General features: G+C 37.3%; 2 protein-coding genes across 2 annotated transcripts; both read right to left on the reverse strand.

The window, feature by feature from the left end:
• Positions 1–14,674: 14,674 nt before the first annotated feature.
• WDR36 (WD repeat domain 36) lies at positions 14,675–53,415 on the reverse strand. Its single transcript, XM_036065765.2, has 23 exons — positions 53,092–53,415; positions 50,689–50,716; positions 48,993–49,093; positions 47,441–47,558; positions 45,583–45,715; positions 44,735–44,789; positions 42,788–42,920; positions 42,331–42,506; positions 41,885–42,005; positions 41,112–41,177; positions 39,624–39,710; positions 38,388–38,533; positions 35,000–35,114; positions 34,361–34,526; positions 34,021–34,129; positions 31,918–31,997; positions 25,911–26,018; positions 23,958–24,055; positions 23,423–23,568; positions 20,923–21,042; positions 20,659–20,740; positions 19,073–19,260; positions 14,675–17,916 (listed from the first exon to the last, which is right to left on the reverse strand). Exons 1-23 carry the CDS (start codon positions 53,251–53,253, stop codon positions 17,767–17,769), a joined length of 2,688 nt encoding a protein of 895 aa, XP_035921658.2. The 5' UTR covers positions 53,254–53,415; the 3' UTR covers positions 14,675–17,766.
• Positions 53,416–63,482: 10,067 nt separating this feature from the next.
• TSLP (thymic stromal lymphopoietin) lies at positions 63,483–69,819 on the reverse strand. The gene is made up of 5 exons (XM_078066318.1): positions 69,731–69,819; positions 68,566–68,737; positions 67,218–67,262; positions 66,418–66,552; positions 63,483–64,444 (listed from the first exon to the last, which is right to left on the reverse strand). Exons 1-5 carry the CDS (start codon positions 69,817–69,819, stop codon positions 64,328–64,330), a joined length of 558 nt encoding a protein of 185 aa, XP_077922444.1. The 3' UTR covers positions 63,483–64,327.
• Between the last annotated feature and the right edge of the window lie 2,270 nt (positions 69,820–72,089).

Raw genomic sequence — 72,089 nt, forward strand, 5'->3', positions numbered from 1 at the left:
TACTTTCTTTCAATCTCTTATATTCTCTTTGAACTAGCTTTACTTTCGTTAGTTCCATCATTAATGAGGTGAATAATGTATCTTTCACATGTGCTCATCACATACTTGTATGAGAGCTATACTTTCAACTTCTAAAATTATATTTTATCATACCCCACTTTCCCACCCTAATGCAAATTTAAGTTAGGAAAAAGATAAAATTTAGGAAGATAAAAATTTAGGAAGGATAGTATGCTTAAAGATAATATATTTAAAATATCTACTTTCTTCACTAGAAAATTTGACTGGAAAATCAGATAAGTCACCCATCCTTCCTTGGATAGGAGTTAGTGAGTAGGAGGAGAAAGGCCAGGAATAAAGATTAAATGTTAGGTCACTGTGGCCACAGGTCAGCAGATCTGATTATCCTACCTCTCGGTGTATGTGGAGTGACCTTCCAGTCTGAAGAAAAGCACAAGCTAGGTTTTTGCCATAATAAATGTAATGACTGCTACCTATATGTTTAGTATCTTAAGTGTATACCAAGCAATAACATGGAATACTTTTATACTGGGCCCTCACAAGAGGCCTCAATCAATTTATATAATGTCAAAAGAAGTACGTTTTATTCAACCTTAACCTCTATCAAAACTCAGAGGTGGTACTCAAACGTGTGTTAAATGAACAAATGACTGAACACAAGATTAAGTACAGGATGCAATTTCAGCATATTAGGGTAAGGAGGCTGAAGTTTTTGTACAAGCAAAGTAGAGAGTTTAATCAGAGAGCCTAGCAAGTCTCTGTACCAGGGCAGCTAATGGAGTAGTTTCTTGAGAGAATGATGTCTCTATCAGCTTAGGACTAAAAATAACATCTGGAGTATACTGATTTGGTCCTCCCTTTTGCCTCTGAATTTCATCCAAATTATCCCAATCAATCAGAATGAATATAATTTAAGATCCTTCAATAAAGGAGATGCCACATGTTCTCTTGGAAAAAGAATTCCATGTCCCTCAAACCTTACAGTTGAAAATTTGGGGGAGTCTGTTTGAAATCCTCTTTGCTCCAAAACAAACCCAGTCCTATTTTCTGTTCAGAAAAGAAATGAATCTCTGTTAAGGAAGACTCCTCTTTGCAAAATATATGCTCTCCTTACACAATTTTACAAGACATCTACTCCAGTTAAAGGATCTGAATCTTTTTTTTAAAGATTTTATTTGTTTATTCGAGAGAGAGAGATAGAGAGAGAGAGAGCATGAGCAGGTGGAGGGGCAGAGGGAGAAGCAGATTCCCCAATGCACAGGGAGCCCGACGCAGGGCTGGATCCCAGGACCCTGGGATCATGACCTGAGCCAAAGGCAGATGCTTAACCGACTGAGCCACTCAGGAACCCCAAGAATGTGAATCCTTTTAAAAATGAAATTTAAACAATCCAAAACTAGCAACAACCAAAATATCTATAAACTGAGAAATAAACTATAGTAGATTCATATAAAGGAATACTAATTAGCAATAAAGAATTGTGTGATATACACAAAAACATGGATGAATCTCAAGACACTATGTTCAGTGAAAGAAACGAGACACAAAGTAAACACTGTATGATTCTATATATATATGAAATCCAAGAATAGGCAACACTACTCTGTGGTTAAAGAATCAAAACAGTAGTTGTTTCTAAGGTCTGTGTGTGGAAGAAAGGGGAACAGACTACAAAGGGACAAGAGGTAGCATTCTGGATGACAGAAATGTTCTATATCTTGTTTTAATAGTTTCATGAATATATACAATTGCCAAAGTTGAACTGAGCATTTAATATCTGTGTATTTACATATATGTAAATTAAATTCCAAGAAGAAAACTTAGAAAAGGGCTATCAGACATTGCCAAAAGCCTTGGTAGAACTTTCCATAAATCAAGGACCCTGAAGTTTTAATTGCCTTCTTGAAAGCTGAGAAGATTGTAGCTAAACAATCAGCTTCTGACTGGCTACAGTTTTTCTCCTCTGGAAGTAGTGAGGTGCACCAGAAAAGTAGGTGAGTTAGGAAGTCAGTTTCCAAATAATTCCATACTTCTAAGTGTGCTGGGCTCTGAAGGAAATCAAAACCAGTGATTAATGAGACGTACCCTCTATTAATTAGCTAGGTTGTTTTTCTGATAGACTTCCAAAACAGGTCTAGAGGGCAGTTGGAGGGAACTTTTCACAGCTATTCCTATCAAGGTACCAGATCAGTGAGAAGATTCTCCAGTTGATAAGAAAAAATTAATAGGTCACCTTTTTTTAAATTTGTATAAGTACAGATCAATCCCCAAGATGGAGAAAAGGAGCTTTCCAGTAACTAATTAATCCCAGCCAGGACACCCCAGAATTTATGGGATGTACAAAAATACTCTTATTCAATATTAATGACACTGTACCAGTTTCCTTAAGTAGAATAAGCTTTGGAGACAAAAAGACTGTCTAACCACCAACTAGAGTGATCTTGGCCAAACTTCCTCAAATGACTTCACTTCTCAGAGGTAAAGGGAAAATTAAGTAAGACAATTTATTTGGGATAGTCAAGGGATGTCAACAGGTGTAAATCCTGAGATGAAATTCTCTCTCAAATTTTCTCTCAGAAATCTGCATGCCCAACACATAAGCAGAAAAACGACTTTGATTTCCTTTTGAAGAAAACACTTTCTCAGACACGTAACTGAGTCTTCAGGAAGCTATTCCACCATTCTATCAAGCTACTTGCTTCTATGGTATCATAATTACTACGGAAAATATCAAAATCTTTGTAAGCATTAGGGAAGAGAGCCAATCATTTGGATGATTCTTAATTACTTAGATTTTTTTTTTCCTTTCCCTTTAACTTTAGAACTGTATGACTCTTGATTGAAAGGCAGTGTTGATATATGGCCCTTTTGAAGCATGGAAGGGGACAAGTGTAGGGTTGGAGTGGAGAGGGGTGGGGTTGCTTACCTAGTGTGTCCTTGGTACTACAGCAAGGGCAGAGAAATATATTAGGTGACTGTCAGAGAAGAAAATGGAACATGTTAGCAGACCTGAGACACCGTTAAAATGATAGATTCCTAGACTGAATTATCTACCAGCTCCTGTCTGGGCTTTTATACATGTAAGAGCTTGAGGTCTCTGAATATGATCCTCCACTGATATCAAAGCCATGCACATTATGTATGCATCACTCTGGATGAGTTAAATAGCTAAAGAAATGCTCATGGGCTACTGCATCTACACCCAGACAGAAACTTCCCTGGGCTTAATCTATTTTGACTAATTAGTATGCTGGGCATTTTATCCAGACAACATATGTCAATTTTGATTAGTTTCACAACTCAAGAGCAATGATTCTCAGAATGGATAAAGATGGAAGTATCTGTGTCACTAATCAAGGACTTGTGAGTATCACTAAAAAGCATCCAGGGCAGGGGAAGCTTTCAATAATCAAATGGACAAGAAGACACACTCTGTGGATGTCAGTCAGCCTCCCTCTTCAGTCACACTGGTGCTTCTTTAAAAGTGCCTCATGTACAAAAGGGTCATGGTAGGCTATCTGTCTACTGTTACTGCTGAGTGCTTTGCTTGTGCACAGCAGAGACTACTGCTGAGCCTCCATATACCAGCTAGACACCTGGTGACAGACTGATTACACTGGACCTCTTCTATCATAGGGGGGACAGCAGTTTGTCCTCCGAAGGGTAGACTCATATTCTGGATATATATTTGTGTTCCTTGTCTGTAATACTTCTGCCAGCGTCACCATGTATGAACTTATGGAGCACCTTACTCACCACCATGGTATTCCCACAATACTACTGTGGATCAACAAACTCATGTCATGGCAAACAAAGTACATTAATGGGCTTATGCTTATGGAATTCACTGGTCTTACGTGACCCTGAAACTACAAACAAAAAACAAAACAAAAACTACAGAAAAAAAAGGACCTTGAAACTAGACTTGATAGATTGGTAGAATAGCTTACTGAAGTCTCAATTGTGATGCTAATTGAGAAACAATATCCTGAAAGAATGGATTATCTTACGGAAGGCAGTATATGCTTTGATTCAACAACCAATACATGGTACTGTTTCTCCCATAACCAGAATGTCTGAATCTGAAAATTAAGTGGTAGAAGTGAGTGTGACTAATCTATCACATTTAATAACTCTTTCTCAGAGTTCCTGCTTCCCTTCCCCTCTAGTTTGAGCAGTTCTTGTTTGGAAGTCTTGGTTCCTAAAGGAGGAATAATACCTTCACCAGAGAACAAATAAAAGGTTCCATGGACTTGGAAGTTGAGACTCTACTTATTTTTTAGGCTCCTTGTGCCACTGAACAAATAGACAAAAGGAGAGAAAGAAGATGCTCTATTATCTGGGTCATTTCTCCTGATTACCAAGGGGAAACTGTGTTGCTATTTCCCTGGGGGTGGGAAGACTGGGATTCTCTCCAGTGTCCTGTCAGACTTCACTGGTAAGAGGTTGCAAAAGGGAGACTGCAAAGCTAGTGTGGGAAGACATTCCTTTTCTTGTTTGCTTCCTGTTCTAGCCAGCAGCCCCCTAGCTGCACTTAATCCAGACCAGTAATTCATTCTATAAGCAATGTTTGCTTCTTGTTTGCATATTTTCCAGACTAGGACCTCATAGCATTCGATCAGAGGCACCAGCAACAATTGGCCAATGCTGCCAACTGCTGATGTGAGATGTGGTCCTACCTCAGTGTGGCACCTCCTCCAAGTTCCTGAGGCACAAGTACCAGCCAGGCAGCACCACTGTCCTCAGAGTTCTGAATTCCAGATCCATGGGGCAATGGCAGGATGGGATGCTGGACAGGATGCTTGCCTCTCTTCTCTGCTTCTTGGGATAGTGTGTTTTTTTCCTTTTACTTTCATAATTTCTTCTGGGCTTATATTCATTTAAATAAACATTGATGTCAAAGTTTAGTATGGAGGCCCATTTGGAGAAAGGAAGAAAATGAGGTGAAGGAAAAGGCACTGCTTCTGGAGTGAGCCTAACACCCTGGCAGGCCTAATGAAAGCTCCAGGATCCTTGCAGCTTTGCAATGAGGGGTCTGATTTGGTGATTCACTTTCCTCTCTCTTTCATTCAATTCAATTACCTGGAATAGATTCACTGAGGAGGTACTGAAGCCATCTTACCCATCAATACTGGGGATTCATAAATGAGTAACAGCCCAGCTCTGTCTGTCCCCACATGACCTGGCAGGGACATGCTTCTCACATGCAAGACTGCAGGAGACAGGATGTGTGCAAGGAACCAACTATGCAGTGTTTTTTAATGTTTGTCACACATTGGCAAACAGAAAGTGCTGATATATTCAGGACACTCATGTATAGTGACAGGTCCACTTAAAGCTGGGGGTGACCTGCCTAGGAGCATTCCAGATCTCAACACATACCTGGAGACCATTTGCTGAATCACCAGTGGGTCCTGGCACACACCAACTGAAAAGCTATGCATTATTTTACATGAAAACAAACACATATATTATGAAGTGTAAAAAATGCAGTTTCCAAAAAGGTAGGCCAAATTACTTCAAACCTATGACCCCCAGGACACAGATTTATTCTTAACCATGAGGGTATTTCAGCAGAACACCATCTAAGAATGGGAGTCAAACAAAACCCCTCAGACATATAGCACAGGGAGGTGCCCAAGAGACATGCAATCCCACATGGATGATAAAAAAGGGCTTTGATGTGGATGTGGCATTTTCCAAGGGCCCCGGTGAACACTGCATTTTTTTAAACCCTCACTTCAAAGCTGAAAAGACTCCGGAGCTTCCATCAGGCTGCTGTCAGGTGAGGCTTATTCTAGAAGCAATGTCTTCTCCTTTTATACTGGAGATTGGCAGAGAGGGCATCGAGAACATGGGAATAGGAAAGCCACGGGCAGAGTTGGAAAATTTCAAGTAAGCAGTTTAAGTGCCTAAAAATTAGCACATGTTCAGGAAAGGAATAGGTTGAGTATGGTTGTACTGTGGAATGCAAAGGAATAGGCCCAGTATTGTGTTGCATTCTGGACTTGGATGGCAGAATGGGGCAGTACTCAATCCACTGGCAACCAAGGGACTGGCATGTGGACGAGACAGAGCCAGGGATTACAGATATACTTAGACCCAAGCGGTGAGGGTGTGCAGCCAGAGCAGTGAGGAGGAGGACCTCTCAAACTGCTGTCTTTTTCTCCAGTCTCTTCCTCTTCCTGCTTTCCTGATACCCCTTCACTTCCTCACTTTAGATACACCTTGCAAATGGTCAAAGAGGTTATAGTTAAGGAGATTAGGTATGAAATGGTTTAAAGCCACGACCACTCATTCCTGTATAGTACAAACCCTTGACTCGGGAGCAGATTAAGGCCTCAAATTTGAGAAAAGCCTGGAGTACAGACATTTTACAGGACTCTTACTGGCAATTGTTTTCCATAGCCAATAACTTTCTGGTCACTGATCAGGTGCCAAACGATATGGGTTTGGTTGCTATAATAAGTTTAATGAGAAAAAACACAAAGTACTCTACATTCTATGTTATTTACATTTGATTTCTTCAGGATTCACTTAAAAATGCAGCATTAATTGTTCCCAGAAAGTGATGTGACATGTTTTCTCTCCTTAAAATACGGTATTTCCTTTTCTGTCACTTCTTTAATGGAAAGTAAAATTTATAAATTTGCCTTTACTTTTAAAAGTAAATGTTTTTTCTGAATGTAGATATTTTCATGTAGATGATATCTAGAGGTAGCTTTTAAGTTAATACAAACCCCTTGAAAATATTCTAAGCCTTCCCTAACACCTTTTTTCTAATATTGGGTCACTCAACATTTCTGGATGAGAGAGAGAGATATAACTAGCTGTGCTTGCCATCAGTTGATTGAAACATCCTTTGAATCCTTAACTTTCACAGGGTGTTGCTACTGACAGATGAGGTGTTGAAAAGGACTCATCAGCACTTTGCCCTCATCCTGAACTAGATCTTCCTCATGCTGAATGAACATGGACTCCAGGAATCAGCAGAGGGCACTCTGACCCAGCCATGGTTGTGGCAATGCTATCATGGATATTATGGCATGTGTCCAAACTCATCAAGATAGATATACTACATGTGTGCAATTACACCTTAATAAAGCTTTAAAAAACTCCAATTATCCAAGTAGCTACTATGCTCATACTGACTTAATCAGCTGAGTGAGGACCTGAGGGGAACAGGGCAGGTGAGAGCAATGAAACCATGTAGTACCAGCCCTTAAAATGGAGAAAGCGTGCAATTTAGGAGGCTATTAAAAAGCAAGTTTATAGGGGCAGCTGGGTGGTTCAGTTGGCTAAGCATCTGACTTTTGATCTCAGCTCAGGTCTTGATCTCAGGGTCATGACTTCAAGCCTGCCATTGGGCTCCATGCTGGGCATGGAGCCTACTTAAAAAAAAAAAGCAAATTTATGTAAGATAGCAGGGTAACATTCATAGTAGATTTTGTCACAAATGTCATCTATAACTTTAACCTTCTAGGTTATTTTCTAAGAGCCATACTGCTACCAATTCAAGAAGTATTGTATTCATCCATCATAGCTACTCAGCCAGGCTCATAAGGCAGAAAAAGTTGGACTATTTGGACAATTTTAATTCCTTAACATCCATGCACTTTCATGCTAAAATATTTGACCACTGTTAAATTACACACAAAAATAAATTTATTTTGTTTAAATCATATTTAACCCATAACTCAATAAAAATAATCTCTAGTAAACAATGAATAGTGTAAGAGGGTATTTTGGTATTATGAACCAAAAGACAGTGTCCACTGCCAAGGTAACAGCAATGTCTGCCATTTCTTTCCTTCTAACAGCATTCCAGTTTTATGTTTAGATAGTGTCCACTGCTCTCTTTCCCTAGCCCTAGGGGATAAACCATGTCTGGTCTAAGTTAATCATTCCTCTTTATCAGTGACTAGCCAAATGGTAGCAATGTGAGCGAGGTACTTGGCTGGTAGTTGGGGGTTTTTCCAGTTAAAGAAACAAAGCTTCATATGGGGAAATAATTTTGCCTCTCTCCATTTTTTCCTGCTTCGGAAGGTCTGATGAGGTCTGATGTCTACAGTTGTTGGTAGCATCTTGAGACCACAAACTAAGACATGAGGAACTTTCTTTCATTTCATATTTTTATAAAATTTCATAAAAATGAAATAGAGAAAGCAGGGAAAAACCCTGTCCTTTACAATATTACTGAATAATTCTTGATGTATAAAAAAGGCCCCCCATCTGTTAAAATCATGGTTAATTGGGATTTTCTGTTACTTAATCCTGAAATCGTTTTTAACTGATAGAGAATTGTTTCTCCTTTTAGGGGAGAGGGTAAGTATGTTTTATGTGTATGAAGGTTAATAGTGTATTATTGTTGCTACTGTTATTGTTGCTGGGAATTTAATGTATGGAATAAGGGTATGTGTTGGACAGCCAAGCAGAAGACTATGGGAAGACCTACTTTTGACACCAAATACACTGTAAACACTCTTCCTATGTTTGGAGAATTTCCCACTTAAAATCCCTGCATCCCCAACATAGAACCCAGAACCTCGCTCTCTTGGCTACCTTCGTGACTTGGGTACAGGCATGAGCCTTAGATAGTTCCCAACTGGATGTACCCTCATGATAATATGAATTATAAGTCGTTGCTATGGAGGAGGTGCTGTGTGTAATTGGTTCCAGTGAGGTGGTGGCCAAGACCCCCAGCCTTCAGAGGCACCAGGAACACCCAGCATCCAGGGCCAGTGTTGGCCACACAAGTGATTTGGGATGATCTGGACATCATTCTCAAGCACAAAGGCCACAAAAAATTTGGAAAGATTCTTAATGTTCTTCAATATATCTTCTGCTGAAAATAGCTGAAACTGATTCTAAACACCCAGAGTGATACATTTCATTATATTAACAATTTAAACATTCTTGATTTATCATTTCATTGTCTTAGCCCAAAGTTGGCCATCTGTCTAGTACTAACTGAAATCAATAGACCACTGATCCCAACTAACCTGCAGTTGAATATGATCCCAAAACCTGAGAGCTGCCCTGGCCCCACTGGCCCTTTCAGAGGATCTGACAGTAATACTGATTCATATTCCATATCTTGGAACATCAGGTTTTAAGGCATTCTCAGAGATGGGCATTGGGTATTGCATATCTTATACTATATATATATATATAGGCACCTCTTGGTGAAGTTATGTGTTTTATTTACGAATCAATTAAGGCAGTAATTCTCAATATTTTTGGTCTTGGCACTCCTTCACTCTTAAAAATTACTAAGGACTTCACCAAGCTTTGGTTATACAGATTATATCTATTGATATTTCCTGTATTTGAAATACCGAGATCAAAAAGAGTCAAATAATTTCTTAGTCTTACTATGAAATGATTTTTCATAATACTTTGCTAATCCTCTGAAAGGATTTTGGGAACCCCCAGAGAACACTGGCTCACTCTATGAAAATCATGGAATTAGGTATTTATTGAACACCTGTTGTTTGCCCAACATTGAAACGGACTCTGTAGCAAATTTGGAAGTTCATCCGAGGGCACAAGCAAAGGAAGAGCCATCAGAATGTGACTGCCATATCGGCAGAAGAGGAGGAAACTAGCCACTTTGAAGATGAGGAAAAAATAGTGAGAGATACTTTCCTATATGATCTAAATTTATCCTAAGTGCCTCCAGGCAGTGCTATTTGTCTAGAGGTTTTGCTATATAAGAACTATTTAAAAAAAAAAAGACTTTTGTTTCAAAAAAAAGAATAACTTTTCTTACAAATTAGTATTTTTTTAAAGATGAAATTGGTTTCAAGTGATACAAGGTGTGGTATATTTGTTGAGTGATTGTCATTTCCCAGCAGGAAGGGGAATGGTAATTTCCTTCTTTGAGCTCTGGTAAAGGGTAAAGAGATAAGCTAATGTCTCTCTTTGACATTTAGTTCATCTGGAATCAAGTGGATTATTTGTTTATTGCTGAAGGAGAGTGAAACTCTCCACCCCAATATTCCTCATGCTTTCTGGGAAACCCCATGCCATTTAGGTAAGGATCTCTTCTGCCAAGAGCTGCCCTTCCCACCACTTCCTGGAGGAGCTCCAGGCTCAGCCAAGCACCAGATGAGTCAGTGCCACTTCCTTGGGTCTCCTAACTCCAGCTAACGTCAGCCACATGAGAGAAGACAGGACCTGGAGACCATCTGCTCCCCTCAAAAAGCCAATGCCAGGGACTCAAGTAAGTGTGATCAGGTCAAGTGGTACCTGGAGGTTTGTGAGAAGGTGAAACTTTGTTTAGGCAGCAAACATAATTGTAGTTTCCAGAGGTCACTTTCCGGAAGGAAGTGAAATTCTGGCCAGCTACATAGGATATATGTACATAATAATATGTATGCATGTATGGATGGAAGGATGGTAAGATATATGTAAATTTTATTTGAAAAATTAAATGAAGAGTAAAAAAAACAGTAAAAAAAAAAACTACTAAAGAGCACTGAAATGTATACATAACAAAACCCAGAATCAACAGTTGTTAACATTTTATCCTGTTTTGCTTAATTTTAAATAAAACACACAATACAATGCAGAAAAGTACAAGGGCCAATGGCTTCCACACATCCCCAAAGGTAATAGCTAGCATGCATTTAGCCACTCTGATTTTCCTCTGCCTTTTTCATTTCCCCGTGGTCTCTGAATTTTGTCTCTCTCTGTGCACCTGCCACTCACCTTTCTTTCAAGATCCATGGCAGTTGTCCTCTCCTCCATGCAACCTTCCCTGGCTCCAGAAAGGCAGATGTTGGGCAGCCTTTCCTCCTGTATGGTTCATCTCCTGGAGTTGGGGGTCAGGCACCTTGTCTGATTTGCATTGGTATCTCCAACATCTTGTTGATCTCCACACAGAATTACTGAATGAACCAGTGAGGAGACGGAATGAGATGGTTTGAGAGAGAGACACATACGTCTATTTCCTCACCCCTTACAGTCCCGGCTTGTCCCAGTGCCCTTTACCTTACTTACCCCATCTCCTTGTCACTGTAGCAATAGGCATGAACAACTCATTCTGTCCCCTGCCCCCACATTCCCATCGGGTCAGACTGTGTCCAGTTTGCCAAGAGAGAACACTGGCATTCAGCCCCTTGGGGAACTGCCCTCTGATCCATGAGCTGTGGCTAACAAGCAGCACAAGCCTGATTTCTCGTCTTCGTTTCCCTGAATCTGGCCAACTAGTACCAACCAGTTTCCTCCACAATAAATTGGTGATGTCTTCCAAGAAAAAAGTTGTTTTTTTTCTTCCTATTTTATCTCTTCATATGCATTGTTATAAATCCTTTAAAACGAGAACGACGGCAAAAAGGATGCAGGCGTTCTCTCATACCGTACTTCCCCCACCGCCACGCGTGTAAGTTTACGCAGACATTCAGAAGCTACTTGAGAGCTTCTGTCCGCATGCGCCCTCACGCACGGGCGCACGCATGCGCGCGCACGCACACGCACGCACGTTCCTTATTTGAAACAGAAACTCATAGCAACACGTTTTACTGTGTGATGGTTTAGAAACAATTTCTCTTTCATCTTTGCTCTAAAAGAGAGCGAAGGCAAAAGGGGCATGCGAAATCATGTAAACAAATGATGAGCTAAAATAAAGGACCAGAGTCCTTGTATGTTTTCTTTTTAAGCATTTCAAGAGCATAATACAGCACCTGAGCTGGAGTATGGGCTAAGTATCTGATGAGACAGAACGAATGAATTAATGAAGTAAGGAGCGCAACACCGTTCTTGATGGGGAAGCCGTCACCTTTTGGTATAATATACCTTTTAAGGCGAATCCAGGCTGGGCAACCACTCATTTGCCACTCATTCGCCCACTGGGCTTGCACAATATTTACGCTGGAGAGCAGGGTGTGACCAGGAGTGAGGAATCATGCGCCAAAGTTCTAAGGCAAGATGTGAGACTTGGAAAGTTCAGATGGGGACGAAGAGCCAAAATAAATGAGTTGTAAAGACTGGAACTGAGTCAGATAGTGGGAAAAACTTAAATGGTAGCAAAAAAAACTAGCCAACCAAAAGCAACCCTGATTTGAAATACCCTTTCCTGGCCGTAATGGCAAATAAATGATATTCCTAAAAATTATTTGTCTAGTATTTATACTACTTATTTTTTTCCCCAGTGAACATTAAGTCATTGTTATCTACATATCTTGTGGTCCAAATAAATCACTTTTTAAAAAATGGAGGTGAAAACTAAATATTGAATATTTTATGTACCACTTCATGGCATTTAGTAGAATTCAGCTGGATAATTGGAATTGGGAAATTGAGGATACAGTACAGACACTGAAAAAAATCCCCATAATTTTTTACATAATATTAAATATCATCCATAAACCCTCACACCCTGGACTTGGAGTGGGGGGAGGGGTACAAAATCAGCAAATAAGTCTCTGTCCCACCTTAGCTTAGGCTTTTCTGAACAGTGGTATTTTATGTTCAAATATTATTTGTTTCCTCTTAGTGCTTCAACCCACTCCCTCCTCCTTTCCAAGGTGGCATGTGGGTAAAGGGAAAGCCATCTGTGTTGCCAGATCCTCCCCTCCCCTTCTCTCCTCCCACCATCTTCACCCTACTTAGCCTGTGCCCTCAATCTCAGCCAGTCTTCCAACTGGGCCCTGAACTAGGATGGTGCTGCTACACTCTGCTATGGGGTCACAGCTTACTCTGTCACAGTGGCTCTACAGTGAGCCATGTGGCACCATACTCTCAACTCTGTGCCTCATTTCCCCTCAGGAAGCAGATGGAAACTTCCAGACCCTCCAGATGTCACCCAGTCATGGAAACCTGTGTGAGCTTTCACAAGTCTCTCCCTCTGCCTATGTCACTATACAGTCACCCCTTGACTATGGTTCAAAGTTTAAGTAGGCTATTTCAGGGTTCATATAATCACTTTAATTAGTTTAAGGGGAAAACATGTAAATTCACAGCTGTATTACCTCTAAGTTTTGATCACTTATATTCCTAGCACAAATAAAATTCTAGCACATAGTAGATCCTCAACAAGTATCTGATGAGTCAGGGGAATGAGTAGAGATCTTGACTATACAGTTGGCCAATAATGACAGCAAAATAGAGATCTAGAGAGACTGACCAATTCTTGAGAAATCTGTGGATATAGGAGTAGGTAAAGCCAATATTATCCCTGGACTTTGTAGACACTCATGTAGGAGTTGGATTTCTGTCATTTGCAACCAAACGATTAATAAAAAAGCATAACCCTAACATAACTTACACTAATAAATCTTAAAATATAGATTGAAGTCATGATTTGTAAGGAAAATATAATTTACCAATATTGGCTTGAGAAGAGACAGAAAATCTAATTAATTAATTCAGTAACCATAGAAAAAAACTAAATAGGAAAAAATCTCAATAAAGACTTTGTGCAAGACTTTTTTCTCCCTTCGATTAAGAAAGTTTTTGAAAAAATATCAAGGATAGAGGCACCTGGCTGGCTCAGTCAGTAGAGCATGCGACTCAATCTCGGGGTCATGAGTTTGAGCCTGATGGGTATAAAGACTAAAAAAAAAAAAAATATCAAGGATAGATAACTCTATGAAACAGAAAAAAATGCAGTTTCATCTTACTTATAAACAGTTCTATCCCAAGAATAAAAATGACTTAATATTACAAATCTTTGAATAAAATTCACTAAATTATACCAATTAAAGCAGATACCGATCCTCCAATATATGCTGAAAAATCACCTAATAAAATTTCATACTTTCTAGTTTAATTTTTCTAAGTATCTTTTTTTTTAAGATTTTATTTTTCAGAGAAAGAGAGAGCACAGCAGGGGAAGCAGTAGGCAGAGAAAGAAGCAGGCTCCCTGCTTAGCAAGGAGCCCAACGTGGGACCCGACCCCAGGACCCTGGGATCATGACCTGAGGTGAAGGCAAACGCTTAACTGACTGAGCCACCCAGGTGCCCCTCTAGTTTAATTTTTTTAAGTAGAAAATTAGTAAGATAGAATTTAACAAAGGATATCTACCAGAAATTCAGAGCATATGTTATCCTTAAAGGTGGAACATTAAAAGCATTTTCACTGAAGTCTGTAGCAAAGCAAATACTTGTTACACATTGCTAGTATTCAACATTCTGTGCCAGACCATAGCTAAAGCAATCCTAAACAATTAAATAAAACATGAACATTGTATAGGAAATAAAGTCTCACCAACTGCCAAAGATGGGCTTCTTTTGGATTTTTTAAGTAAGAATATGTTAACAAACTTTTAAGTGTTCTACAGCATAACACATTAGCATATAAAAACCAAATTGCTTTTACCATGACAGCAATGACCAATTATAAAATACATTAGAAAAAAGGTATATTTCACTATATCAACAAAAATTAAATGCCCAGAAATAAATGTCAAAAAATGTATGATGATATAAAGAAATCTTATGAAACCAAGCCCACAAAAGCTCTGGTTTAATGAAGACATATATTGTTCTTGAAGAGAAATACCATTGTAAATCTCTCCAAATCCTATGAATTTAGCACAACCAAAAACATAACTTCAAGATATGTTCACCAATAGTCAAGAAATTTTGGGGGAAAACATTAGGAAGGCGTTACTTCCACCAAATCTGACAACACACCAGAAAACTAGAATCAAAGCAATATATTGTTTATTTGGGATATCAAATACCTCAATTAAAGAATTTAGCACGTAATAAAACAGCATTTCAAATCAGTGAGAAAAGAGTGGACTTCAATAAATGGTTTTTGAACTTTTCAATAAAAGTAGCTCTATACCTTACTCTTCACAAAAATCAATTCTCAATGAAGATCTGGCTGGATGCATACATGATAAATGTCTTAGAATAAGGAATATACTTCATATTTTGAAATGAGTCACAAAAATTTACCAACTTGAATACAGAAATATAAAATATTAAAAAAAAGACACCGTATGTCAAATTAAATACAAGTGACTGAGTAAACATTGGTAACAGACATAGAAGACTAGTATCTATATGAAAAACTCCTAACAAAAATGAAATAGACAAATCATTCAACAGAAAAATGAACCATTGGGAAAAGGCAATTCACACAAATATAAAAATGGTCTAAAATAAACATATGAAAAGATGCCCATTGTTACTAGTGCCAGTTTTTAATTAAAACAAAATAACATTTTTTCATTCATTAAAAAATCTAGTATCAAATGTCCTTAATGTTATGGGGAATGGGTACTCATTCATCACTGAGAAACTGTAAGTTGATAATAGCCATTTTGGAAGCCAACTGAACTATCTTTTTAAAACTGCCTAACTCTGGTCCAACAATTCAAAACCTAAGTATATACAACAGAGAAATCCTTATATGCACATAAAAAGAGTCATACAGGATGATGTTCTTTCAGCATTGTTTGTAATTGGGGGAAAAAAGGAAACTCCCTTAAGAGTCCATTTTAGGGTAAATGTTTAGATTATGGAATGATTTTTTTGTTTTGTTTTTTACAAAAGTAAAGAGATTAGGTGTAATTATACTGAAATAAGCCAAGTAGAAAAGCTGAGGAATGATATGCATATATTTATGTAAAAATTAGAACTATACATTTTATTTCCTCTGCTTATATATAATATGTATATATATTCATGGACAAAGGTCTAGGTAGAAAGTTAACAATTGGTACTTATAGGGAGGGTATTAGGATTGAAGGTGATTGCCAAAAATAGGTTTATCTCTGATGTTTTTACAAGTAAAATGTAGTCATATACTAAATTTGTAATTTCAAATGTAAAGAAAAAGCAGTATGCAGAAAATGATACATTTTAAGAAAAATATACACACAAAATTATTCTTTGTATTTCTTTTTTTCTTCCTTCTGTGATGTAAACATACAGGAGAGGCTCTGGAAGATTACCTGCCAAAATGATGCGAATACTATACAGGTATCTCCAATAGAAACAGTACCTTCAACTCCTATATTCTCATTTGAGAGAGGAAAATTCAAGATTTATAAAAACAATACAGCATCAGTTTAGAGCTCTTATTATTTTGTTTAGTTATTTATTAACATTCACATGGTACATGATTAGATACTGAAATTTTGCCATATCTTTAGAATGTAGTATTTGGGGCAGAGGGGAATACAATTTTTAAAGTTAGACTTAAAGTCATTAGCATTTCAGTCAATAGTTAAGTTTATACACATTTCTAAAAGAAGACAAAACCAGATTGGCTATTTCTTTAGTAGTTTACTAATTCTACCTTACACCACTAAACAAAAATGCTTATTTAAAGTTATCTGAGGACTGTTCTTTCTGGAGATTATTCTGTAAAACCTTAATTCTAATGAGAATGATATTGGCATTCATACACAACCAGCTACATTTTATGAATAACACTACTTTTGAATGTATAAACTAAAAATTGTTTTTAGAGGACTGTGCTCTTAGAATTTTTTTTAACGTAGATTAAACCCTACAAATATTACCACACCCATTATCAATATGGCTTCCAATTATTAAATAAATTGCCTGTACCAATACAGTTTTTCACACCTCTACAGAGTAAAGAGAACACCAAAGCAGTCATATCACATTGTATCCTAAAGACCTATCACGTAAGTGACAATTATCCCCTTTTTTCTGCTCCTACTTAGGAAGGTATTTGCATTTGAGATAGCAGTAATCCCACCATAAAGTCCTCTATCAACCTCTCATATTGAGGGGTCTTCAGTTAACGGATACAAAGACTGGAAGTTCATTCACTCATTTGTGACCGTAGCTACACCCTTGGAAGACTTTTTTTAGTAGCAAGGAAAGAGGACACAAACAGGAGGCAAAGTGGCTTCCATGATGACCTCCCAGCACTTTTCCAGGTAGCGGAATTGCTTACTTTTAATTCATGTATTGCTGAAGTCCCAAATCATGAAAACAATAAGAGAAACTGCCAGAGCTATCTGGTTTCACAGTGGTTAGGAGAGAAAAGTTTATAGGCAGTAGTTTCTTCCAAATAAAAAGGTCAGCAGTAAGGAAGAAACACTTTGAAGGATATCTTCAATGGAATTTGGAATTTCCCTCCCCTATCCTAGGTACCTACTCAACTGTCTTCTATAGCAATTTGGCTTGTGAAAGTGCCTCTCACCTTCCTTATAAAAGAACAAGTTCCTTTAGAAAGGCTCCAACGGAGAGAACACTAGGGTGGTGTTATAAACCTCATCTGTCACTGAAATCCCAAAATGACCTTAGCAACTTACTCTTCTGCATTACAAGAGGGCTGCACTAATGTCTGAGTCAATGATCTAAGCTCTAAGAGTCAATGATCCATGTTTTCATCAGAGGCCACCAAGGAAGGAAACATACCTTTTTACTTCATATCATGAAGGCACTTTTATAATTCTATCACACATCAGTTTTGTCTTCAATTCAGCAATATTTTACATGAAACACCTAACATCTCTTACGTTTACAGGTATTCAAAAAATAGGAGCTGATGACAACAGTTCAATCATATACAAGTAACTGATGTGAAGAGACTCAGAAAATAAGTCATTTGAGTAGATTCTATAAATCTTTAAAACAAAAAGCAGGTATAATTTTATTTCAAGAAAATATTTAGCATTTAAAGTGAAGTATGACTACTAATTAGTAGCGCTGGCATTTATTTTCTTTTCACAGTGAAACTTGGAAAACAAGGTATGAGTTAAACTGAACCCATTTAATATAAAAGTCTTTAGTCACTTAAATTTATTTTTATAACAAAGCACTTTTTATATAATTTAAAATACATATGCTTTGATTGAAGAGTGACTGTAAATGGATCCAGTTTTCTTCCACCTGTGATGACAACTTTGTCATTTCTTCTAGAAGTACTGGCTCTGAAGGAAGCATTTTAAGGTGTAACTGAAAAGAAAAAATTATAATATTTAAGAAAATTAAAATTTTGTTTATTCTAGATTCAACCTTCTTACCAAGGGACATCATAAGATACTATTCTGAATATTTTTTCCTTAGATGCTGGTTTATTACCAGTTCCCATTTCCCTCTTCTCTATCAAACTTTCTTATGAGTTCCTTTATGGTACTGTCTGTCTCTCCCTTAGTAGAACTGAAGTTGTCATCACTCTCCTCCACCTAAGGATATCCCTGATACAAATCTCGAAACAAGGTCCTAGTTCTAACACTAACTCCATATTTCTGTGCTTTAGGTTTCTCCTTTCACTGGAACCCACTGGTAATGAATGACTGATGGCTCTCTGCTTTAACTCCTAAGGATTAAAGTAAATTTATATTCAGGAACTATAGTTGGTAAATTTGGGAAAGGATACAGAAAAAATTTGTAGCATTTCTATTTTTTTCATCCTACATGCTACCATCTAAATATCTACTTATAAAATAATTTTAAATAATTAGATCAAGTAAAAACTCATTGTATATATTAATGGGCTAGAGGAAATATCCTATCTGTTAACACTATAAGTCAGCATCATCTACTTCCTTCAATATAATATAATACTGAAATAAACATGAATTCTCCATTATGTTAGTCATAAAAACAACTGTTCTTGCTAAATCACTTGAAACCCCTTCAGCCAGAATAGAAGTATTTTGATTCCAGCAGCAGAAAAAAACAAAAGCAAAAAATAAACATGAAACCTAATTTTCTCTTCATGATCACTGCCAAAATATAATGACTTAAAAAAGTTAATAGTTTAGTATACTGAATCAAATGGATGATGCAGAAAAAGTCAGGGGGATGAGTCAAAATTGTGCTGAGTAAAGGAAAAGACTACAAAGCTGTAGTGTTCAGCTGTCCAATACAATAATCACTAGGTAAAGAAGGCTATTTAAATTTAAATTAATTAAATTTCTGTAAAATAAGAAATCCAGTTTCTCAATCACATTAGCCACATTTCTCAGTGCTCAGTAGCCAAATGTTGTCAAGTGGCTACCACATTAGACAGTGCAGATAGAACACTGCCATCTTTGCAAAAATTCTATCAGACAGCACTACCCTAGGGGAAGGCAAGCTGAGAAGTATCATCTTACATTAGACTTACCTTTAGAAACAATGCAAGATATGCCTGGGCTAACTCAAAATCACGCTTCCTGTCCAACATCATCTCGATCATTTTTAAGAAGCTCTGCATAACTTCTACAGATCCACCACAATCAGGAGACAGGCTTTGCAGCTCTGTTTCAATTCCCGATGGGCCTAATTCTTTCAGAAGGTTAAGAGCAGCTTCATCTGCATTAAGTTTTAAGAAGAATCCAGTCATTACCTACAATCACTTCACTTAGGAAACTATAGTTTCATTTCATACCCAAGCAACATACATTTAAATTACACAGGAAATTCTTCCTGTGGCTTTATTTTTTCCTGTTAAGTAGTGAAATGAACCCCAAATTAAGTAACAATCAGTACAAATTATGACAGCAATACAATAAAAAGTACTAAGAGCACTAAAATTTTTGCATTTAAGTTTTTTTTTTCCTGCTGCTCAAGCTGTTAAAATCTAATGCCTAGTGACAGACACTTCAAGATGGTCTTACATCAATCAGAACAAATCCAAATATAAGAAGGCTGTAAGGTACATAACAAATTATTAAGAGTAGTTGCATTGAGAACAGGATGAGGTGGAGGAATTTATTTTCCTTTCCTTTTTATTATAAAAATTTTTAAACTACCATATGATTATTAAGAAACACTAACAATACAGAAATATGTAAGAAGGGGAAAGATTCCACCTTATTCTTACCCATTCCAAATTTACTCCTTTTCTCTAGAAATAAGCATTTTTGTTTTATATGCATCCTACGAATACATATTCTATACACTTACAGCTATTCTATAACAAGTATTTGATATTACGGTGGTAATGACTATGCTTTTAGCTTTTAGAAAAGAAATAAGACCAATGACTAAACTCTAATAAATTTTCTTCTTTGTCCTTTAGTCTATACTAAATAAGAGTGCTTTTCTTCTTTGTCCCTCCAGAAATATAACAAGTTACTCCTTTATGATCTTGCTATTCTTTAGTCATCTACAATGGCCCGTCAGTACCATTATCTGACTTTTGCCAAGGTGGACTCAAGTGATGGCAGTATGAAAACAAAAGCATTTGGATCCAAAAAACAAGAGGATAAATCGAACAGGAGAGTGACTGTGATTTTATTAATTGCTTTTAGCTCTTATTGTTTATCATTATTAGCTGTAGACTGTAGCTTTCAAAATTTAAATCTATTAACAATAAATACATTTTAAAATTGCCTTAATGGGTAACTTGGGAATACCTAAAAATCACCAAAGACAAAAGTCTCTGCTCTATTATAAACTGTATATGTAAATAAAAACAAAAGAAAGGGATGGGGGGGCGGGGCGGGACACACACTAATTTTCCATATAGAAAATGTGAAATGTTCTCAAAAGGTTATTATAATATTAATACTCATCCAAGTTCAGTGTCTCTCGTTTAACATAATACAAAAGCTAAAATTATTTCACATTAAAATCAAAATTTAATCCTAAAAGTTTTCTATCTTCTTTCAGCTACTGAAAAATCTGCTAATATTTCATTCAATTTCTCTTCATATAAAGTACAATATATTGATGATACTTGGTAAAAGATTTTATAATTTAACTTACACTTATTATTTACCAGTCCTTCTTCAAGTTTCAAGCAGAAATCTGATTTTTGAGCCAAAATTCCAAGATTTACCACTTTAGACTTAAACAAAAACAAATATACATTATTCTAAGAATACAAGTGTAACAAAAAAATTATAGCTTATAATTAAGAGCTGTCATTAATTTACTCTGTATCTGTAAAACTAGGTCTTGACAAAGAACTACAAATGCAGAACACAAAACACACCCTATATACTTAGAATGCTCCAATTTGATTTTTACCTGATGGGGATCATTATTTTGCTCAGGTGCAGCATATCTGGGTACAAGGCCAGGAACCGTTGGAATAAAAAATGGTGCTGATTTGGGTACTTTGGGTGGTTCCTTTGGTTTATTCTTTTTCTGATTAAGAGAAAATGAGAAAGGGAAAAAGACTAATAAGTAATTACCTTGCCAATAGCTTCTAATATTTAATTCCAAATCAATTTTAAAACAAAGTGCAAAAAGTAAAAAGGAACAAAACTCTCAAATTTGAATGCCAAAATAAAATGCCAACTGACGAATATTACAGTTATCTTTAAACTGGGCTTCTCAAGGCAGACCTCCAGTACCCTTGCTAATAAGGTAGAATAAAAATGACAAGGGTTCAGGAGAAGCTCTAAGAGCTGTCATTTTCCTCAAACATGATTTACATAATATTTAGGTAAAGAAGTAACAAGTAATTTTGAACTTTACAACCTTTTTCGCAAAATGGGCTAGAAAACAAAACTTATATAAATGCTCAACAGTTTCTTACATTTTTTTTTTTCCTCCAAAAAAAATTTGGAGCCAGAGGTAGACTTTGCCATTAGAAATAATTTGGTGAAATTTTCTTGTGAAGAATAGCCCTGATTCTTCTATTTCGTTGGAATTTCTATTGATTTTTCCTTAGTACTTTTTGTCTTTAAAAAGCAAGAGAACACTATTGCTCATTTATAAAATATTTCAAGGGTTAGTAAAATTCTATCAGGAAAACCTCCATTGGAATTCCTACTGACAGAATTTAGTTTTGGTGACCACAAGCTACACGTCACTACCTCAGGAGCATCTGATGAAAGAGCCTTTCTATGGTAAACTGCCTAATAAAGGAGTCTCACAATTTTACCTTACACTATTCCTCTTCCATTCTTTAGGAGCTATCCTACAAGAGAGATTCGTTTTTTGAAAGAAAACCAAGGATACTTGTGGCCTTGTGGAGGCACAGCAAAAAGAAAGTCCATGAAAGCAGGACAAGGCACTGCCAGCTGCAGCGTAGGCACAGCCCTTCGTGGGGAAGGGCGGACTGCAGTAAGAGGCACAGTTACCCTTCTGACTCACTGTTCTTGAGTTAGAAGGGAGAGAGTCACTGGGTTGTAGATAAGGACAAAAGGCTTTTTGCAGGTGCTCCACAGGGCTCTGGAAATGGTCTAATCTCACAAGGAAAACCAAAAGGAGAAAAGTTACCCACAGGACAAATATAGAAATTCTAACTTCTCTCAGTAAGAAATAAAAATATTGGAGATGTTAGCATATTTCTTCCATAAAGATCATTCACTCAGGTTTCTAAGTAAGTTTTCATGCAGAAGAAAACTGTATCTAAGCAAGGAACAGAGCAGTCCAAAACCTTAGCTCAATTAATTGGGCATTATTCTGACTGCTCCCTTCACACTGATCTACTTGGCCTTTTTAATGCATTGCTTTTAAAGCTATCCCATAAAGTATTGCCTTTATAGCTGACACACTGGACAACGTGATAGAGAGATTTCACAACTGTGTTCCTACACAACATACATTAAAGCTAACGTCTAATCTCTCAAAAAGTGAGCAAGTAAAAAGAAGCATATTTAACTTCTGAGAAGAAAATTAACACGTGAAAACTCTTTCCTTACCCAAGACACACGTATCTTTTCTGGTGCTAAGTAATCAGTTACAAAAACACCACATCTTGTCATAGTTATCTATGTCAATTCTTACACATTTTATGCCTGGCCTAGAATGTGACTTAGTACGCAAATAACCTTTAGTGAATGTGAATATACATATATCTAACCAATCAAGTTTCATAAAACAACACTTACCCTTATCATCAGAGGATAATCTTTGAAGTTTTCTACTCTATTCCTTTCAATTACTTTTGCTACTCACAAATGGGGGTCATAAAATATGCTTTGAAAAACACTAATTTATGCCATAAGTATCCATTTTTCATGTAAAATTGTAAATTCCTCAAGGACAAAGGAGCTAGTTTTTTTTTTCGCTGCTGTTGTCCTTGGGACATTACCTAGTACTTAGTTCATATTAATTTATGTGCCTGGACTCAGCACAGCAAGCGATAAAAATCTTCTTGGAGTTGACAAGAGTAAGGTATGGAATGGTAAAGGGTAGCTGAAGCTTAATTAAAAGACCAGAGAAAAGTCTTCTGGTCCCCAAATACCTAGCAATAGAAATATCACACATCATGGCAGCAATTTTTTTCCCTCATTTTGTAAGTTAAAAAAAGTTTATTAGGTTAGATTTAAAACATCCAATTTTTAATGGTTCTGTAGTTGCAGGCGTACTGCTCAGTGCTCTCAAAGTCAATTTCTATAAAGAATATTGTGATAATCACACTGGATCAAACAGCCTTCAACTAATTGGTATTTTCTACTCCCTTGGCATCAACTGTTCCTTCTGAAACCCTCCAAGTAGAGGAAGCTACCTCTACTAAAGAAAATTCTTCTGGAATGTGTCTTTAGGGACCAATATTAAGTGACTACAGCATTACCTTAATAACATCAAGATTAAGAAGGTTTTTCCACCGTGATTCAGGGAGGAGTGATAGAGTCACCAATTGCTCATTCAACTGTTCTGGGGAATCATACTCTATCATTTCATCACTTGGTTCTATGGTTTCTTCCGATAATTCCACATCTTAAAACAAAAAATTTTCAGGTAAAACAAATTAATGCAGAATGATATTTTTATCATATAAAAAGGAACTTACTTTATTCCAAATCCATTAGTATTTTATAACATGTCCACTGAGTATTATAAATTCTATTGACTTTATTTCCTCATCTTCTCATATTGTCTACAACTCCCATCACCAGACCCAAAACATTTCTCCACTGGTATACTATTTAATTCCTTATCAATACAATATCAATTATATTTTTGCATTAATTCATGAAGTCGTTCAAAATATTTCCTATCAGTTAGAAAAATACTTTGATTGAATGCATTAAACTTTGCTTTCAGTAGTAATATCCCTCATGTTAGGTTTATGATATTACACTTCAAAACTACTATTTTATGCTTACCTTGGGTTTGACAAGTACCAGGAAGCGTCACTACTGAAGGAATATAATCTGTGGGAAGTGGCCGTAGTGAAACAACTGAATACAGGGAAATATTGGACCTGAGAAGTAAACATACAAACAATATTTTAAAACTTATAAAAACAGATTTTTTTCAGAGAAACTTCAATTACTGGTAATAATCACTACTATCTTGCACTCGGCTTCAGATTCCAGTCACTTATAAAAGTTAAAAAAAATCTCAAAGACAGTATTAACTTGAAAATGCCTTGATTCACGTCATAGGTGTCATCACAAGGAAGTTGTGCATAAACATTATAAATGGAGTCTTTATTTATTTATTTATTTTTTCCCAAAGATTCCATTTATTTATTTGAGAGAGAGAGAATGAGAGACAGAGAGCACGAGAGGGAGGAGGGTCAGAGGGAGAAGCAGACTCCCCGCCGAGCAGGGAGCCCGATGCGGGACTCGATCCCGGGACTCCAGGATCATGACCTGAGCTGAAGGCAGTTGCTTAACCAACTGAGCCACCCAGGTGCCCTGGAGTCTTTATTTTTAATGTAATACAAAAAAGTATTTATTTGAGAGATCAGTAGTGAATACTTTTATAAGATAACATAACCTCCATATATTTATATCATTTTGACAAATGGCAACCTCCATTTAAGGAAATCATAACTGAAGGGAAGATGGACTCAGAGAGTTAAGTCAGAGAGAGAATATGCTGATTAGATCCTTTGGGTTGCTGAAGTTATGGACTTTCCCTTCTCTAGAAGGGTCCTCTAAAGTAGTTATGTTTCTGCTACTTGACCCTGTACCATGGCCTTGGATGACTCATCAAGATGTAGATACCTCTCCCAAAGTGGGTTAATCAGATTCTCTTTCACATATATTATAAATCTGGAATGTAAAATAATAATTGGGAATATCTGGTTCTGAGTTATAGTAATAGTGGCACTATAAAATACTCCTTCTGAGGTCCCACAGGTACTCTACTATTCTTCTCTCGTCTGGATTGTTCAAGCTTCTTAAATTCCATGAGATACTCCATTTTGCATATTAAGGTGGCCAGAGTCTATTTCTATTATATATTTAATTTATTTTCCTATCCTAAAAATCTAATTATAAAATTTTAAAGGAATCAATTTTTTTCTCCTTAATAATAAGAGTTAAAGGAATTACACATGTGAACTCGGAAAATAGGTAAAATCTTTCTAGACCAAGATGATGGACCATTTATTTCGAACTCTTACATGTTCATCACCACCACCATTAATATCTTTACGTGGTTATGAAGAGTTATGTAACTAGAATGAATCTTAGAAAGCATTTTGCCCATACTTATAGCTTATTTTGTAGATAGACTAGGCTGAGTTGAAAAGTTGGCCAAAAGCATAAAGTGGTCCTGGAGCTGTGGCAGGAAGGCCAGGGCCTAGCTGGGGACTCCTCTTCCCTAACATTTCACAATTCAGTTAACCTTTCTGCAAATAAAAGCCAAATATGATAGGGGCGCCTGGGTAGCTCAGTTGGTTAAGTGGCCAGCTTTTGATTTTGACTCAAGTCATGATCTTGGGGTTCCTGGGATTAAGCTCTGCATCCAGATCTGTGCTCATCAGGCAGTCGGCATGAGAATTTTCTCTCACTACTCCTCCCCCCGCTTGCATTCTCTCTAAAATAAATAAATTTAAAAAAAAAAGCCAAATATGATAAATAAAAATCAGTCATGTGGTTTAGAATTTCACACTTGAGCAAAGATATCTAAATTATTAAGCAGATGCTGAATCAGTCATAAACTTATGGTGAATTAACTAACTATGGGAAATTGCTATTTTATAAATTTAAAAAAAAAACAAAACAAAAACAAAGCAACTAAATGGCAATGTTAGCAACTATAATTTTCTGACAATATCATCGTCCTCCTCCTTACCCAGAACAGAAATGTATGCAATAACTTACCAAAGATAAATTCCAAGGTGGTCCACGTGGGAAGTGGCTAGAAAGTCTCCAGTAGGGGACATAGTAACATTGAGAGGAGCAGAGTCCAACAAAAAGCTGTCTATAAGGCTATAAAATGAATTATAATGTTAAAGTATTTAAACTTGACCAAAAAAGGATATAACTCACAAAATATATTTTTGCTAAAAGAACAAGGGATGAGAGATGAAGAAAATACTCATTTTTGATTTTCACAAATCAACACGAGAAAGCCATCACTAACAAAGAGCTTTGTCAAGTAAGTTAATGTATAAAAATAAGCTCTCTTAATGAGAAAGACTGAGAACACTAAATACTCCAATTAACTGAAGAAAGAGTTTCAACAGTAGGGAAAATACTAGAGGAAATGCTCTATTTTTCTGGAATGCCATTTTGGTAGACTGACTTGGGGACAAATTCTGAAGATGTAATACAGTTAAAATAAATTTGATTACCAGTACTCTCCTGTATTTTTGTTATTCCAGTGAAATTTTAAATAAGGCTTAGGCAACAAAAGTAATAAAATAAAATGACTGTAAATAAGAGTAAGAAAATAATGGAAAAAAATTTTGAGCACTTCTACCTATTTTTCAAATAGGTAACCATGCTATATGTGAAACATGAAAATTCAGTCTGTAGAGCATACCACAAAAAGCTTCTGGAAACAGTCTCACAACTTTAAAATGCTGGAGGAGTTGAAAAGTTGGGGAGGAAGGGGGAGGGATCACACCCAGGTAGGAGACACAAAAGAGAATTCTCAGAGAACAAAGTGATTGAGATAAGCCTTACAAAAGAACAGGATCTCAATGGATGTTGTTGGTAGAGAAAGTACTTCCTGGCTAAGGGAAATGTGGAGGGTAAAGTGAGGGGACAAGCGACTGGGTACAAGTGAGAAGTGGTTTGGTACATAAACAGGTGCATAAGCATAAGGTTGCATACAGCACCTTGAATACCAAACATTTGAGTTTGTTTTTATCTTTCAATCAGTAGAAAAGTCACTAAAGACTTCTGAGCAGATAGTAGTGTAATCTTCACTTTCATAAGGAAATCTGCCATCAGAATGTAAAATATATGTGAACAGAAGGTATAGTGAGATTATGGTAGTAGTCATCTAACCCAGCAATAAAGATCTGAACTAGAATGGTGGCGGCAGGAAGTGAAACAAGGTGGATTTAAAGAGCAAAAGAAAGGTCTAACCATTGGCATCTTGCAGAGGAGGCTTCTGACACTGCCTGAGTGAGGATACTTTGTATATTTTAAGAGAGGCATACTGGTTTTAATCACAGCAAACTAGGCATACTGGTTTTAATCACAGCAAACTAGGTTATTCGCTGAAGCCAATACATTATCCATAGGAAAGCACGGGAAAATGACTGAAGTTTAAAATCCACATTAAGGGGCACCTGGGTGGTTAAGCATCTGACTCTTGATTTGGCTCAGGTCATGATCTCAGGGTCGTGAGATGGAGTTCCGTGACAGGCTCCATGCTGATTCTCTCTCTCTCTCTCTCTCCCTCTCCCTCTGCCCCTCCCTCTGCTCTCCTTCTCTCAAATCTCTCTTAAAAAAAAAAAAAAAATCCACATTAAATAAATTATTCCAAGAAAATAAAATAATAGCAGTTAACACTTTTTAGTGCTCCATGCTAGGAAGTACCCTGAGTACTTGAGTCTACTTAATTTAATCCTCGCAACCCTCTGAGGCAGATCTGTCCTTACTACACAGATCAGAAAAATGAGGTCCAGAAGATTTAAAAACTTGCTCAAGGTAAAAAGCAACTGAGCCAAGCATTGTCACCCAAGCAGTCTGAACTCTTAATCACTATAATTTCAGCAAAACCACTGCTGAAACTAAAGATACAATAAACAGCTCAATAGCATATACAGACCCAGAAGATGCCTACAGTGGTGATTCATGGAATACACTCTAAGCAGCTCAAATGTAAATGAAGACTGTCCAGTGGCAACATTAAGTGACTTGTTCATGATAAAATCTCTTTCTCAATTTGTTCAGAGTGATTAAAAATGTAACCTTTAAATAATGAATGCAAGATAAGAAAACAAGACTAAAATTAGAAGCACTGAAGAGACACAGCAAAGTGTGCTCAGAACAGTGACTGCTGTTTAATTCTTAGTTACAGGGAAACAAAGATGAATAATAACCTGTCTTATTTCTGCTCAACTTTGGAAGCTCACAAGAATGGCTTCTCTTAAGGATCAAGGGGATTTGGGAGGAAAGGAAACACTTGCCAAACACTTATTATATACCAAAGACAGTTAAATTATGTTAATTTACTTAATCCCATCAACCCAGAGCAGAAACATTATCTCAGCGTATACAGATGAAGATTAAACCTAAACACAACAATTTTAGATTTTACCATTTCTTGTGTCTTGATCAATATTCATTAAAAGTTATGTGAGGGTTGAAACTTCCTAACACATTTAGAATCTGTTAAAAAGAGAATCTAATGCCTGAGCAAATTTTTTTTACTTGATACTATAATTATTTTGTCAAATTCATTGTGCAACTTTATTTCCACAGCTGTTGTGTGTGGGCGGATTGGCTGTCCATTATGTAAAAGCATCAAACAGAGAAAGGTGGTTTCCACATTCACAGTGGATTTTACACTGCCACATTAGTTCATGAAGTGTAAGTGTACAGGCTTACTCCCAGACCTAACTACCACATAGTCTTTTGCCAATCCCACAAAATGAAAAGTCCTAGGTAAATTATATTTTTTTTGAGAGAACATTAATAAAATTCCCATTCTATGGGATCAGATTTTCAAGCACAGAGAACTGCATATACAGGTAACATTAAGTAATTTCTTTTTCTTTTTCTTTTTTTTAAAAAGATTTTTATTTATTTATTTGTCAGAGAAGAGAAAGCACAAAGCAGGGGTAGCAGCAGGCAGAGAGGGAGAAGCAGACTCCCCGCTGAGCAGGGAGCCCAACACAGGACTCGATCCCAGGACACTGGGATCGTGACCTGAGCCGAAGGCAGCCGCTTAACCGACTGAGCCACCCAGGCATCCCTCTTTTTCTTTTTAAAGATTTATTTTTAGAGAGAGAAAGAGAATGCGCACCCACGAGTACAGTGGGGGAGAGACAGAAGGTGAGAGATTCTTAAGCAGACTCTGCACTGCTCAATCTCATGACCCTGAGCCAAAACCAAGAGTCAGACGCTTAACTGAATGCACCACCCAGGTACCCCTTAGTAATTTCTGACTATATTCTAAACAAATGCAGTGTCTAGATGTTCAATTTCGAAAGTGATAGAATTACCTTACATAGGTATCTTTAATGAAAAGAACAAAAGAGATGGCTTTGCCTCAGTGAGAAAGTCCAAAACAATGTTCTATTCCAACTATTTTCATGTAATGCTCCACAGAAAGCAGGGGTCAGAGGGTAAGAAAGAACAAAATGCAAAGTTCTACTAAACTATTTACTTTTCTATTTTTCTCACCCCAAAGGGGTTTAATTTGAACTTCTAATAGATTAAAAACAACCAGAAATAAGAGGTGGTAGTGGTAGGGGATGCCAGATAATTTCAGAGATAAAAATTTCAACTCTTGCTTCTCAGAGAATCCCACAAACACAAGAATATTTTCAGCACTTCAAAACACTTTACAGAAAACAGTTCAGAATCTACGCGATTTGTTTTAGATAGGTACTACAATAGATAGATAACACCTGTATGTTGCCACACTCAAAGGTTTGCTCAAAGATAGTTTCACTTTTCAGACTATGTAATAAGTAAATTCATTCTAAATATTTAACATGTTATGTAAATGATGAAACTGTTTACTGAAGAAAGAACTAGTACTATCCAAAGATTGCCCCAGTAATTATGTTTTTAAAAAGAGAGGGAATCAAAAAACCCAACAGTTACCTATGGTCATATGATGAAATACTAATCCTCACATCCTTATTATCCTCTACATCAACAAAATCAATTCATCCTTAGAATGTGACGTAACCAAGCAAAGTTGATTATTGCAACTATTGGGAAATCTGTTTCTTTCTCCTATGCTTATTACAGCAAAATTTCACTTACAAACTAAGCCACCTTGGGTAAATCGCTTCTCTCTGAGCCTCCATTTCCTCATTTGTAAAATAGGACTAGTAATAGTAGTAGTAACTACAGCTATTAGGATATGAAGAAAGATGAAAATAAAAGCATATAAAGTGCCTAGCACTCATGGTAAATGTAAGCTTAGTTGCAATTAGGCAGCAGCAGTTGTGTGATACTGCTTCCCAAGCTTTCTCATTCGCTCTGCCTCATGGCTGAACCAAATAAGCAATTATTTTCTTTATTAAAATATATTTTGGTTCAATCAATTGGTGTGGAAATTATTAATTTTCTTTTAACAATCCCTATGTGTCTCCCAGCATCCCTCTGTATTCACTTAATATTGTCTCAGTGCTCATCTAAAAATAAGATATTGGAGTAGAAAACCTGTCAGATTTAAATCTGTTCAACTTTTTATTGAAGTAAAAAATTTAGCAAAAAAGCTAAGGTTGAGTCAAAGACTGGTGGGCTTTGAATGCTACTTTCAGATCCTAATTCTTCCGTTCCAAAGATAAGTTTACCACTTTTAAAAAATATTTTACCAATTTAGTACTACTGAACATTAACTCATCTCTCCTATCTAATGTGAACTGAAACTAAAAAGGTAAGTGAAAACGGCATTATGCCAACTGTTACTTGTACAACTTCCCTACTGTAAAGAAATTCAATTATAATATTCATTTTTAGAATATAGTGAAAGTTCAAGAAGCAACAGACTACCAATATTTTCATGTAGCCTTCAAAAAAGTTTTTTTTTTTAAATTAAGGAAATACAAACTTTATGTGAAATTTTTAAAGCCAGAAGACACAGCCAACTAATTAGATTTTGTTTTACTATATTTTAAGTGAAAAAGAGATACACCTGTGGACAAAGGTCCCTAGTTATTAGAGCTGGACCCATTAGACACTGTTGCTGCGCATATTCCAAATCTTGCATGTATGCTGGATAGATAGCTGTGCCTCATTCCTATATGAAACTTAAAGGGAAATGAGTACATCAGGGTTTTTCCTTTCTAAAGGTCAAATTGCTTTCAGGTATGAACTTATCAATTCCTGAGAAAAGAGGAAGTACAATTGGACAGAGCTTAATTTAGGAATATTTCAGAGGCTTAAAAAGTGCCATCTTCCTTCTCATTTTCCCCACCTTTCTTTACAGTATGTACCTGTTAAAATGGACACTTCACTGTTCCCATTACTACTTTCATACCCATCTAAGAAATTCCGTTAAGTGATATGATTTTAAACTGTGTCTATTCCTACATAATTTTTAACAACACAGCTAGCTCCCTTGCTCTCTCTCTGTAGGTCTCCACTGTTCAAATTATTTAACAGAAGTAGATAATTTTTCTCTCTAAGTGCTGTTTTTATAACAAGTTCCACTATGAAACAGATTACTGAACACTGCTGAGTTTTACCCAAATCTTAAGAAACATATTTTCATTACTTTAAGGTATCTAAAACATCTTCTTTCAAGAATTATGTTAGAGACAGAAAATACATAATATACACAAACGAAAGTTAAGAGTTTTCAGCCTTTTAACTAAATTCATATGAACAACAAAAAGACACTCAACAGAAGTTTGCAGTTCTAAAGTCTGAACTCTATTTTGTAGTATCAAAAACGTCAAATGAGCTTTCTTAAAGTTTACGCAACTCACTTCTTTATCTCAATTTTGCAGGAACAGAAAACCTAAGAGAGATTGGTTTTCCTTACTACTATCTTTTATAGCACGACTCCCTGCTGTTTAAGAGATCAAAAACACTCCAAGGACAAAATATAGTAAGGTCAGAAAAATCCCCAAATACATGCATATTCACAAGGCACACAACCATTAACTAACTGTAGGTAAAAGTTACAAGTAAAAACAATGACTGACAAATCATCTGACAGAGGTTAGGGATTTAAAAATAAACTCACCACCCAGATGGAAGGTCCCAAGTTCTAACAGAACAATCCATTGAAGCAGTTATTAACCAACGACCATCAGGACTAAAAGCCTTCAAATTAAAAAAAAAAAAAAAAAAAAAAAAAAGAATACATATATAATGTGTGTGTGCTTATTTACCTATATAAGCTTGTGTCTGTATATTTAACAGCTTAAAGAATTTAAGAAATGAAAATAAGATGCAAGCTTCATGAAAAATAAGTCTGAGTAAAATTTAGACTACCTTATGTTATAAAAAAGAAGGTATCACTTTTTACATACCACTGCTTGGATATAGATAAGAATTAAGTTTTTATATGAATTATAAAAAGCTCGAAAAGTTAACAGTATCATCCAATTTTCCATAGGAAAAGATTACTCCACAATCTTCTACACTTAAGAGACAGTTAACAAACTGTTTGACCATAAAACATTTTTAGCATAAAACTGCTATTCTGAGAACATTCCATTAGAAATATTTTGTTAGTCTAATTTCATTTATAAAGTTCTGTGAAAGAAACAAGTTATGTTTCACTGAAGAGTCTATATATTAAACTGACTTTCTAAGAATCCAAAATGATGTAAAGAAGAATGTAAATTCTCTTAAAATATTAAAGTTACTAAAGAATAACTTCTACTTTTACTTGTAGCTTCAGTTAAAAAAACTTTTATAATGATGTTTTATTTCCAAAATATAACTTAAAACTACAATAATCAGAATTTCAAAATAAATTTAAATAATAAACTACTATGCCACCTTAAAGAAGCTATATTTGTTGTCTTGATACAAATAGCTCTCACTTTCCTGTAGCACGTAAGTATTAGAGGCTTAGATCAGATCATATGTGAAAGAAGACCCAAAACAAAAAAATTTTAATTTTTATAATGGTAGATTATTTAGCTAGGAGTCTAAACACACCACAGGGATTATGACCATCCATATTAACAGACGATAATGGGATAAGTAGATTCCAGTCTGTTCACTGGGTTGCAGTGATACAGGGGAAACTCAAATCTTATAGAGTGAATTCAATTTACAGAATAGTGCACAACTTTAACTAAGGATGGGGAAAAATGACTCTGATAGGTAAAGGCATGTTATAAATGCTCTAACTTTACTAAGTAGGAGATATTCCATACACACAAGGTCAAAGTGAGGTTTGAAAAGGAAAGAAATACAAAGAGCAAGCTGACATTGCTTTTAAGAACGCATCAAAAATTTCACCAAAACTACTCCACTCCTGCCCTCATTTCTATAGATGCTATCACAACAAATTCTGTCAATGGGTAGTTCTGTTAATCTCCTATCTGCAGAACAACACAATTTCCTGATCTTTTCCCATTTTTAAGGAAATGGGTAACCACTGCAAATTCTGATTTTTGGTATAAGAACAGATAAATAAATGTAGCTGTTGGAATTGCCAGTGAATAGCTCAGATTTTAATTTTTTCCTGTTTTCAAGTAAATCAAGGTTCTGTAATTGATGAAAAATAACAATATATACTTAATATAGTCCTTAATATACACTTTCCAAATGATCATATCCCACTATATCATATCACATCACATATCCCATTATAATAACACAATATTGTATTACACATCATATCACATATCCCACTATAAGAACATAATAGTAAGCTAAAATACATTTTTATTGATTAAACTCATTTAGAATTAAGAAATACAAACTAAAAATAACACTAAACTAGAATAAACCAGATACCAGATATACATGCAGAAAATCAGAAATGAGTTCTCTCAGCCTAGTTTAATATTAAGTTAAAAATGATACACTTATGTTTCAATAGGTCATTCATTCTCCAAAGTATACTTTAGCCTTATTTGGAGTTTAAGAGAAAAAGATGAACTCTGGGATTTATACTTTAACCTGATGGCAATAACTTCCTGAGAAATATGAAATTTCTTTAACTTCTAAATTTTCTTTAAAAATCTATTCTTTGAAAATTAGTTTCCAAATTATTTGAGTATCTCATATGATAAATTTAATGCTACTAAAAGATAACAGTTTTTTTAACCTAAAATAGAAACAGAAATTAGTCAAGTTTTATTTACACATCAAAAGTTCTTTTTACCAGGTCATTTATTTGGCCTTGGTGTCCAGAAAACTCTCTGACAATCTTCCTAGTTTCAATGTCCAGAACACTAATGGTGAAGTCATCCAAGGCAAGTCCCAGAATGCCACTAGTAAGATAAATACACCAGTTTTAATAAACCAACAAACCTTTAACTAAAATCTGAGTCATTTTAATTTTGCTAATAATCAAGTATACCTGTGGGGAAATTAAGCAAATTTCTGTTCTTTTACATTAAATATCTGATTTTCTCACTTGGTAAATTATGTACTACTCACATTAAGACTTTTACCAAAATCATCAAGAAGAAAATCCATAATCATTAAAGGAAAAACTTTACCTGTCTCTATGTAGCAGCATCATATTTGGAGGTGAATCAAGGCTCATAGAATGGATTAAAATTTTGTTTTTGAAGTTCCAAAACTTGAGTAATCCTTCACTACCAGTTGTAATCGTCAACTGGTTTAATCCATCCACTGCAACACCTCTAACAGATCCTTTATGAGCTTTGAAGCATATGTTAAAAGAAAAAAGAAATAAGAATTGGCACTGCCTCTTTGAACGCTACACAGAGTGATTCCTTTATTTAAATATCTAAGTTCCCACTCTTCAGTTCCCCTAAAATCTTGAAATTAAGCTGGATTCCTATATTGCTCTAGTTAAAAAAAACCCATCAGGTTGATGCCACAAAGGTTAAAATTTTGTTTAGTGCAAGGGGAAGAAAACAAAAATTTTAATTTGTATAATATCTACTTTTGCCTAATCTATCAATAATTTCATTCTCTTTAAGTATTTCAACATGGTGTTTATAGTAGTTGTAATGGCAGTAACTGCCAGATAGGGTTGACAATAACCCACCTACAACCTTAGCAAAAGGCCTGGCACTCAAGAATTTAATAAATGCCAGAGACAGTTATTAGCCTTGTATCTTTCTATATTATTATTTTTTAAGTAAGAAAAAGGAAAAAAAATTCAATACCTTGATCCTCGCCAAAACTTCCTCGATGTATACCAGACTGCATGTTATATACATCTACAGTTCCTGATGAGAGACCAATTACAGCAAAGTTTCCACAAGAAGTTATATCTACTGCCTTAGAAAAAAAAAATTTAAACACAATGATACAGAAAATAACAAGATTTTTACTGTACTTTAATGGTTTCCAAATACCTTTTATCTACTAATTATCTCATTAAAAATAAGAAGCATGCTAAATGAATTGCCTCGTTAATTTTCTTAAACACAATGTAAATATACTTGGGCGTATAAGAACTATCTGCTTGATTCTATTTCCATTCTCTAAGAAGTATAAAGAAATATTATCCAAGAAAATAAAACATAACCAAAGTTAACTCAGTTGAAATGCACAAAGTCAGAAGAATTGTATCTCATCTGGCCTTCAATTTTTTAATTTATTCATAACAGTGCTGAAGTCAAAGTATTCCACTGCCTAATTTCTTTACCTTACCTTATATAATTGCTTCTACAGCTGATATAAAACTGAAAACATATGCATGTCCAAAGAAAAAGCCCAAAATATCTTGATTATACGTACTAGGAAGGGAATACATAAGATATTGCATAGAAAACATTTAGTCTGAAGGAGTTTCTGTAAAATAAACTCATATTTTAATATTAAAGTGTCAGTATTTTATTAAGATGTCTTTTTTCCTATGTTAAAAAGATGAGACTGGCTATGTACTGGGTGATGGCTAGAGAAATCCCTGACTGCAACTGTGTGTCAATCAGATGTCATTCCCTCAAGAGATAATAGAAAAGCCAGGTGAATTTATGCCTAAAGAAACAGATAACTTCTAACACTTGTAAGAAAATATTTAATAGAAGCTATTCAACTGTGCAAAGCAGCATACAACTGATACACCAAGTCAAGAGATATTAACATAGCATTCTCAGAAGTATGTTCCATCACATATATATTTTTCTAAGTAATTATAGCATATTCCTTAAAAAATAAAATATTTTAGGTAGGAAATTATGGACTAATCTTAAAAAGCATCTTATCTTCCTAAGTAGAACACATACACAATCTTACCTATTTTGAATAACTTATAAATATTTATGCTATGTTATGTAGCTATGCTCTCAGGAACTAATGGAGATACTTGGCTGTACCCTTCAAAAAATAAAGGCCCCAAGAATTTGCATTTATTTTAATATGATTTATTATTGTTAATGGGCCTGCTTCTGGCTCCTTTTCTAATTTACTCATTATCTATTACCAAAGATAGCTATTATCAAAAATGAGTAAGCTGAGATAATTACCTTGGAGTAACAAACTGTACTTTAATGCACAGATCTCCAATAAATACTTTTGTTTATTACTTATTGGTTACTGGCTTTGTTCCTAGTAGCTTTTGTTTGCCAAACGATTCGACACCAGTTAAGTATCACTGTATATACATACACTAGATGTTACATGAGTGATCACTATAAGCTGTGAGTTGTGTCCTAGAATGAGTGGTCGCAGGTTCAATTCCAGCTCTTCCATTTACTAGCTTTACTGACCTTAGGCATGTTCTCATTATTACATTAAGCCTCAATTTTATTGTCTATAAAAAGAGGCTAACAGACAATATCATAGGATTGTTGCAAGGATAATATAAAATAATACATGTGAGGCACAGAGCCTGGGAGAGAGTAAGCACACAAAACATGTTAGTTGTAATTATCATTACCACTAATATAATAGCTACTTAAAACTGTGCAGGTAAACTTAAGAAGCTTAAGATAAAATCTCTTACAATTTTGAAAATAGTACAAATGCTTAAAACTGGATTTTTGTACTGTGGAGAATAGAGCATACATACTTACAAAAAACTGTGTAAAAAATAGGATCAAATGTGGAATTATACTTTTAATAATGAGTTAACAGAGGTATTCACTAAGTAAGTATTAAAACTAGTAAGTTCAGCAAAGTTACATGATACAAGATAGGTCTGCAAAAATCAATTCTATTTCAATACGCTAGCAACGAACAATCCAAAACAAAATTAAGGAAAGAACTCCATTTACAATAGCATTAAAAAGAGTAAGATACCAGGAAAAACTTAACCAAAGAAGTATGAGACTTGTACACTGACAACTATAAAGTTATTATAGAATTTAAATTCTATAGAATTAAAGCTCTAAATGGAAAAACATCACAGAAATTAAAGCTCTAAATAAATGGAAAAACATCACATGTTCATTGATCAGAAGTAACATAAAGATGGTAACACTCCTCAAATTGATCTACAGAATCAACAAAACCTGTATCAAAATCCTAGCTGCTTTTATTTCAGAAATTGACAAGCAGATCCTAAAATTCGCATGGAAATGCAAGAGACCAGAATACTTAAAACAATCTTGAAAAAAGAACAAACTTGGGAGGATTCAATCTTTGATTTCAAAATTTAATACAAAGGTACCATAGTCAAGAATCAATGAACATGTGATGTTTTTCCAATTTTGCACATTGTAGTCACCTAGGTTAAGGAAATGGGAGAGGGGAACTGAGAGGATGGGGTTTCTTTTTGAGGTGGTAAGAATGTTTTAAAATTAGACTGATTAGATTTTAGTGTTGACTGCACAATCCTATGAATATATTAAAAATCACTGAACTGTACATTTTAAATGAGAGAATTTTATAGTGTGTGAATTATATCAATAAAACTGTGTTTAAAACAGGAGGAACAATTCTGCAAGCCAATTTTGACATTGCTACTTTACATCTTAAATCTGAACCCAAGAGAAGTAGACTTACATATTTACAAAAGCAAACAAAAACAAAATTTCTTAACAGAAGTAAACTTTTAAGTAAATACTGGCATTTAAAAGCTGTATTTAAGAAAGGCTTAGAATTCAATCAGAATTTCTCTATAAGGCACTTCTCAAGAGACAAACGTAAGAAAAGAAATAAAGGCTTTAAATAACTTCTAGAACATCTATAACTCATTAAAGAGTTAGCTAAATCTTATCCTGTAACAAAAGAAATCAAGAAATAAAAAAAAAAAGAAAACTTAAGATTCACATTCATTGAGTATAGTACTGAATACTCAACATAATTAAGGTAAGAAAGTTCATTGATACATGCTGAACTCATCTTCAAAGGGTATTATTCTGAGTAATCCTATATTAATTTGAAAACTAAAATAATATATACTACATCTGATTAAGCAAAGCTTAACTTATGCCTAAATTAATTCTCTACAGTTGCAAAACTTAACACTATTAGGGAATAATTTCAAAATGTTAAGTTATTTTCTTTCAACCAATATTATCATTAATAAACCTGAGTATAACAAGATTACCAGAGGACAGTTTTACAGAAGAAAATGCTCTTATCAACAAACTCAAGCTCACTTACTGTTGCAGTTATGTCATCCTTCTTCAGCTCTTTTGGCTTGAGAAAGTAAGCACCTATTGTAGATCTCTGATAGTTCCAGGTCGAACAAGATAATTTACCTTGATGGCAAGCAATGATACTATCCCAGTCACTTTCACGAGCTTCCTCTAAAATGTAATAAAAATCATGTATCAAATTATTTTTCATTCCTTCCTTCATTCATTCATTCACCTATTATTTATTAAGCATATAATATTCATGTTTTCATTAAGCACTTAGAGACATGACGGTTTACAGGTAATTCTGGATAGCACTGAGCTTCCAATCTAACAAGAGATTCTAATTAGAAAAAACTAAATAAAGAATACAGTGTCTTATAAAAGCAGTCAGGAAGAGTTTACTAAGAGATTTGAGGACAGAAATAACTGGCTCCCTGAAAGAAGCAGTAAAACAAATAGGAATTAATGGGGGGAGTGGGGAACAGGGGCATAAACAGATCCAAGAGTAACTTGAACAAAATGAAGCACAGCAAGTATTTTCCTAAGAAAGTTGGGAAGCAGGCAAGGCACCTGGGGCCATATAGCACAAAGGATCTTGAAAGCCATGTTAAGGAGAGGAGATTGCATCCTGTAAGTAATAAGGGGCCTCTGAAAGATTTTTAAGCAGGTGAGTGACATGATTCAGATGTTTTAGGAAGATCACTCAGCTCTAAGATAAAAAATAGACAGGAGGGTAGTCAAAATTAAAGTTAAAAAAAAGGGGAAAAAAACATCATCTGGTTGATATAATAACCTTGAAATGGAAATGGTGCCTTATTTCTATGATAGCTTTCACTCAACAATCCCATCACCTATCTACATTTTTCTTAAAATCACTTCTTTGAATCAAATACCACTCAAATGATGTAGCATACTAAGACCTCAGTGCATTTTGATTTTGATTAAATCCATTCTTACCCTTTTAACATTAGTGACTTTCATCATACCAGACATATAATAGAATAAGAAGGGTTACAAAATGAAATACCAAATACTGTTTATTAATAGGTCTTATAAAAACCAAACCCTGAAATTAAAAGGTAACAATTTCAAATTATAAGTAACTCTTTTTTAGTCTTCAATGAGATTTGCATGCACTTGGAGTTACTTCCAAATATTTGCAAAAACATTTTTTAAAATGAAAAAAAAATTTAAAAATAGATATAGGAAAAATAAAAAACAAAGCAGAACTTCTCAAAACATGTATTAAGTTACTTACCAGCTGCAAACTTTGTGATGGGTGGAAGTCTTACTGACATGGCATTCTGAAGTCCTTTACGTTTGACTCTTTTTTTATTTATTAATCCTGGGGATGAGGGAGAGGGGAATACAGCTATGAACCTTTCTTAATGAAAAATGTACATAACAGAAAAGCTACTCCTCGTCACGTAACTATAAAGTTCAAGATATTCCTATTTAAGTCAGGAGCCAAATAAAGATTTTATTACAGTGGTAATTATTTGATCATTTATGAAACTTAATCTATATAATTACATAAAAAAACAAATAACTGAAAAATGAAGGTAAAAATAATCATTTTTTACAGATGATATGATGGTCATACAGTCATTTCAACCAAGAAAAACAATCATTATTCAAATAATCATTTATTGAACCAAATACAGAAACAAAAAAAAACCCGTGAGTTCCTATGATGCAGTAATACCTAATATTATAATTATTTTGTAATTACAATATATTATGTATTCTTATATACTAATTATTAAATATTAAATATTGCAGAGTGGATATATAATGAACAAAGATCACATCCATAATACTAACAAAAAAATATTAGCAAATTATATTAAAATACATAAAATGCCACTGAATAATCTCAAATATGTAGGACCAACAGGAGGAAAGCTAAAAAAAACTTCACTAAGGAACATAAAACACAACTTGAATGAGGAATATAGTATCCCTAGATGTGAAGATAATCTTGAAGACACCAAATCTCTCCAATGAATTTCAAGTATCATTGATACTTGAATGGTGATACTTGGATGGTGATTAAAAAATGATCCAAAAAGGGGAACTTGGGTGGCTCAGTCGGTTAAGCCTTTGGCTGGGGTCATGATCCCACAGTCCTGGGATCAAGCCCCACGTCGGGCTCCCTGCTCAGTGGGGAGCCTGCTTCTCCCTCTCCATCATGCTCTCTCTCTCAAATAAATAAAAATTAAAAAGATCCTAAAACTCATCTGGAAGTATATATATATATGCATGATTAGCCAGGAGAGTAGCTAAAAAGAAGAGTAATTATAAATAAAACTGAAAAACATTTTTGCTTAATATACAAAATGTTTCAAATGCTGGAAATGCTGGGCAAGGATAGAGAATAAAGCAAGCCCTTTTTCCAAAAAGATGGGACACTGCTAACTTTGATGCTTTCTCTAAGGTCCCTTCCATGTTTAAAATCCTGCACTCTATACATGGCTCAAGTGAAATCATCAGTGTCTCCTGGGTGACAGCAGTATGTTTTTACCACCCAAGATGTCTAATTCCTTTCAATAACCTTATAGCAACACCTTATTCACTTCCATAGCAACACTGATCTTAAGAATCTTACTACACTCTACCATACAAGGGTTTTTTAATTTCATCCAAGAGGAAATTTATCAACAAAACTTCCTCTGGTTGTCTCACACTATCTTGAAATGTTTCTTTTGTGACCAGCAGCTTTATTTTCACCTTGCAAGTGACCTACCATGTCCCAAACTCTTGTTAAATTTTTCATGTATTGTGGAAAATGATTGAAGAGTTCCATCTTGACCTGTTGATATAGATAGAAAATACTCAAACTTCATCACAACAGTGGAACATATGAATGACAGATCTTACAAAATTAAATTCTTAAAACCTGAAGTTACAATTTGGGACACTTTCAAAGGAGAGCTGAGGGGCACCTGGGTGGCTCAGTCGGTTAAGCAGCTGCCTTCGGTTCTGGTCATGATTGAGCCCCACATCGGGCTCCTTGCTCAGCGGGGAGCCTGCTTCTCCCTCTGCCTGCCGCTCCCCCTGCTTGTGCTGGCTCTCTCCCCCCACCCTCTATGTCAAATAAATAAATAAAATCTTTTAAAAAAAATTTAAAAAATAAAAAATAAATAAAAGGAGAGCTGGATTGCAACTACTTCATTACCATATTCACCTGCGCATAGAATGTCATTTAGTAAGAGCAAAGGATAAAATGAGGTACTAATAATCTTCAGCAGATTATTAGACTAGCCAAGGGCCACAATTTCAGAATCTGACCATCTGTCTCTGAGAATTAGTAAATAAAATAACACTCTAAATGAAAATAATATCATCTACAATGCTTCCTGAAGTATTCAAAAAGAATCCCTTCATTTCCCCAGATTTCCAAATCACTCTAAGGGATATCTGAATTCGAAAATTCATAAATACCAAACCTAGTAAATATTAAACACCCTGCTCTCAATACTTGCTTGAATAAACGAAAAGTACAAAGCAGAAACTCACTTGCACTAAGAATTTGCTGTCCATTTTGTCCATAATATCTGATTTTGGTAAGAGGAGCGCTATGTCCCATTCTGAATCTCAAAAGCCGACCTTCACCCGTGGGACCATCAAATATCCATATCTGCCAAGAAATAAAAAGAGAAGGTTCTTTTGCAATGTGTTAAGTGATCTGCAAGCAGTCAGACCATCTTCTACATATATCAGGTGGCACCGGGTAGTGCTTGCCAGGCTGCTGACCCTAGAGAGGGGGCCGGGGGAGAGATAAACTGTAACTTTCTCACTTCACTGCAATCATGTAACTTGCTGTGTTCTTTGCTTCATCTATACGTTTACCTTATCCCATTTTTCCTTTCATCTTCTAGGTTCCAGGCTCATACATTAAAACAGGCTTGTAATAAACCCAAAGACAGAAGCCAGGAAAATGGTAACAACAATAATCATAATACCCTCAGAGCATTGTCAGCACCATTTGTGACAAGAAGTGGCTCTCTATGGAGAAACGTCAGCCCGGCAATTGCTGTAGAATGTGCATTTCTCATTTGATTGATTAATTTTTTGTCTTCTAGATCCCAGAGTCCAATATGGCCACATGGGCTTCCAGCTGCCATTATTGGATGACCATCTGTTATCAAAAATAAAATACATTTAAGAAAAACATGCACCATAAAACAACCAAACTTAACAATTCTTCTCTCTACCCTTTTAACCCATAAACATAAAGGTAGAAAAGACTATCCACCAATAATCTATTCATAATCCTTTGGCTATTTGCAATGCAGTATTTCACTCATTTTATTAACTACATTAAATTGTAAGAAAATATCCATTTGGAAAATTTCTGAGTTTCAAAGTAATGCATTTTAAATGTTCTTAACACTTTTCAATAAGTAAGTTAAAAGTTACCTGTGCGAAAAGAAATCGAAGTAATAGGTCCCCAGTCTTGACGAAATTTCATTAATGTTTCATCAAATTTAATGTTGTGAATGATAACCTGACCTGACATAAGACCAACAGCAACAACATCCACAGCTGGTGCCTGAAAATTAAATTATTCAGCTTTTTATTTTCTTAATCAAAATAGCTTTAATAATCCTGATGTTATGCATCATTAGTTATGTGTTATCAAAAAAATGGACTATCTTCCTGAGGATGGAAAAAAAACAGTAAGTATTTCCATTCTAGCATACTTTAATTGCTATTTCACGTGTAAGTATTTAGGAATGATGTTTTCAAGTTACTTCCCAGCTTCAAATGTGGTAGCCACCATCAACCTCCTCACCCCTAAAACATAGCTGACACGGTAAGAAAACAGCCATAAAAGGAAAGGAATCTGATATGTGAAGTCACTACAGATCACTGACTGGAAGGAAACAGAAAAGAGAGACAACACTCAGAAAACATAACATATGGGGGTGCCTGGGTGGCTCAGTCGTTAAGCGTCTGCCTTCCGCTCAGGTCATGATCCCAGGGTCCTGGGATCGAGCCCCGCATCGGGCTCCCTGCTCCGCGGGAAGCCTGCTTCTCCCTCTCCCACTCCCCCTGCTTGTGCTCCCTCTCTCGCTGGGTCTCTCTCTGTCAAAATAAAATAAAATAAAATCTTTAAAAAAAAAAGAAAAGAAAACATAACATATGAAGGCTTGCCATATGCATGGCAACATAAAAGGCCAACTACAAAGGAAGTGAAGAATTACTTAAACACGGAAAACAGGAAAAGCCTATAAAACATATTAAAAGGCGAAAAAGTTTTACAATTAGTCTGTTCCAGCTCTAATAATCTATGAATATAATCTTCATTTTATACAATGGTCTTACATATAGGCTCCATAATAAGTTTCTCTATTTTATTTTATTTTTTTATTTTTATTTTTTTTTAAATTTTTATTTATTTATTTGACAGAGAGAGACACAGCGAGAGAGGGAACACAAGGCAGGGGGAGTGGGAGAGGGAGAAGCAGGCTTCCCGTGGAGCAGGGAGCCCGATGTGGGGCTTGATCCCAGGACCCTGGGATCATGACCTGAGCCGAAGGCAGACGCTTAACGACTGAGCCACCCAGGCGCCCAAGTTTCTCTATTTTAGAACAGATCAATGTCCTATACCATTACAGAATGGAATCAGGCTAAACATTTTATTAATTTATCATCAAGTGACTATTATGCATCAGACCCTGGGGAAACTAAAACAAGTATGATTCCTTGTCCTCAAGGGACCTAATCATCAGATACTAAGCATAGCAAAGTTAATGGTAGTGAGAGAGAATGAAAGACTGAATATAAATTGGGCAGGTATAAGCAATATTTAGAAGGACAAGGGTACACTGGAAGTATATGTGTCCAATATATGCATAAGATTCTCCGCAGACATACATTCATTCATTCATATCTGTTCTGCAGACTCATAAAAACAAAAGCAGGTATTTATGGAAGAGTCTAGTTAATGAAATATTAGGATTTGGGTCCCAATTATTCCAAGCTACAACTCTCAACATTCTGACAAATTTCTCTGTATGACCTGCAATCTCCTTTACTAACAACTAACTCATTTCCATCATCCCCACTCTGTACAAAGCACTGGGCTACATGCTTGCAAAATGATTGGTAAACATAATCCCATATTAACTAGATGTTTAGAGCCTAATTCCAGACAAAAAGATTTCTACAAATGTTTATAGGCAAAGGCATTATTATTTGTTTTCAGTTACATTTCCAAAACACTATTTTTTAGGGTAATATTTATAAAAATAAATTAGTTCTATATATTATTGTCTTCAGGCCTAAAAATATGGGTGACCCCTGAAACTGAAAGATCACACTAACTTCATTTCTTCTTTGACTTAATAGAAAAATACTAACCTGCTGAAGAGCTGTTACTCCCATTTTCCATCCCTGAAATGTATATAGTAGTTTACTACAAGAAGAAAAATAGTTGAAAGGTTTTATTTTTTAGGAAAACAAAATCAACTACATATTAAAAAGTGAAATAGTAACAGAAGACATTTAGGTTATAACTCTGCCCCACACTATTCTAAGTACATATATTAACTTATTTAATACTCAAAACAATCCCATGAGGTAGATATTATCACCATTTTTCAGAACCAAAAACTAAGAAACTTAATTACGTGAAACAATTAAGCTAAGGTTATATGGCTAATAATTCAGAGCCCAGACAGACCAATTCTAGATCCTATGCCCGATGCTGCTGGTAATTACTACGCCAACTCTTTAAGAAATTAAAAAAAAAAAAATACATGACTAAAAACCATTTTATATTACAGACTATAACAAAAAACCATCATAGAATGTAGGCAGATCTCTAGAAAAATATTACAGAAGGGAATATAACTATGATACTAATGTTATAGAACTATTGCATGACAATAGTGATGCTGCTCTAAATTTCAGAATCAAGCCACAAATGATAAATAAAAAGTCCTTGAAGAAACAGAGATTCTGAAATTGTTACAACGATATTCAATAAAATATTAAATCACATAGTAAATTCAGTAAGTGGGCACATTTATCATTTACTCAATGATTATCCAAGGGATACTTAATGTACAATAGTGTAAACATCACATAAAGAGCCTCAATAGATAACCTTAGGGGCAGAGAAAATACCTCTCAGTCATTATGCCTGAGCTGAGCACAGAGTGGAGAGTCAATGATATTTAAATTTATATTCTAAATAAAATGCTTACTTGGATTTTACATTCCACAACTGTAGGCTTCCTTGTTCACTGCCGAGAAGTATTTTATTCAAGTAGGTACTTGGGTGCAAAATTGCAGAAATTTTAAATACTGATTTATCAAAAGTCAATTGCAGGTATTCCTCTACAAAAGTCAAAGTTATAAATAACATGTATTTATTTTTCATATACCCATATATTTAGCCCTTTAAGGAAGTCTACCATATCAAAAATTTATGTCCTAATATAAACCAAAGACTTATATACTAACCTATACACATTCTTTGAAAAATTAAACAAAAGTGATGAGGGGCAACTTGTAAATAAAATTTAGACTGCCAAAATTTTCTAAAAGTTCTAATATCAATACTATTAAAAATTTCACTCATTGCTGAGCTGGTTTACAGGAATAAAAAATAGGGATTAAAAAAAAAAGTGTCTCTAGGGATCAGCCTTACTATTTTTATAATTTGACCAAGAGGCAGAGTGAATATTCCAAGTGAAGTGCTTGTACTGAGCTCTCAAATACCTACAGAGATTGATAGACCACTCAAAGATGTAAAAAGTTAAGAGGCAAACCTTGGTGAAACTAAGAATGGTGCTTCTCACACATTTCCACAGAACCTCTACTAGAGGAGAGAAAAAGAACTTACAGCCTTGTGGAGTAGAGAATAGCAAACCCAGCCATTTTTTTGAAATCTTTCCTATATTTAAAATTCTTGTGTGTAAATTTTCTTTTCTACTTCACGGTTCATGCACGATGAAAACAATTTTTCACTAAATTTTCCCCAAAATTTGAGTATCAAAGAAGGTAAATCTCACTTAATTTTTAGTCTCACATACTATGTGATACACTGCTACACATTCCCAGAGATATGTGTACCCACTTTAAAAAGCTAGAAAAAGGTGAAGATCATAAAAATCTTAAATCCTACTTTAAAATATCCTTGCCTCTATTTGTACCTAGAAATCTTAATTATAAGCAACATAAACAGCTCCCTGAAGACACTGGTTCAATGTGCTACTATAACAATAATAAAAAGCTGGCACCAGCAACAAGAGAAAGCCTGCTGAATTTAAGAATCAGATTCTCTAACTTTATTAAAGCCTTTTAACACCCATCTGCACGAGGACTACTTGAGGAATTCTGTTCCCTTTACTTGGGCAAAGACAGAACAAAGAAGGTCTAACTTGAACAAGAACATGGATTAACTCCCAGGAGGGCAATTTTTACTAAAAATAAACATACCTCATAGAACAATGAGTTAATCAAGAGGTAATATAAGCTAAAAAATGTAAACAGATTTAAAAAACATAAATGCTTGAATTCATGGGAGATCCACAGTCTTTTATTGAGGAAAGCTGGGGATATTCTGGGGATAAATTCCCAACCTTTGAGGATAACATAGTCATGGAGACATAGCTCAGTGCTACTGTATAAAAGTACCACAGTTAAAGGACACTGACTCATATTCTTAGAAACAGGATGGATACTTTCCTTCACATTATAGGATCTTAGTTTACTACTATAATCTCCTTTACTGAAAGTTGAAAATACAAACCAAGAACATATACCAAAATTCACTCCACAAAGAAAATAATTAACATGTCATTAAACTTAGAGAACTGCAATGGAAAATATTATTAGCTAATAGAAACACATTAAATAGGTTATAAATAGATCAGCTAGCTGATTAAAATTGCTTATCCGTATCTTACTTAAAACCTTTTGCCTCATGCATGTTAAAGGGTCTAAAATTTTTTCTGACTACATGTGAAACCTCTGATATGGAAGTTGTGTTTATATAGGTTTTTAATTTTAGCTACATATATACTACCCCCCAAGATAATGCAATAAATTGGTTCTTACCTTCCAAATATATGTGCCAAATAATAAGAATGCTGTCAGTATCAACAGAAATAATGTGATCCCCAAAGGGTTGCAAAAGATGGATTTCTGCCTTATGACCCTTAAAGGTGTGTACTACCTACAATGTCAAAGTTCAAAAGAATTTCGTATCATTACTCATTCACCATGTAATATTCATATTAACCAAAAACATGCTAATCATAAAGATGCTCATATTGAGAAATGAGGTCCAGCTTTTGATTATACAAGGTTAGATTAACAACTATCAAGGAACCAGGCATTTTCACCTGCTCCCTCAGCCAGTCCAATAAGGAAACATGGACTAGAAACACAGAAATGAGACCTCTGGGACTCAGCCCCACAACTGAGCTCAGGGAGGACACATACACACAGCTGGGTCCTTCACCCAATCCAACCAGCACAACTCCATGCATCCAAAAAAAGTGGTTATGTTCTAGAAGGCTGACCTCTACAGACTCCATCACCAGCTAGCTTCCAGATGAGATGGGGGACATAGAGCACTTCTTCCTCATAGTTTTCTGTTTTGACAGACACCCTTATCCTTACAGTAGCTACATCCTTCAAGAACTATAGCCCCTTCCCCATGGTTTCAGTTCTCACCAGGCTCCAGAAACACTATTTTTTTTCTTTGGCCTTTTGACCCTAGATTCCTACAGTTAAGTCTCTGATGCCTTGCCACCCTTACTTTCTCTATATATGTATCTTCCAGGGAAAACTATAAACTCAAGTATTTTGCAAAAAAAAAAAAAAGGACATTTTTCCTGACTCTAAAAATCCAAACAAGTCCCATTAAAGAACTCCACAGGTAAACTGCCTTCCTCTGCCACAGAGAGTAATGACAGAGGACTCTGGGAACAAACGTCAGTCGAAGGCAGGCCTTCACAAGTACAGTGATTCAATTACTTGGCTATCTAGGCAGCCCCACTGCCACTTTCTTTTTCATTCTGGACCACTAGAGCCAGGTCATCTCCCAAATTAGTTGTTCCACAACAAATTTAGAAACCAAATGATAGATTAAGAAAAGAAAAGACCCTTCCTTAGCAGTGTAGAAAAGAAAGAATCTAGTTTTTTCTATATAGAAAACATGCACTTGGTTCTTAAAAAAAGGAGTCACGGGCTGAGTTGTTCATAGTGAAAAAGGGATCCACATAAAGCAGTGGTATAAATATGAATCTCCCAGGAAAGCATTTTCAAAGGCATTTTCTAAATCCTGCCCCAACCCAATATACAAAGTAGAGAGCTTAGGAGATGGGGCCCAACTGAACAAGAAAATTTTGACCAGCTGCCCAAATAATTCTGATGTTCATCCATGACAAAGAAAACTGAACTAAAGTACCAGTTTTAACTAATTTTGAGAATTTGATGAAATCAATTTTTCCTCCTCCAGAAAACCACATAAATGTTTACAATAAAAAAAGTACATGTCCAGAGCGTCCCAGATGAAGAATGGCAACAATAAAGTTCCCTCCACTTTTGTGACAATCAACTACTGACTACGAAAGACAAATTAAAATAGTTCAGTGATACAAACCTCTTTATTACGGGCAAATGCAGAGAAAATATTCCCATAAGCAGCAAAGACTAGCCTCCCATCAGCTGCCATACAGCAGATATCCTGTGGAAGAGAGTTACCTAGGTAAAAGGAAATATAAAATTTTAAGATCTTGGCACAGATAGAAACCTCAACATACATGTAACATTTTCATGGCTATAATTTAAAAATATGTAGATATGTGTGTATATACATAAATAAAAGCTGAAAATCAGTATAAATTTAACTTCAATGTTATTTTATACATCTAATACTATCAGACTGAAACTATGAAATCACTTTGACCTTCCCTAAGAGAATTGATGTCTAGTATTTACAGCCATAAAAACATAATCCTAAAGAAATGAAAAGCTTTTTGAGGTTATCTGGAAAAAATCCTCACTTAATATAAAAAACTGGCAGATAGTCATCCACCCTTCATGCAAATGCCTTCAGGAATATCAAGTTCACTAACAACTCTAGCACAATTTTTAAAGTTAATCAAAACCTAGAACCCTTTTTAACTCTATCCTTTGGAAAAACCTCAGAAAAACTCAACATGATACTCTACATTCTGACCCCTACAATGAAAAATATGGTATCTGTTCAGTCTCCGAGGTAAATGTGCCTATCATCTCTAGCCATTTCTCATGTGATATGATTTCTTCACTCCTCTCTATCATGGTCACACTGGCATTTTCTTTTTATTCCATCTTGGGGGCAGGAGATTTAGAAGATAGAGGATTGTTTTAAGTATTTTTCACGCTACATATTCCATTTTAAGATTTCATTTCCCAAATACTGTTTTTATAGGTTTATCATTCACTTTGTATTCAACTTACATTATAGTGCCCTTCTCTTGCCTTCTATAATCTTTAAAAAATTTTTTTATCAGACTAATGAAGTCCTCTGTTTCTGTTACAATGATCATATCTGATGGTAAAATTAGAATCTCTCAGCCCTGGCAAGCCCTTTATTCTGTTAAACAGTTCCCCCCAAAATAAATATTCCTTCCATTGGAAAAAAATATCAAAATGGAGGAAAGGGAAAACTCTTCCTTATAGTAGAAGGAATGATGGAATCAGAAAATCACTATTTGGTAATCATTCTAATAACTGGTTCAGGCAAGAATCATCACTAAATGATAAAAACAACAGGTAAAACTTTGAAGAGTAATAGAATATTGACATAGTCTCAATGGATCTTACCACAAGACACTTATTAATTATAACAGGTAAAACTTTAAAACGGAGCCTCCTGACAAATGTCGCCTTAATAAAATGATCAAAGTTATCACTGCCAGGAACAGAACTAACCAATGGCATGTGCCTGCTAATATGATTCACTGAGAATTCTGCATTATTTCTTTTGTTATTCTTGCCACAGGGCATAACCTGAATCTAATCATGAGGAAACATTAGAAAAAGTCCAATTGAAGGACATTCTATAAAAGAACTAGCCTATACTCTTCAAAAGTGTCAATGCTGTCAAACACAAATTTAAAAAGACTCAAGAGACAGGACAACTAAATGTAACATATGATCCTAACCTGGACTCTTTTTTTAACTATGTAAGTTTATCAGAACTACACACTGGATTTCTTATATACTCTGTAAGTCTTAAATTAATGTTAGAATTTTTAAGATTTTTAAAAGACACTAAACATGCATAGATTCAGAATAAAGTTTACACTTACTTACTGCAACCAGACTAAGTTTCTGAACCTGTTTTAAAAAAGAAAAAAAAAATGGTTAGATTGTAATTGCTTTTGTTAATGAAAATTTAACACTTGAAAATTAAAATGTAATCTCATATGTAAGTTTGCTATGCCATCTTTCCTTAAAAAGACACTTACTGATCCCAATTTTTCATTATTAGGAAAGCTTATATTTTCAACTATTTCATCAGGAGTAGTGATGGAAGGGGTAGACAAACGTTTTCTATAATGAGTCATATAGTAAATATTTTAGGGCTTTGTAGGCTGTGTGGTCTTTGCTGAACTGCTAATAAAACATGAAAACAACCACATATAATACATAAACAAATGTGTATGGCTCTATTCCAATAAATACGATTTATGGATACAGAAATTTGATTTTCATGTAATTTTCATATGCCATGACCTATTATCATTCTTTTGATTTTTTTCCTCAACCATTTAAAAATGTCAAAACCACCCACCTCTAAAGCACAGAGCTCAAAGAGGTATAAGTGGAAATTCAAATCCCAGAGATGCTAGAATCCTAAGATTGAAGGGCCCTTGGAGATCAAATTAAATATCCTATTTCTTTTTTTTTTTTTTTAAGATTTTATTTATTTGACAGAGAGAGACACAGCGAGAGAGGGAACACAAGCAGGGGGAGTGGCAGAGGCAGAAGCAGGCTTCCCGCTGAGCCATGCGGGGCTCGATCCCAGAACCCTGGGATCATGACCTGAGCCAAAGGCAGACGCTTAACGATTGAGCCACCCAGGCGCCCTAAATATCCTATTTCTTAAATGGAAGTAGACACAGGTCTCCATCACATGCCAAAATTTAATTATATTGCATCCTACCACTGTGCAAAATTTACTTGGGAGGTTGTTATATTAGAATAAACACACACACTAGCTGTAAAATAAATAAATAAAAATGTTACGAGTATACAAAAACAAATGGTGAGCAGGTTTGGCTTGCAGGCTGTAGTTAGTTGACCCCAATCCATGGTTACTGATCCAGCCTATGACCTTGACAAAGTTACCCCACCCCCATCCCCCCTTGCCTCAAGTTCCTCATCTATAAAATAATTATTAAAATAGATCCTGCTTGGGCGCCTGAGTGGCTCAGTTGGTTAAGCGACTGCCTTCGGCTCAGGTCATGATCCTGGAGTCCCCAGATCGAGACCCGCATCGGGCTCCCTGCTCAGCAGGGAGTCTGCTTCTCCCTCTGACCCTCCCCCCTCTCATGCTCTCTCTCTATCTCATTCTCTCTCTCAAATAAATAAATAAAATCTTTTAAAAAAATAAAATAAAATAGGTCCTGCTTAATGGGATCATTATGAGTATTCAATATGTAAAATTTGTGTGTAAAACAGAACAGAACCAGTCACAGTTAATGCTCAATAAATGTTAGCTGCCATCACCACCACCATCTCCACCTTGAGAATGGCCCTCACTTTCCTCTCCCACTAACTCAACCAGCTACCAACAACTACCTCTTCTTGTTAATAACCCGTTTGATTTCCACAATCCCTCAAAGAATACAACTTTACAGCTCGGTTTCCAGAAAAAGTACTTAATTAACAGTGACTATTATAATCCTCCTCATCAAGAAAAGGTCCCTGCTTTCACAGAGCATACATTCATTTGGAGATAAAGGAAAAAAGTAAACAGCAATGAAAGACTATTAACAATGATTGATGAGAAATTAAAGGAGAAAAACCATCAACTAACAGGCAGGAAGACCTGGGGCAAATAACTTAACTTCTGGAATTGTTTTCTAGTTTACATAAGGGTGCTCCGGAAAAACCATACATATCTCGTAGGGAAAGAAATTGCTGCAAGGCTTAGACTAAGAGGCACGGTGCCAGACCCTCAATGTTGGTAGAAATAGATGCTCTGGGGAAGTTTTAAGGAAATTAGTTTACTACCAAATGTGGACAGTCCCCCAAATCATAATTAATCTCACCCCCTCCAGTTCTTCCCAATGTATTTTAGTCTAAATTTCTAATCCAGCGTGGGTCAGAAACTGCACAATAAAATGTCTTACAAGTCTTTCTCGTTAAGAATTCAGGGGGCTAGGACTTGTCTTAATCACATTTACATCTTCAAGGGAAAGTCAATAGATATTTAGTGAATATGTTGCCACGGAACTTAAACGTACTCTGGTCCTTTCCCCTAGCGAGACTGCCTCCGAAAGTCGCCCCAAGCGTACTGCAAGGGCTAAATTAAGCAGCACGTGGATGTGAAGCGGCGGTGAAATAGAATAGGTTGGGGTTAAGGAAGAGACCCGCAGAAAGGGAAGCCCTGGATCGGCGGGGGAGGAGAGCTGGATTGCCCCCTGGAAAGTGCGGGGGCTCGGGAGAGTGATTCCTGGGAAGCGGGCGAAGGAAAAGTCACTCACGTCATAGGTGTGGAAGCTCTTGCCCACGCAGGTCGTCACGTAGAATCGGCGCTTCAGCGCACTGAACCGCACCACGTGTGGAATGTCGGTGCTAAAAAGCCCCAAGGCCCGGAACCCAGCGAAGAGCGCACTGCCTGTGCGATCCCCCGCGCCCCGCTCCATCGCTACTGCGGTCCGGGTTCCTCTGCGCTCCAGTCCCGACGGAAACGACGGACCTTGCCCTTCACGGCCTCTCGTGGCACAGTACTCTGCCGGCTCTACACACTTATAAGCGCTTCCGGTGCCCGCTGCCAATGGCTTTAGGGAAGATTGCTCTAGTGCAATTGAAAAAGAATTCCCTCCGGAGCTCGCAGGGGAGGCGCGACTTCGGTTCCGCGGGCCACAGTCTCCAGTGCTCCAGCTATACTCTCCAGTTCTGGTGCAGCTGGAAGAAACTGGATACTTTTCAGCGGGACCTTGTAGGAGGGGAGCGACAGGGGAAGCGCTACGCCCAGAACGGTGAAGGGAGACCAGATGTAACCAGATCTTAACACAGATGGAGTCAAGTTAAACGTGTAATTATAAAAATGTATAAAACCATGAGACTATGGGGAAAATTTGAACCCTGGATATTTGATGATATTAAATTTAATAATTTATTAAGTTATTATAATTTATATAAATATAATATAAATTTATTATATTTATATATATTTATATATATAAATAATAAATTTAATAATTAAATTAAAACCCTGGATACTTGATGAGATTACCTAACTTGTGAAGGGTCACTTAATTAATGGTAGTATAGCAATTTGAATTTAGGCCTGACAATCAGGTTTATGTTCTTTAACCTACAACTGGACAGTGAGGCAAAAGTTTTAAAAAATTAGAACCATCATGGGAAATCCAGTATAGTAGCAGTAGATGCGCATGCTAGCTATTGTGCTGTGATTTTTTAAAGGGCGGATGTTATGGGCTGATTGTGAGTTTTCCAGTTTAACAGTTGGCCAAATTTAATTCTTTCCACCAGTTGCCTCCCTGAGTTGCTTGTTATTCAGCCGCCAGCCAAGTGTGTGAATGTGTGATGGGAGAAAAAACTAGCTCTTACTCTTTTTGCCCCCAAGGATACTAGTCACAAGTTAGAATAAAAGAAAATGTGGATATAGTAGATCATTGACAAATGATCATTTTCAATTTAATTCAACATACTAGGGCTTCACAATATTCAGGTAAATTAAATATACAGCTGTGCCATGTTGTCATTTCTAACTTTTTTTAAAAAAGATTTTATTTATTTATTTGAGAGAGTGAGAGAGAGCATGAGCAGGGCGAAGGGCAGAGGGAGAAGCAGACTACCACCCCCACCCCCACCCCACCCCCCACTTTCACCTGCCCCCACTGAGCAGGGAGTCCGGGATCTTGACCTGAGCCCCAAGGCAGACGCTTAGCCAACTGAGCTACCCAGGCGCCCCTGTCATTTCTAACTTTTTAAAAAGGGTTAAATATGACTGTTTCTGAGTAGTTGGTGACTTCATGTATTGTGATCACCAGCCTCCAAGATGGCCCTCAGTGATTTTTACCTCCTGGTATTCAACACCCTTGTGTAGTTCCCTCTCACATTAAATAGGGTTGATTTGTATAACCAGGCTAGGTCATAAAAGACTTTGAAGATTTTGACTTGCTCCCTTTTGGGTCATTTGCTCTGCAGGAAGTCAACAGCCATGTTGAGAGGATACTCAAGGAGTCCTATAGAGCCTTTCATATGGCAAGGAATTGAGAGCCTCCTGCCACCCACCAGAATTACCTTGCTAGGTATGTGAGTAAAAGCACCTTGAATCCAGATCCTTCAGCCCTAGTCAAGCCTGCAGCCTTCAGATGACAGCAGCCTTGCTGACATCTTGACAGCAACCTCATGATACAGGAGAGGTATATCCAAATTTCAAAACTAAGAAACTGATTTTCCTAAGAAAACTCTCTTGTTTTACTCCTGTGTATCCTCCTCACTCTCCTAATATTCTTTATATCTGCCTTGGTTAGAAATGTTTGGGTCAGAAGCACAGAGAAACAAACTTTAAAACAAAATGATTCTGCCTAGTCAAGGAGGTGGGGGAGGGGCTGAGAATGTTTATAGAACAAAAGGAGCACTGGGTGTCAATTGCAACTAATGAATCCTTGAACACTACATCAAAAACTAATGTACTGTATGTTGGCTAACTTAACATTAAAAAAAAAAAAAAAGAACTAAAGGAAAAATTAGAGAACCATCTTCAGAAAGGACAAGAACTGGACCTACTCCTCCTAACCTTTTCTTTTACTCTCCTTACCCCTGCCACTTTGAGTCTGCTCCTTTTGGATCAGGGAAAGGAAAATACAAGGTAAACATCATATTTAGAAGGTACTTCTGGTAGAACTCGCTTGAGTATCAGATGTCCTCGGTCTCATGCATCCTGACCAACTCTTGATCTCTCTCAAGATCCTAGTCATTGCAGTCTATTATGACCAGTTTCCCTCCCTAGAGTTCTCCCCAATGAGAACTTTTTATTTTTTTATGCACTCTGACTCATCTTCAAAGACACATATGAGGATCTTCCAAGTAGTATCTTGCATTTCATTTAGGTGGGCTTGGGGTGAGCCTACAAAATTCTGCAACTCAATAGAGTCACTTGCTTGTACATACTTCTAATCTCTATAATTTTTTGGAGGGGGCACAACATTTAGCTTAAGAATTACGGGTATTGAGCAACTCAGGTCCCCCCTTCTTAGTAAGGATTGGTGGGGAAACCACAGCTCTCTCTACATCTACAAATTCTCTTTAAAGAATCTTCTAATTACAACTGTCTTTCTCGGATTGTGATCTGGTTATAGTCACTGGATCAGTCTGGCCATCTCTTAAGCAAGTCCTAAATGAATTTGCAAGGTTTCTTTAGACATGGGGAGAGAATGGTTACTTGTTCTCAACTTTGAGACTTTAGAAGAAGTTTCATTCTGTAGCTGATTGTGTTTCCAAAAATGATTGCAACAATATCACCCATCCTCATGCTCTTAATAAGATGTGATCTTGACACTACTACTACTACCATCCAGTCTTGGGATCTTTATCTCCTCCCCTTTGAACCTGGGTGAATCTTTTTGACTGCTTCAGATAATAAAGTATGGTGAGCATGTGACTTTCAAGACTAGATCATAAAAACCCCTTGCATTCCCACTTTGCTCTCTTGCAATGCCCACTTTTGGAGTCAGCCTCCACGCAGAGAGAAAGCCCAAACTGGCTCATGTGGAGAAACCACGTAGAGAGGCCATGTGTAGGTATTACAACCTGTCACCCAGCTGTGGTCTCAGCTCACAACCAGCATTAACCACTAACATTTTTCTTGCCTGCAACTGGGTTAGGCAAAGGCTGGAGACCTAATTCTGGCCAATGAGATCTTAGAAGCTGTCTTTTGAGAGGCTTCTGGGAAAGGTCTGTCTAGTTTTTTTTGTTTGGTTTGGTTTGGTTTGAACAGCTGACTGCATCTATTCCAAACATAATATGGAGAAACAAAATATCAAGTTAAGAATAAGAAAAGAAAGCATTTTCCAGAATTCCTGCAGCAGACTTACTTCAAGTCCTATTGGCCAAGGCTACACTGTGAGTTCATGTTTTAGTAACGAAAGAAACTGGGAAAACAACTTTTCAGCATTTTTAACATCTCTAGAGGGAGGTGGTCTCTGTCACCAGCCACAGCAATAGCCTTAAAGCATAAATACAATTTTTTTCTTTGTATTCTGGGATAGCCCCAACTGGAGAGCCTAAAAATAATACCCAATTAGAGATGCCATTCATAATAGGTAAAAATGGAAGTAGGGCTCTTTATTTTTTTACAGAAGAAGATCATAGGAGCAGAATTCTTTGTTCTATCTTTTCATACTATCTCATCTCAGGAAATTAAAACTCTTAATAGTTTTGAACTAAAATGACAAACCATAATGCTTTAATAACAATATTAATTAAAAATACCACTAAAGTTTCAATATCTTGTTCTATGAAAACTGTAATGTACATTTTTTTTATTTTCCTTCCTGATATCTCCCCTCCTACCCCCCCCCCAGCGCCCACCCTTACCTCCCACCCCCACTATTTTTTGAAAATGGCGCCAATCAGAATTACAGGTTATAGAATTGACAACAATTTCTAAAATTTTCAGTCTTATAAGAGCTTTCCAACCAAAAACTACTTCCCCCAAAACCAGATTTATAGTAATAGAGGAAAAAAGAAGCTTATAAAATTTGTGATTATTTACCTGAGTCCAAATATTTCATAGGAAAACCAGATTATTCTTGTAAAAATTTACAATATGATGTTTTATCAAATCATATTCTTTGGAATAGTTAATGACAAAGAATGATCTCTCCTTCTCTGTGGGTGCAGGGGTGAGAGAGCTCCTTCATCTTTGTCTAAGCTTTCTTTTGATAATATAAAAAATATTCTGTATTATTGCATTTTAAGGCTAGATTCTGAGGTTTCATTAGTTAGCATTAGCAACACAGAGATGATCTATAGAGCTCAATTTAACTTGCAGAAATAGAGTAAGAGTTGAATATGATTTCTCTTTTCTCTTTCTAGTAAAAAATGTTATATATTTTTTAAAGATTTTATGTATGTATTTATTTATTTGAGAGAGAGAGAGACAGAAAGAGAAGGGAGCATGAGTGGGGGGAGGGACAGAGGGAGAGAGAATTTTAAGCAGTCTCTGCACTGAGCTTGGAGCCTGACACAGGGCTTGATCTCACGACCCTGAGATCATGACCTGACGCAAAATCAAAAGTTGGACACCTAACTGACTGAGCCACCCAGGTGTCCCTAAAAGAATGTTAAAATTAATACTACTTAATGAAAAACTGGAAAATGCTTTTGCAGTAGGCATTCTTTTTCATACCAACCGGTTAAGAACAGTATACTACTTTATTTTGACAATGTGGTGTTGAGTTCTGACCCACAGTACCAGCAAGCATCATTACCTACTAAAGCAAAATTATTCATAACTCCAAATTTCACTTGCAATGTAAGTTTTCATTCTCTGGCACTAATAATCAATTTAATGTAGATGTGCTTAATATAGATATGTGTTGCACCAGCATAGCAGTGTGGCCTAAGTGTGTGCTAATGGTGTTGATATGGTAGTGATTCTTTACAAGGGAAGCCAGGGAGAACTCTATGGACTGACTTTGCCTTGTTCCAAGCTATATAGGAGATCTTTAGAAACACAGATGTAGCTATAAGAAGATGGACATCTGAATCAAAGTGTAATGTAATAGAATACTGAAGTAGGTGTTGTCCTTTTCTACCATTTGACCCATATCACTTAACTTCTCTAGGCCTGAGTTTCCTCTTTAACTGGTGCTCATGGTTTGGCTTCCTACAGAAGACAACAATGAGTATCCTTGGAGCAGTTTTTCATCATTGTGATAACAAATAAACTGAATGGACTTGATCAAGCATAGAGCAGAGAGATCAGTATGTTTGATTGCCCTGGGTGAAAGCTGCAATGGGACATTTCAAACTCAAGGGGAGCCCTTACAGACTCTGGTGAGTACAGCTATGACTTGAGTGAGGGAACTGATTACTTGGGCAACTTGGATGGGTGCAGATGCCCCCTGGGTGAAAAAAGATACAATTTAAATGTTATCAGGAGACCTGGCTTGAAATAGTACTCTGAGGTCTGCTGTCAAAACCAGAGTGAGGGCTCTAACAAGGAACTAATCATAATGGGAAGGGGAGTCTGGGCAGATGATTATAACTTAGAAGTACCTTGGAATGCTGGAGATGGCTGATAGTGTAGCTCCATGTCTCTGGAGCCTGCTGCCCATCCAAGATGTAGGTTTGGGGAATAGACTCTGAGCATGTAAAAATGAACTAAGACAGTGGTGACCTAAGAACCAAGGACGAAAGTTCAACATACATAATAACCTCTTATCCTTATTGTTTTATTTCTTATGGTTTTCATTTATAAAAAAAAATCTTGGCATCTAATAAGATTTGGATCAAGTGACATATAAAAATAAAAATGCACATGACCATATTTGTAGACAATGATGAAGAGATCTTACCAATTATATCTAATGAACAGAGGCCTAAGAAGATAATCTCTTAAATTTCTTTAGTTCTACAATGTTACATTTTATTTCAAAGATGAGAATAACATGTCAGCTAACTTAAACATCTGACTAGTACATTCTTAAACAAGAAAATCTTGATTTATAATATCTGGCACAAAAGGGTCTTGAACACTTGGGATGTTTGGGTAATTAAAGAGCAGATACTAACAGAATGATAGCTTGTTATCTGGTTCCTGACATGTACTTACTTGAACTTTCATTTTTACCCTGGATTTCTCAATAGCAGTGCACATTTCTCGCCATGTTTGGGGTGTGCTTTGACAGTGATCAAGATGCTAATTACCTGCAAGTATTTATTCAAATTCAAAAAGAGAGAAGAGCTGCTTACTATACCACTAGCTTATCTAATAGGTTTATTTTATTTTATTTTATTTTAATATTTTAGTGGATAAGTTCAATGAAAGTAGAGATTTATTTTCTTTGTTTTGTTCATTGATACATAACAAGCACCCAGAACAGTGCCTGGAACAAAAGAGGTACTTAATAAACATTTGCTTCTGGAAAAAAAAAAACCTATATATAAAATGCTAAAAATGTGAAATGTTTTTTCTTTCCTATATCAGTCATATCCCCTCCCAGAGTAATGAGCTGTGTCTATTATTTTAGGATTCCCAATATTTATACTCCCTCCCTATAGGAAGATTTATATCCCTGTCTGTTGCCCCAGCCTTATAGCAAATCCTTTGTAGACAGGGTAGGGAACATTTGACTTGCTTTGGTCATTGCACAGGAGCATATGTGATGTACACCATGTCCCAGCAGAAGCTTGAAGAGTTATTGCATGTTTCTGCCAAGTCACTTGCTCTTTTCCTCTGCCACAAGAGGAAGACATATTCCAGATAAGGCTGCTTTTTCAGCCTGGGTCCTGGAATGAGAATGTATGTGGACAAAACCTGGAGCTGATTTGCAGTTGCCAGTTGTAACATGAGTGACAACTAACTGTTGTTGTCACAAGCCAATGGGAATTAATGGTTATTATCTCAGTATAACCTGGCGAGAGCCTATATGAATTCTGGAGAAATGTGTGAAAATTAGCATATAAAAATGATTTTTTTAAAGAAAAGTGTAGTATGTTTTTCTTTATAGAAGTATTGAGGCTGTGTTACAGGAGGTAAGGGACACAAGGTTCATAAATGATAAATATCCTTTGGTAGGATTTTAAGATTTTCAAGTTATCCATGTTCTCAGCTATGTGCCCAGGGATGACATAAAATAAAGGCTTAGTGGATGTTTAATGCATAAATGCTTTATTTTGCATTTTGGGGGGAAGGGGTTAGGTAGAAGGGGGTTGTTAAGAAGCCTATGGAGGGGGCGCCTGGGTGGCTCAGTCATTGAGCGTCTGCCTTCGGCTTGGGTCGTGATCTCAGGGTCCTGGGATCGAGCCCCACATCGGGCTCCCTGCTCAGCGGGAAGCCTGCTTCTCCCTCTCCCACTCCCCCTGCTTATGTTCCCTCTCTGTCAAATAAATAAAATATTAAAAAAAAAAAAAGAAGCCTATGGAGAAGAGTGGCAGACTGCAACAACATTGATTCATTTTGGAATATGATAATTTCTTGCCTTTTAGATACCTAGAGAAGTAACGTTGGGGAGAAAGCAGGTGGCAGACACCAGATAGCTCATCTGATAGCTGCTGCTGCCAATTCCACTTCTGACTAATGAAAGCCTAAGGAACAGTTTATTCTTGGGAAACAGGTATTTAACTTTTAATTTCAGTTTAATTCATTTATTCATTTACTCAGCATATTTACTGAGAATCCACTATGTGTTAGACATTGTACCAGGATAAAGTAGGAGCCATTCTCATAAGATTTCACCAGGTTTTCCTCAAATTCCACATCCATGTGATCTATTTACCCCAAATTATTCCACAAATTTTCATATCCAAGATATCTGCTCCAAACACAGTCTAAATTCATCCTCAACACAATTTGAAATCCATTACCATCTCTTTCCCCATAAGAAGCATAAATAGTGGACAGGAGAGTAGAAGGGAAGGGAACAGGGTCATAAAAGCAGGGCATCCGTGAGCACATTCTAGAAAAGTAGCAGCTTAGCTATAATCTCCAAGGCAAGAAGAGACTTGTTTAGAGGAAGCAATATGAAATATGCTAAAGAGTGGTATTCCTTTTATATGCTAACTTCTCCAGTCCTGCCCCTTCCATCCCAGGTCACGACTTAGGCTTTGTTCCCCATTATATTAAGGCCTGGCTTCATCTTGCTCACCACCCCCCCACACCAAACCCCACTTCAAATTATTCCTTAAATAAGAGCCTAACTTCTATCTCTTGTTGGCTTTCTAAATTGCACCTTTCAACAGTAAGTGACAATAATCACACAGACTCAAAACCAAAACCAAACCTTTACTCATCTCACTCACACAGTGGGAAATTAGGAGGGACTTCAAGTTTGGTCGATCCACCCATTCTCTTGTGCACTTAAAACCTCAGGTTCTTTCCATCTTATTTCTCTGCCATTCACAGCTTCATCTGAAAGATGATCTATGGTAACTGCCAACTGCAATGGCTGCTGCATGCTTCTTTGTTTCCATCTCATGAGATGGGAATATAGATGATGTAAATAGCCTAATTAACAAAGGAGCCCCAGTAAGTATATACGCTTAAACCAGAATTTGCAACTTTCTTTCCATTGACCATGGAACATTTATAAAACGGACTATAAATGAATCCACCCTGAAAACCTCAGTGCATTTCAAAAAGTAGACATATATAATCCACGTTTTCTTTACATTTGGAAAAGTTCTTACTAGATTAATATGTGCATCTTCTTGCACATTACTTTTATTGATAGTAAGTAATTCAAATGATTACTTTTATATTAAAACACCTATGGGGTACATAGAAAAATAAAATATATAAATTACACAAAATTTTAAAGATAAAGCAGGAAACTCAAAGAAACTGCTTTCAGTCAGATGACTTTGAGCTGCCTCTTCTATCTTCAGTTCTTCATTCCTCTCTGCTTACAGGGAAATTGGCAAACACCTTGAGAAAAATTGTGAAAATATTTCTTTGCACAGTTTAGTGTAATCTCGTCAGTTAACCTCTAGTAAAATGGAGTTAATGGGCTTAAACTGCCATCTCTTTCCCCACCTTTTGCATAGGAAATTAATGAATACTAGCCTGTGCTAGACCCAAAGGAGTTTCTCTTATGATGGTATTTTAGGGCCCTGGGCTGGGTCTTTCTTTAGAGGACTTTATTTTGGAAAGAGGGCAAAGGAAATTCCCTTAGGGCAAAGGAAACTGCCTATTCGGCAACACTCTGAGCTTCTCTGGGTAAAAGCTGTGTTTTATTTACTTTTGTATCCCTGGTACTTGGCTGAAGGCATGGCACACACTAGGTGCTCCATAAATGCTTTTTGGATATATAATGTAAGCTTCTTCTTACCTGTTGGCAGGTAAGATGGATTTAGGGACCTTGAACCTCTCTTCTTCTGTGAGAACCAGCCCTCAGAGCAGCGGTCAGGGGAAAGTTTCCACTCAAGGAAAAATCAACATACCGCTATCTGCTCTATTTTGGCCTGGGCTCTATAGCTAGGGGGGCCCCTCCCACTGAAAGGCGAGCGAGCGGGTACCTGCTGCTCTAAGCTGGCAGCAGGCATTCCGGGATAAGAGAATGGATTTGGCATTGTTTACCTTAGTCTCCATTGTCTCTTCCAGATGTGGGGGAAGTTAAACAGGGGAAGGGAGGACTAGAGGCACAACTTAGGAAAAAGATAATTGGAATGTATCTTGAAGCCACCTATCCTCAAATATTCTCTCCATAGGCAGGGCCAAGGCACAAAGCAAGAGGGAAGTAGCCAGTGGGCTTCAAGGATGAGGGGAGGTAACGAACTGAAGAAAAGTAGATCTTAAAAGTCTTCATCACAAAAAAATTAGTTTCATCACAGATACTAACCAGGCTTACTGGGTGTGACAATCATTTTCCAATATATACAAATACTGAATCACTATGTTGTATACCTGAAACTAATATAATGTTATATGTCAATTATACCTCAGTAAAAACATTTTTAATTAAAATAAATAAAAATTAAGGCTAGACCTCAAAAGAAGAGCTGAAGAAAGGTGATGTCCCTCAGAAAGTTGTGTGTGAAACTACTACATCAAAAAGACCAGTCATAAGAAGCTAATTTGAGAATTGTTTTATTAAGAAATATATAGTGTCAATTACAAAGCAATATGTACATTTTTAAAAGTGCTTACAAATAAATTAAAAATATATTCCATAAATTTAAAAATATATATATTTTAGTTTTAACAAAGGCACTTCTTCAGAATCTACTTGCATATATATCACTCTTGTCAGATAATTCTTTTTTTTTTTTTTAAGATTTTATTTATTTATTTGACAGAGAGAGACACAGCGAGAGAGGGAACACAAGCAGGGGAGTGAGAGAGGGAGAAGCAGGCTTCCCGCTGAGCAGGGAGCCCGATGTGGGGCTCGATCCCAGGACCCTGGGATCATGACCTGAGCCGAAGGCAGACGCTTAACGACTGAGCCACCCAGGGGCCCCGTCAGATAATTCTTAAAACTTGATTTATAATACTTCCACAATATTTTGCTTGGAAATTCTTTCAAACTGCTTCATTAGATGTACAACTTTCTGTGCACCCCCTTTTGCTTTTATTTTCTTCTTTTGTATGTTTTTGGTATGAGAACATAAGAAGTATCAGTACATGTAGAAGAAATGCTTGCCTTTTAAACAGATGTTTCCATGTTACTGGGTTCAAGCTTTTCCTGCCTTAACCTTCTCCTTTCCCCTTCTACGTCGTGTTTAGATTCTTCGCCTGAAGTAAGGCTTATGTAGGTGCAGCCGAAAATTACCTGGGCCAGTGGCTCAGGCATCACCACTACATCCCCCTCCACTTGAGGGATAGTATTTCCCCTGTCTTATAAGTCCATATCAAACAATAGAAGCTTACAAAAATAAGTTAAGAAACCCCCTACCATAATTAAAAAATAACTATCAGCAGTCTTTTACATGTCACAGTTAGAGTTAACATTACATCTACCTAATAAAGATGATTTATTTGTTTGCTATGAAATACAGCCTTAAGGGAGGTGTATTTTGTCTCTACGAAATGCGACTGAAACGACGCCACAGTTCTATTAAGTATGCAACTTGTTCCCGGCATTTATTTGTTGTAACTTCTCTTTTCTTTCTTTTCTTCTTTGCCTGGGTATTATTTATCTGTGGAATAGGAGAGTCAATCATCAAGACTGTCACTATCTCTAACAACCATTGAATGGCAGGGTTTTCTTTAAGCAAATCCGTCTCTCAAGTGTGTCCCCAAAACACCTGCTCACTGGCTGCTCCTGTACACTTTCTCCAGAGGAATGCCCTTCCATCTCTCCACCCACCCACTCTGGGTTCAAGGCCAAGTGCCACCTCCATTACAAGGCCTCTGCTAATTGCTCAGACATTTCTTTTGGAAACTCTTCTAGTGCTTCAGAGTGTGTTTCATTTAACTTGGCTCTCACTTACGTGCTGTTTTTATTATTGCATCATGGGTATTCCCTGTAGTGCTGAGCACAATGTCTTTTATGTAGGAAACCTTGAATATTTATTGAATGACTAAGTAAATGACTCAGTTGATGGTTTCATGATCTGACAAGACCATAAGTTCCTCAAGAAGATGGTGTATGCCTCTTTATGGATATAATCCAGTAGACCTATTATTTGGACCCAAAGTGCTCCTCCTTTCTGTCCCCCCCACCACCTACCACCTACGTGTGCCACACACTAAAGAGGAGTTTAAACTTAAAAAAAAAAAGAAAAAAAAGATGTGATAATCTTCCCATGTATTCTTTCACCTGAATTACTCTTGGGTAGTGACAGACTGGGGCCTTCTAGACACATAGTAGTCAGATAAAGCAAATTCATCATGTTACTAAGCAAAAATCTTATAATCTAAAATCTGGTGAATCATAAATATTATTGGTCTTAGGCTCTCCCTTTGGGCTTGGGAGGGGACTGAAATAAATTACTCAGACTTTCCCTTTTTCAAAAGCTGTCCAGAATTTGATCTAGACTGTTTTCGATGCTCTTTATATGGATGAATGTCACTATGGCCATCTGTAGATTTGCCAGTCTCTTTCATAGAATGTATAGAGCCAAACAGGTTTTTCACATGGCTGTCTGGTATTGAGCGTTTAACTCAAGCCCAATCCAGATGGACCATATAGCTCAATCTTCAATCCCTAAAATAGTGACAGCCTTGGCCACACACTTAGTGTGCAGACTGAGAAAGGTCACCAGTTAAAAGGCAGGCAGTAGTCATACATATCCACACTTGTCTCTCTTTTGTCTTTTTAAAATTTGTCATCAGGGAGATAAATGCCCTATTTTACTTGCCTGCTGAAATAAATATTTATTGAAGACTTGTTATGTGCCAGGCATTACTCTAAGTACTTTAACATCTATTGACTCATTTAATCCTCATAAACACTCTATATGGGACTTGCTAATATGAGCCTCATTTTGCATATGAAACGGAGCACACAGAGCCTAGAAGTTATGTCAATTTAGAAGTTTTGGGGCTAGGATTCAAAGTCAGGCAAGACCATCTCCACATTTCCTGCTCCTCACTCTGCACTACTGTTTCTATTTAGAGTTACACATCCATTCAAATGCATGTAACTGCATATACAAATATCCATTATGTAATGAGACAGCCATACAAGCAATTAAGCAAACGTGGGTAGAGATTTAATGTATAATTTAACATTTAAGAAAGAAGCACACATTATTAAGTGATAAGCCCAAGCAATGCTGTTCAAAGTTTGGAATGGGTAAAGATCTCATTAGGAGCCCATGCATGGGGATTGTGATTTTGAAGGTCTAGGTTGGGTCCTTGGGAATTACCATTTTGGATAATCACTCTCCCATGCTCGGGCAGCTAGGGCGAAGGAGACTTACTGATCATACCTTGAAACACTGCCTAAGGTTCAGAACTACAGTTCTGCCAAAACAATCAGAACCCTAGAAATAGGTGGGTTGGGGTCTCTGCGTGAACGTGGGGCTGAATCTATAGCTTTTACCTGGCTCATTTGCTCTTGGAAAGATAGGTCCTGAATAAAAATCATAAAGACTTCTGCAACAAAGTCCCACTTTAAGCTTAATTCCAAGGCTTTAGAAAGCGAGAGTCCAATGTGTTGGCTTACCTGCATTCCGGAGTAGCCTGGGCACTGGAGAGTGAGCGCAGCATTAGTTCCTATTGCAAAGATTTCCTTGGCGAGAGACGTGCAGCCGTGGGTGGGATAGAAGGTAATGCGTTCGATTTTAGTGAGGCAATCTGGCTGCTCACGGGAGGCAAGGTTTACGAGGTAAGAGAAAAACGCCAGGAAAAACAAAAAACAGTAAAAACAAAAACAAAAACAAAAACCGGTAAGAAACAAAAGATGCGGCAGGGGAGGTGCGGGACGGGGAGCGGGAGCCACCACTCGCTTCGAGCGGGAGGAAGAAGTCTCGGTTGAGGAGAAGGAGAAAGAACCCACGGAAGGAGGAGGAAGGAGGGCGTTTTGAGAGTGGCAGCGGCGCTGGAGGAGAAAGGACGCGCGCCGGTCCTCGCTCCGCCCCAGTCTCAGGGCCCAGGCGACTGCCAAGAGGCGGCGCCCAAAGCCGAGGCTCTGCACCCCGGGAGAGGTTCCCCTGACGTCGTTGCCTGGTCCCGGTTCCCGATTTGCCTTTCCTCCCCCGGGCGGGGAGAGGGGGAGGGAGGACTCTCCCGGAATCCCGCTCCCTCCAGGGACAGAGACTTCCTTGTCCTAAATTGGAACATTAGTAGTATCCCAACCTGGGCACCGGCCCGGAGGTTTCCCGCAGCCCGGCGTCACTACGTAGTCTGCGTCGCCTGGGAGCCCAGCCACCGCCTGCGGATCTACGCACAGCGGGATACCCTCTCCCGGGAACGCCTGGTGTCTCTCTGGAGAAAGCCAGCAGTACTGACCACCCACTCACTCACCGGGTCTTCACAGTAGATGGGGTTGTTGAATTCGGTACTTTTGATCTGGAAGAAAGAAAGAAATATATGACAAGAAGGGTAAAAATTTAGTTCACAGGAGAAAACCAGGGAGCCGCCCGCTCCCAGGTTTCAAGGATGCTCTGAAAGCAGTTTCCACTTGGGCACTTGTTTCCTATGCATCTGTTCCTGTCATTGACAAGGTAATGAAACACTTTGAGTTCAGATAGTGCCTGCTAGTGTTTGAAACTGGGTATCAAAGGATCCTGGTCCTAGAGAGAGACCCTCCCACCACCACCAAACTGGGCACACTTGTACACTGGACTACACAAGTGAGTAATAATACCATCTTTCAAGGGCACCTGGGTGGCTCAGATGGTTGAGCGTCTGCCTTCAGCTCGGGTCATGGTCCCGGGGTGCTGGGATCAAGCCCCGCGTCGGGCTCCTGGCTCGGGGGGGGGGGGGGGGAGCCTGCTTCTCACTCTGCCCCTCCTCCTGCTCATGCTCTCTCTCTCTCTCTCTCTCTCTCAAATGAATAAATAAAATAAAAAAAAAAATACCATCTTTCAAATGCCCACAATCTGCCTTGTGGCCATTCATGCATTTCACACATGCATGCTCTATCCAGAAATTAGAATAATCAAGAAGGGGCGCCTGGGTGGCTCAGTAGGTTGAGCATCTTCGGCTCAGGTCATGATCCCAGAGTTCCGGGATCGAGCCCCACATTCGGCTCCTGGCTCAGCTGGAAGCCTGCTTCTCCCTCTTCCTCTGCCTCTCTCCCTGCTCATTCTCTCTCTCTCTCTCTCTCTGTGTGTCTCAAGTGAATAAATAAAATCTTAAAAAAAAAAAAGAATAATCAAGAAAATGATTACTACTATATATTAAAACTCTGAAGTGCACCTTATCCCATAATGGCATTCTAAGGCTTCTGGAACACTAGAAAGACCTGAAGTGCACCTTTCCCAGGGCTATTATCTCTAGTTAGGACTCAGCTCACAAGAATTCCCTCTTTTTTACTCTCTTTTCTCTCTCAAGCCCTTTCCCACGGTCTTTCTACTGCACTTCCTAGCAGCGCTTTGGTAGAGAATAGACACCTTGATAGATATGTGTTATCTATCAATATCTGCTCCTCATCAGCATCTGCACACTTAATGTGTGCCTATTTCTAGGTAGTTGTTTAAGAGGCCAATATATTTAAATATCACTTGTAAAAATTTTTGACAAAACGCTGGGCCATGATTTTTTCCAAATTATTTTTCTTTCCTTAAAAATTAAATTGTAGTTTGTATGTGGGTATGCCTATTCTTTTGATGAAAACACATTTGTTTTTTAAAAGTGTTTCTTCACTTACCCCATTCATATATTTCTCCAGGGCTTGATAAATGACTTCCTGATACTTCTTTCTAATCTTCTCAAAGTCACAGTCAGTGAAATTGTAGGTTAGCACCAGCCCTACCAGTTGCAAGATGAAGATCTTCCTGAAAGAAACTGACAGAACAAATAATAAGGCATCAGGCAATGTACTTGGAAGCCCAATTCTACCCCAGTTTCTCACTAAACTCTTTCCATCCACACTGAATTGTCTCTAGATCTGCAAGGCCTGCCTTAGGGGCATTGTGCCCAGACACCACTCTTTGCCTCTCATTCCCAGTGCACATGAAGCCCATATTCACCCATGCTGTTGCCTTAAGTTGGAGTCTCCCTGATGCTCCAGAGCTTTCTGGCTCCACATATATAACCCCTAAACGCCTACGGGCTCTTTTCTTCTAGGCCAATGATTTTCCTTGATGTCATTCTCTTCCTTTATAGAATTCTGAATTGATCACATGAAAGAAAAACTAGAACTAGCCGAATCTATGGAATTTTCACATTGGTAAAATCATCAGGAATTTCCCTCACCTTCCTCCTTTTATCTTTGCCCTAAACCCTTGATATGTACCTGAAAGTGCTTTAAGAAACACATACCTGTATCTTTCTCCCACAGGGCCATTTCCATGGCTAAGCCCCTTTCTTGTTGGAAAAAAACACTCCAAAACGGCAGCCACTCTAAAGACTATTTACCGATGCTCATGCATGCTGTACACCCTGAGTATTTCTTTTGGCCACTTTCTTTTTTTTTTTTTTTTTAAAGATTTTATTTATTTATTTGAGACAGAGAGAATGAGAGAGAGAGAGCACATGAGAGGGGGGAGGGTCAGAGGGAGAAGCAGGCTCCCTGCCGAGCAGGGAGCCCGATGCGGGACTTGATCCAGGGACTCCAGGATCATGACCTGAGCCGAAGGCAGTCGCTTAACCAACTGAGCCACCCAGGCGCCCATCTTTTGGCCACTTTCAACTAGTTCTTTCCCTCTGTGGCAACTGAGAAAACACACGTGCTTACTTAATGGGATGCTTTGGCAGGGGGGTTGGGCTGCATTTCTGCGTGAAGGCATTAAAATGCAATAGTGCCCAGGGGCTGATACGAAGTTGAAATGAATGGGAAAAGATCTGATGGGGCTCGCCCACAAAACACTCACTTCTCCAAAGCACCCTGATCAATTTCAGGAAAGAAGCGCCTACTCTTGGGTGATTGGGGGCACCTCAGGGGCTGCGGTTTCTCTAGCATGTTCTATAGGTGTTCTATAGGTGTCAAGAAACCCTTAAAACCACGAAGCCCAACGCCCATCCACCTTCACTGCCCCACTCTAAAGGCCAGACGAGAAGCGGGGCCCCACGGCGCCGAGTGGTGCGAGGAGGTGCGCGCCCAGGGAGGGTGCTGTCCAGCGCGCGGCTCTTCCGGAGGCGCGCAGGATTCGTGCGCCCGTGCGTGCCAGGCGCTTAGCCCGCCGCTGCGCAGCCTAGACTACTTCGGTCGCCTCGGGCCCGAGCAGCCGCGCGGGTTGCAGGGACAGGAGAAATAACGAGATGGCGGGCGCGGATTTGTACTTGCAAACCCTTGTTCATCCAGAAAAAGGCGTTGAAGCGCAGCGAAGTGAGTCAGGGAGAGAGCCAGAGAGGGTGTTTAGCCGGCGTCTGGGCTGTGGCAACGCCAACAGGGGGTTGAAGGGACGGAAGGCAGACACTGACTGGGCTTCTGGGGGATGAACCCCGCTCCGCCCGAGCTTGGCCCGCGCCGCTCGGGGCTCTCCAGACAACCAGCTCCCCTCTTCCTCCCCTCACCCCCACCCCTGGCGTGTCAGAGCCTGCAGAGCCCTGGTCCTTGGGAAGTTCCTAGGAATCATCACCGAAGCCGCTGAGGCAGGCGCCCCTAAGGTCACAGGCCACGCGGTGCCTGGGATCAACTGCAGGGGGTGGCCAGGGAAGCGGGAAAAGCACAGACTCAGGGGTGGGGGTGGGGTGGGGACTCGGGCCAGAAGTGAACTTTTTTTCATAGAAGGCGCTCAACAGCTGTACCAGTACAGCTGGACCCAGTTCGCTCGTTAAGGCCTGGGGATAAAGACTGTGGCGCTAACCCGAGTCATGGAAGGGCGCTGATTCACCGATGACTTCCGGATGGGCTTTTCTGGAATCCTCCAAGTTTAGGGTTTTTTTATCATGGCAGCATCATTTGGGAAAGAAATCTCGCTGCCGCTCTCCCCCATCACCAACTTTCCAGGGTGTTGTGGGATGATGCCAAAGCTTGATTCATCTGTTGTGACATCAGAGGTGTTTCTGGTCAGCAAGCAGGAGCTAGAGACAGATTTCTTCACTGGGTTGGGATATGCTGATGGGAATAGGGACAGAAGAAAGCAGCCCTCCGTGAGGTTCAACTTGCATTTTTCTAGGGTGTGACTGAGTTGCCTCCCTTCCCTTGCTTCGTCTTTTAAAACTGCATCTATGTGGGTCTTTGTAGAGATTATGCAGACAAGGTGCCTCCTCCTCAGGCATCCAGGAAGTCATCTCTTTGCCTGTTAAACATACTGCTAAACACTTATCCCCAGGGCCCCTAATTTCCTTATCTGTAACTATGTGACCTCTGAGATCACTTTGATCATATCACTTTTCTGTTTGATAGACTCCCAGTTGCCTTGACATATATAATCGCTTGGCTCCCAGCTGTCTTTCCAGCCTTATCTCCTTCATTCTCTTAGGCTTCTGCCAAATAGTATCTGCCTTTAATATGCTCTAAATGTGTATATTTTCTTCTTCGCAAGAAGAAAGCTTATTTCCTCTTCCCAGCCTCACACCCTCAGGTGTTGATATTCTCTTGTAATTCAACACTCATTTCACCGGACATATTCAAAAGTGGTCTCCTACCTGGATGTGGTGTCACTCCTCTTTAAGACATTTATTTTGGGCTTCTCTTTTATGATCTCCATTCATGATGTAATATTTCAATAATATTTTTCAACTTTATCTTTTTATTAGACTGTGATGTCTTTAGAAGCAAGAAATGTTTTGTAATATTGATTTGTTCAACATCAATTTACTTTTTCCAAAAACATTTGAAGTGACTTGCAGTAAATGTATTGGTACCAGAAGGTAAGAAACCGTCAAGATAAGGCAAAAGAAAGAAACAAAGGAATTAAAGGAAGTGTGGATCAGGTACAAGAAGCCATAGAATAACATTATTAAGAACTAGAGAACTAAGGGTGAAGGGGAGTGGGAGATACAGGTGCCCGGTTATGGATATATACATCATGAGAATAAAACGTACAACACAGGGAATATAGTCAATGGTACTGAATTAGCATTGTATAGTGACAGATGGTAGCTACACTTGTGGTGAGCATAGCATAAGGGATAGATTGTCAAATCACTATGTCATATACCTGAAACTAATGCAACATTGTGTGTTGGCTATACTTTAATTTAAAAAGAAAACTGGGGAATTAAGACAAGCTCAAAAGTGGTTCTGATTTTCCAAGCAACCATTGCAAAGGAGAGAACGGGAAG

Source organism: Halichoerus grypus, chromosome 2 (assembly GCF_964656455.1).
Source record: "Halichoerus grypus chromosome 2, mHalGry1.hap1.1, whole genome shotgun sequence".
Lineage (NCBI taxonomy): Eukaryota > Metazoa > Chordata > Mammalia > Carnivora > Phocidae > Halichoerus > Halichoerus grypus.

Bases quoted from the DNA above. Each gene is read 5' to 3' on its own strand.
- WDR36 (XM_036065765.2), bottom strand. From the start codon at position 53,253: ATGGAGCGGGGCGCGGGGGATCGCACAGGCAGTGCGCTCTTCGCTGGG. The intron at 44,790-45,582 runs GTAAGCATTTTA...TTCTTCTTGTAG, and splicing joins TTGTGGAATGTAAAATCCAA to TAAACTACTATATACATTTC. The intron at 41,178-41,884 runs GTGAGTTTCTGC...CTATATCAACAG, and splicing joins ACAGCAAATTCTTAGTGCAA to GTCAAGATGGAACTCTTCAA.
- TSLP (XM_078066318.1), bottom strand. From the start codon at position 69,819: ATGCTAGAGAAACCGCAGCCCCTGAGGTGCCCCCAATCACCCAAGAGT. The intron at 68,738-69,730 runs GTGAGTGTTTTG...TGGGCTTCCAAG, and splicing joins GATCAGGGTGCTTTGGAGAA to TACATTGCCTGATGCCTTAT. The intron at 67,263-68,565 runs GTAAGTGAAGAA...TCTTTCTTCCAG, and splicing joins TGGAGAAATATATGAATGGG to ATCAAAAGTACCGAATTCAA.